Consider the following 60,948-nt stretch of genomic DNA (forward strand, 5'->3'; position numbering starts at 1 on the left):
TTGGCAGTTTGGTGCCTGCCTTTGGCCCAGGGCACAGTCCTGGAGTCCCGGGATCGAGTCCCGGGATCGAGTTCCGTGTCAGGCTCCCGGCATGGAGCCTGCTTATCCCTCTGCCTGTGTCTCTGCCTCTCTCTCTCTCTCTCTCTATGTCTATCATAAATTTTTTAAAAATATTTTTTTAAAAAAGTTCTAATAGGGACTCCTGGGTGGCTCAGTTGGTTAAGCATCTGCCTTTGGCTCAGGTCAGGATCCCAGGGTCCTGGGATCCAGCCCCACATCAGGCTCCTTGCTCAGCAGGGAGCGTGCATCTCCCTCTCTGCCTGCACCTCTCCCTGTCTGTGCTCCCCCTCTCTCTGTAAAACAAATAAATAAGATCTTAAAAGAAAAGAAGCAGCTCTGATGAACATTCCAAATAATGTATACATAGAGCAGGTACATCACAATGTATATTTCTTAGAAAGCATGTTTTTAAATGACTCATCATTTAAAAAAGTCTTCCCCAAGAATCACTATTATTTTGCAATAAGAGAATTTGAAAGAACCCTCTATTCAAAGTAGGGCTCCAGGTCTACCAAAACTATCCAGCAGGTCTGTTTATACCAGCGTATGCCCTCTCTAAATATACAGTTTTAACATACTCCATCGTACCACTTTCGCCATGGCAATTTGTTACTGTGGAAGTTCAGGACTGATCGGCCAGGTCTTATGATGCTCATTTTCTGATTTGATGGTCTTTGTTTGCTTTGGTGGAAGGAGGGTGCTGCTGCTGCTGCTGCTTCTTGATGGACAAGCAGAGTAGAAAAAAATCTACCTTAGTTCCTTTGCTTATACAGAAATTTCACCAGAATTTTCTCCCTGATTTAGCTGAGAAACAAAGTTCATAGCAATCTTGAGTGGTAATAGTAACACGTAAGTCAGTCTTCTTCCATATTTGCTGAACTGTGTGTTTATAAACCCAGAGCCTCTGAAATATGCTGAAATATTATCTTCCCCAAGACCTAGATGCTCACTTTCAGCTACTAACATGCTGATGCCACCCTGACCTAGCTGCTCCACTGCACCCTCAGCCTGCGATTATACCCTGGACCTGCCAAACGTGAAGACCTCAGGGCAGGTGCTCTGAGCCTTCAGCAATCAAGGAACAGCAGAGCAACCCCTCCCTCCCTCTGGATTAGACACCTATCATGTCAGGGCAACCTGGGTGGTTCCGTGGTTGAGCATCTGCCTTAGGGGTCCTGGAATCGAGTCCCACATCAGATTCCCCACAGGGAGCCTGCTTCTCCCTCTGCCTATGTCTCTGCCTCTCTCTCTGTGTCTCTCATGAATAAATAAATAAAATCTTTTTTAAAATACCTATAATGTCTACACCATCAGTGTGAAAAGCAATAAAGTATGCCATGTTCCAGGAATAATTCTTTATAAGTGTCAGACTCCCACGACATGTGAGTTTCACGTACTCAGCACGCCTTCCCTGCGCACCTGCACACCTTTTCGTGCAGGTCCTCCACTGGTTACTCTTACACTTAGGCACATACATTACATATGCAATTCAGAAAAGAACATGAAGGGAACTTCAATGTTTAAAACTGCTTCTCAGTCTCTTACCTCTTTGATAAATTTAAGTTCTTCATCCTGTAAAATTGAAGATTTCTAGAAAATTTTGATAAGAAGCAGCCAGGTGATGGAAGCCATGGCTCTCTGTCATGATTTTAGTCAATTTCTTCTGAAAGTACCCATAGCATCGGGGTCCCCTCCCAAAGACAAAGGCCCAGAGGGGCTTCTCAATGGAAGGCGCTGAGATCGGTGCCACAAGGAAGCAAGGGATGACCCTCGCCCATCCCGAGAAGGTGTCGATAGGAAAGAGGAGCTCAGACAGTGAAGACAGGTGGCAAGAAGGATCCAACAGGACACTAAGGAAAGAGAGGCAATATCCAGAGCAGAGGGACACGAGAAGGCATATGAGGTGAACATACCGGGAGGCCGTGAAGGGGTCAGGTTTGCAGGGCCCCGTGTGGGGTAGCAGCTGCTTGGAGGGAGGAAGGAGCACCTTTCCGGGGTGGCAGCCCCTCAAGGATGCGTAAAACTTGATGAACAGTGAGGAGAGAGAAGATTCCAGGCGGGTTGGGTTGCATGACAGAAGGCATAGCGTGATGGGGGAAAGCACCCCGCAAAGAGGTTTGGATGCACAGTGGGGGTGCTGTGGGCAGGCCTATCATAGAGCACTGGTGACCACGATTGCAACTTGGGTGGCACGTTTCTCTGGGGCAGTCCCATCAATGGCCTTGAACGCTGCCAAGTCACTCATACTTCTTTTGACGGTGGGGCAGGGCAGAGTCAAGGTGCTTTAGGCCACCTGCTAAGGCAAGGCACCCACAGAGGGTGGATGTGGGGAGAAAGCGGAGTGGAATGACCATGGTGCCCAATGGACCACCCCACTGATGACTGGTTAGCCCCCAAGGGCATGCAATCAGGGGAAAGAAATGAGAGGGAAGGAGAAGGGAGAGTTAAACACTAGAAACTTCTGCTCTTTGGGGGCCACTGGGGATTTAAGTGGGAGGGCCAGCAAACATTCTTAAGAAGGGGGCGGAAAGGACAGGAAGGTGAGCTCAACATGGGAGCTGCGGTGGGGAGCAGTGGGGCAGACGGCAAGGGGGCACTTCCACCACGGCCGGAGGCTCACACAGTGCGGGACCCGCAGCCCTCAGCCCTGGGGATGGAGAAACATATCCTCACCAGACCTCCCGGGGCAATGGCCCAGCTCTTACTCTTGCCCTTTTGTAGTCATGAAGAGAGCCACCGCTTTATGGAGAAACTTTCATTCAATGCTTCATCAAGGCGATGCAACTTGATAATTGAGCTGTTTAACTAAGCTTAGCCAATACTGGAGATCCTACAACAGGAGGTGCCTGGGCAGCTTCAGGGGTTGAGCATCTGTCATTGGCTCAGGTCATGATCCCAGGTCCTGGGATCAAATTCTGCATCAGGCTCCTTGTCAGTGAGGAGTCTGCTCCTTCCTCCCCCTCTGCCTCTCCTCCTGCTTGAGCTCTCTCTCTCTCCCTCTGTCAAATATATAAATAAAATCCTAAAACAAACAAACAAACAAAAAAACCTACAACAGGCCAAAAAAAAAGTATGAGGCCCAAAGACTGAGTAAATAAGCAAGTAGTCTGTGCCTTCCATCAAGACAGGGACAATGAGCATGCAGAGGAGCAGTGGGTACCGTGGGAGGGGCTGATAAGGAACGTTCAGGAACCTCCAGGAAAGGCCTGGAGGCAGGAAGGATGAGGGACCACACGGGTAGACTGAAAGCAGCCAGCCTGCCGGGTCTGGGCCGTATCCTGCAGCTGCGGGACATTTGGAGGGAAGAGATGATCAGATCTGGGCTGTAGAAAGAGAATTTATTGTTTGTATATTGTTCTACAATAAACCTGAATTAAAAAAAAAAAATGGGCAAAGCCGAGATAGGAAAGCATGAGCAAAGATTGAAAAAGGCTTCCAATTTTTCAAGAAATCAGAAATTCCTTTTTTTGATAGGAAGTCACCTGTGACTTTGCCCCCAAAGAGCCTGGCAGAAATGGAGAGGACAATAGGCTCTCTCGAGTTCACATTCCTGGAACATGAGGCTCCCTCCCCTGGGCATGAGGTAAATAATCATAGCTTTTACCATTAAAGACAAAAAGACAAAATATTGATAATATTTTCCGACACACAATTTAAGCACCTCCACAGAAAAACAAAACCAAACCTGTTCACACGCCAAATGCCATTTATCCCAAATAAAGAGCCCAATCCACACAGCAGGAGTTGGGAGATGGCCAGTGGCATCTGGGGGTGCTCCCAGTTATGAGAGCCCTTTGGGACACCTCACTGCAGAGCCCCCTGGCCGGACACCCCCCAGCACCTCACAGGCCCAGCTGGCCACCCACCCACAAGGGCCACCTATCACCGTCCCCACAAGCTGAGAACCAGGCCCCAGCTGGGTTGGTGCTGCGCCCAGGTGAGGAGGCTTCGGGCCGAGGCAGCAACTCACCTTCACCTGCTCACTGAGGTCAGCATGTGACTCACGAACGTAAGTCCCAGTGGCTATTTACATATTTTGCCACGGACTTAAAATGACACCAGGGGCCCCTGGGTGGCTCAGCGGCTCCGGCCGTGATCCCGGGGTCCTGGGATCGAGCCCCACATCGGGCTCCCCACAGGCAGCCTGCTTCTCCCTCTGCCTGTGTCTCTGCCTCTCCCTCTGTGTGTCTCATGAATAAATAAATAAAATCTTTACAAAAATAAAATAAAGATACCATATATTTGTTTGCACTGGGTGAATCAGATTTTAGGAAAGCTTTTCCGGTCGTAACTACTGAAAACACACAGGGACTATTTGATGACTTAGCCCTTAAGAAGTTCATCAACTTACCTTTATGATTGCTGTGGCACACTCACCTTGAGATGCATTCGGTTTCACCACTCGAAATAATTAAGCTTGTTTTAAAATATGAAGTTGACAAAAGCCCTCTCTCCTAAGGATTCTGGGACTCCGAAATTGTTCAGATGTCCGGACTTCTCCAACGCCCAGGAGATGCTCCAGTGGGAGAGTGGGAGGCGGGATGCTATACCGAAGCAGCTCTGCCCTCGCGGCAGCTTGGGCCTGACCGTGCTGCACAGTTCACAGCCTAGGTGGGGGACACTTCTCAGCTCAGCCGTGCTACCGGGGTCCTGACACAACCTAAGGCTGCGTTCTTCTGCATGCACATACGTGTCAGTCCTCCTGGCACTACTTCAGACAGTACTACAACAGAATGTCTAGCTTGGTGGCACACATGTGAATGAGTAAAAATGAACACTTAGCTACCCTACGTCAGAACACACTCTAGCATTTAAATTAGACAAAGATAGGAGGAGGGCGAGTGGCATCAGGGGAAGTATCTTTTTTCATAGAGAAGATTAGGTATAAACCCAAGAGCCCAAATTAGCTCTACAATATTTACATTCTTTCCACAATCCTCAAAAAGTAAAACTTCTGTAGTCACTCATTAAAAAGAGGTCAGGGAATTGGTATCAGCAATATGCATTTTTTTTAAAGATTTTATTTATTCATGAGAGGAGAGAGAGAGAGAGAGAGAGAGGCAGAGACACAGGCAGAGGGAGAAGCAGGATCCCTGCAGGAGCCTGATGCAGGACTCGATCCCAGGACCCTGGGATCACGCCCTGAGCCAAAGGCAGACATTCAACCATTGAGCCACTCAGGCGTCCCAGCATATGTATTTTTAAAAGCATCATTGCCAGGAAGCCAGACAGCAGACTGACTACAAATTGGCAGACAGGATAGATCTAAGCCTGATAACAAAACAGATCTCCATGATCACCAGTCACATGGATAAGTCCATTCAGATTTCTTGACCAGATTAACATAAAAGAACATCCAAAGTCAACCCCATTTTTAAAAAGATAGGACAAATGAGAAATCACTACTTCATATAATAGTTTTATCTGTTTACATTCGAGATAAAAGACCAAAAAATATGAATGGAATCAAGACAGGCTTAAAAGTTGACGGTAAATAAATATAAAGTAAAAATAAAACAAAATAAAGTTGATGGCAGAAGGCAACCGTCCAAGGATGCCTGGGTGACTCAGCGGTCAAGTGTCTGCCTTTGGCTCAGGTCATGATCCCACGGTCCTGGGATCGAGTCCCACATCGGGATCCTGCAGGGAGCCTACTTTTCCCTCTGCCTGTGTCTCTGCCTCTTTCTGTGTGTCTCTCATAAATAAAAAAAGAAAAAAGAAAAAAGAGAACCACCATCCAGACCCGGACCTGACCCCAAATAAGGAAGTCCACATCCCTGTAGAACAGGGATTGGCACAGGCACCTCCTCATTTAAGATGACCCCTGCAGGAGCTCAGATCAATGGCTTCACTCTATGCTTTATTCAACACTGATCTACAAAGAAAAGGAAATAGTAAGTACTTGTGAAAATGACAAGTCAAAACGGAAGCATGAGCTCAAATGTTAGGTCCTCCTGTTTCCTGAACCCTGCGTTCAAGTCCTAGTCCAGAAAAACTCCCAACAGCCAAGAGAACGAGAGAGGGCTGCTAGTCCAGGTGGAAGTTTGATAAATTTATGAAAGCCACATTCTGGAAGGGCAGTGATGGATGGAAAAGAAGGGAAGAAGGCTGTGGAGAGATGGGCTGACTGCCCAGTGGGGGCCCCGAATCTATAGACTTGTGAACTTCGAGCAGCAGGTGTATGGAGAATGGCTGAAAATAGCGAGGTTGGTCAGGGGTGTGCTGGCAAACAGTCCACCTCGCTCCCGCAGACAACACTGCATCTGTCACCAGGGCTCTGCTCTTTGAAGAAAAAGAGTGTCTGGGGAGAACCAAGGAGGCCAGCTTGGCAGCTGGCATCCCCAGCTGGCCCCCACCCCAAGTATGCTTCCCTGGTTTAGACATTAGGGGTCTGCAGCATTGTGACTGGTTTCCCACATTCACCCCAAAGTCAGGCCTGCTGCTTCACAACTCCCTACTCCTGTACCTGGAGCTCCTGGCCCATCTCTATAGTCCCTCAGAAGGGCTGGACAGCCAGGTCACTGGATGCTTGAGGAAAACTGCAGCTTAAAGAAAATAAAGAACAGAACAAAGAGAAAAACCAGATAAAAATTAAAGGTAACTCTGGGAATAGAACTTTCCAAAGATCTAATATCCTCAGAGTCATGCCATGGGGGTTGCCTGGGGAGCTTAGTTGGTTGAGCATCTGACTCTCAGGTTTCAGCTCAGGTCATGATCTCAGGGTGGTGAGATCAGGCCCCGCTGAGCATGGAGCCTGCATAAGACTCTCTCGCTAGCGCTCTCTCTCTCACTCTCTAAAATAAATAAACAAACACAACCTTTCTTAAAAAGTCATGCTATTGCATCCATGAGGCCAAGAACAGGTGCTATGAAAAAGGAACAATTACAGGCAAAGAAAGCTCTTGTTTGCACACACAAATACATGAATAATGAGTTGGAAAAAAAAAAGCTAATTGCACTACTTTAAGCTTCAGGAGGGCAAAGGATTTCGTGTTTGGTCACTGCTGAATCTTGAGGACCTCCAACAGTGTTTGGCAAATCACAGGTGATGAGAGGAGGGGGAGAGAGGGGGAGAGAGAGAGACAGACAGACAGACAGACAGGGAGGAAGACAGGGAGGAAGACAGGGAGGAAGGGAGGGTGGGCAGCTCTGGGAGAAGATAAATCTGGAACATACAGGAAGAGATGGTGCAGATAATGCATCAAGGTGGTCCAAAATCAGAGAATGGGAGTTCTGGAAAGCAAGCACAGAAAACAGAAGAGGAAGATTATTCAAAGAAATTTCAGAAATGCATTTCTAGAGCTGAAGAGATGCAAGTGAAAGATGCTACTGAGTGCCAGGCAGGATGAACAGGAAAGACCCACGTTCAGATCTGTCGCTGTGCCATTTGGACACTACAGATAGAGAGGATCCTCTACAATTCCAGAGGAGGAGGGGGAAGCAGAGCACCCATTACAAAAGGATGGCAGTAATAATATGTGCTCAGAGACAATGAAGCAGAGCTGCCAAGTTCCAAGGGAAAATTATTTTGAACTTAGGATTCCATGCCAAGCCAAACTAGTGATTAAATAAAGGGCAAAGGTAACAAGACTTCCATACACAGTGAGAGACTCTGAAAGCTTACCACTAAGGCACCCTTTCTGAAAATGTACTCCCACAAAATAAGGTTAAAAACCAACAAAGGAAGCTATGGGACACTCAGGAAACTGGAATTGACCCAAGAATCTATGAAAAACAACCTCAGTACAGCAGTCGTGTAGAAGATCTAGAAAGTCATGAGTCCAAATGAGATCAGGCAATCAGAGAGCTCTATGAGGAAGGTCTTCTGAAGAAGAATGGAAGCAGATCCCAAGCAACAGAAAGAACGTGGCATTGGGGAAATAGGACGTATCATTATCCTCTCCACAAGAAAAAATGCAAACTTCAGGAAAAATGGGAGGAAGGAGTGTGGCGGGGCAGGGGGGCCACTGCATAGGAAACCATCCAAAAATGAAGCGAACTAAAATGGGGCAATTGATGGAAGAGACCATGTGACCGGATACTAGGGCCACTCTCTTCTATATGGTGTCAACAGAACTGTGTAGCCTGAAGAAGACTCAGTCACCACATGGTGCTTGGCTCAGCAGTGAGTCATATTTACGTAAATCACCATAATCCAATTGTTGTTGACTGGTATTCAACTTTTAAAATTAATCTACTGATAAAGCAGGAAAGCAATACTCCTTTCCTGAGTTATGGTCACAGAACAGAACGTTCATGTCATCGACCCTGACAATATAAAAGTGAAAGCTGTCACAGGAAGGAAAGGAAGAGGTAGGAGGGGGCCAAGAGATAAAGGGCAGGAGTGTTAATATTTTCATCCTTCAGAGCGGGGAGCCAAGAGATGCTGTCAAGAGTTGCATGAATAAGAAACAAGATGCTTAAATATAGTTTTAAAAGATGTAACTGTCACCAAGACAGGAATTAAAACAGTCCTATTACTGTCAAAAATGGGGTAGGGGTAAGGGACATGAGAGAGCTACACCCCCATCTCCCACAGCAAGTCATCACTGGGAACGTCTGAGGTCTAAGATCAAGAAACTCAGGAGGACTTGAGAATAGAAACAGCTGAATATGACTGTCGGGGAACAGGACTGGAATAGAAGAGCCAGACCAAAGAGCATCCATTACAAACACTTCTAGACCACTGGAATTTTAAAGCACATGCAGTTGCAATTTTGACTAAATAATTTTGATGAATTTTTTAAATAAAAATATCCAAGTCAAATTTACTACATGAACTGTATACATGTGTATTTTCCCACTGTTACTATTCACCCACTGCTAAGCTTCTATTGTATTTTTAATGTAGCTTCTAGACCAACAGAGGTGAGTTCTGTATTTCTATTGCCATTTATGTTTATATATTTTAATTCACCTCATCTAAAACATGCACAGTTTTCCTCACACTTTTATGTCACTAGAATCAGGATGGGTTCACTTAATTGGCAGGTTTTTTTCTCGGTGGTCTATAAATTATGGTGACATCTTAAAATTAATGGTGTCTTGGATTTGACGAAACAGGATATTTATAGCAAATTATAATGTTTAGGTATCTTCCCCCATGTTATTTTATGAAACCATAAACTGCTGCATCTTTTTTCTACTACTTGGCCCCTCCCTCATTATACTGCATCCATATGGTCTTGGGGTCTTTTCCAGAACACCTAGGGCCTTTGGACCAGCTGTTCCCTAGCCTGGGAAACTCCCTGCATCCACCCAAGCTGTAGGCACATGGTTTCTCCTTCAGGGCATGCAGTCCCAGCTTAAGTGTCACTGTGCAGAGAAGTTTGTTGACCACGCAACTGAAATCAGCTCTACTGCCCAGAAACACTTATCATATTACCCAGTTTTATTTTCATCAAAACACTTACTCTGATATTTTCATTTATTTGTCTACTACATCACCGGAGCATAAGCTCTGGGAGAACAGAGCTCTTGCCTACCTTGTTCAATACCATCCTAGCACCTAGAACTGAGTCTGACACCAAGTAGGTGCTCAAATATTTCTAGAATGAATACTTTAGGAAAATAATGGTAGGCTCTTGGACACAATAGATCAACATTTAGCAAGTAACCGTGCTTCAAATTTATAAATAACATTGCATCCCTAGTTTTCTATGTGAATGAATCTCATATATATAAATTCTTTTGTTAGCAAGATGCATTTCTGACTGCTATCCAGTTTAATATAATTTTAGAAATATACTAATAGCACAAACCAAGAATAACTTCCATAGCACGAGATAATTCATACCATCTTTAATATACTTGTACATCTTCTAAATCTACCTATGACTACAACTGATATCACAAAGGTTGTTTCAAAAACTTCAAGAGTGTGACTACCTTTGAGTTTTTAAACTTTACAAAGAAAGGGTAGTCCTCTCTCCCAAAGGAAAGATGAAGTTAAAATTAATGTTTGTACTTAAATTTTACTTCCCATAGACCAGTTCAAAGGATTAACTGAAATAAAGTTTGTCTGATATCGCGGAACATCTAACAAGATCAATAATGAGTAAGTTACTGTCAGTTTCTCTAATACTTGCATTTTACATATATGACAAGAGGGGAAAAGAAAAAGGCTGAAACCCTTGAAAAAGTGTTTTTGTCTGCTTTTTTATTTTATTTAAAAAAAGACCATGATTCTTTGGGAGGTGATACAAGATTGCTTTCCAGTCAGATCATAATTTCCACAATTTCTGTAATAACTATAAATTTGAAAGGTTCCCACTCTCCCCACCCCAATTCACTTTTGGCACCTGTGTGTGAAATGTCACTTCCAAAAAATGGGGGAAAATATGCTGAATACTGGGTTTTCATCACACAGTACTCCTTTCCTGAGGAAAAATTTTCTGGTTGCTAAATTGAGAATATTGATACAAGAATGCTTAACAACATCTCATCAGTAAAAGCCTTTTTCTAACCAACTCTATGGCTGTCTCAGAAGAAAATTACATAGAAATAGCAGCCAATTCTCAGAGGTAAAAAGGCAATGGCTTATCTTATCCTTTTCCACTTCTCCTAATTTTACATTTAGAATTAGAGCAAATCTATGAGAGGTAGCAGAAGGTCTGGCACAGGCTCTGGCTTCATGATTTGAAAATACAATTTCAACTCATCACATTCTTCAGAAGAACTCATTATACTTAAAAGAAACACGCAAAGAGGCTCTCTTAACCTCTGCATGCAGAGGTTGACCAGAAGAACATACATTGGTTACCAGCAGAGAAGGATGGGCCTAACCATCTGGCAATTAGGAGATGGTGTATCCAAAGATATAGTCTTGATCTGGTTAGAAAACTGTGTCATTTGTAAAGTATATTACTCTTGAGTCTTCACTTACTCTGCTAAAAAGAAGCTTCTACACAAAAATCAGGATGCTACAGGAGAGAAATAGCTAACACAGGCTATAGTTGGCTAATATTTAAATACAAAGAATTCAACTTTCATTTTGCATATGTGTGAAGGGTTTGTGAGCTTGTTACTGACCTATTTGGCCCAATTCATATTTATTTTTATTTTTTCACTGTGCTTCAGATCCATGGGGTATTGCCAAAATACTTATCCCAAAAATCTCTGAATTTTTATTAGAGCTTAATGGATTTATTTGAATACTTCTGTTAAGCTGATAAGAGTTAGGGAGAGTCTTATCCTACTCCCTCCCCCAAACCTAATTAGACATTTTTATTTCAAAACAAAAGATGGTGATATTATAAAACTAGGGAAGGAAATAAGATGCTATGACAGTACACTTCTTTTTAGTTAACACTTATTTCTTACCTATAGCACTACGAATGTGATAAAACTTTTGGGAAGGAGAAGGGAAGAAGGAAATTCCAAAACCTCCCAACAAAGTAGCCATTCCAATGCATGGACAAGGGCTTATTTCTTCTGCCAGCCACTGATTCACAAATATTTTCCCCATTTAAAGAAGTATGTGTGAATGAGGTTGGGGAGAGCAAGAACACATCAAGGAGTCAACTATACTCTTCTCTTAATGAGCCCGCCCTATGTCCTTAGTGGCGACTGACTTCATCCGCCATCTTGGCTTTCACAGTAAGCAACATCTTTCTTTAAAACTTTTCTTGTTCTTGCTGCTTTTCTTGCCATTCTTGTCTTTGTTCTCGGACATTTTTTTGGCTCTGATTTCTCTCATTAGGTCAAAGAACACCTGGGGTGGGGAGGAAGGCATGAAAAGAATAGGGAAGAAAAAGCCATTTAATGATTTCATGAAACAATTCCACTAAGCAGGATATGTAGTTACATTTTAAAGCATAAAGCAAACTTATTTTTAGCAACCCTGTACCAAAATTTGCATCAGACTTTTTAGCATTTCCAACCAGGAGTCAAGGTTAAGAATAGGAGTGCCTGCTACCGGGTACTTTCTTTTTTTTTTTTTTTTTTTTTTTTCACCAGATACTTTCTTAGATACTACCATGTAATCCTTATCATGACCTTACTAAGGTCAGAATATCATTATGTCTGACAGCTTCCCCAGCAAAACTAGCAGACTTGGAACATGGTGGGGTGGGGAGAAAAGCATAAACAAACTAAGGCTCCTGCACCAGGAAATCGGGAAATGGGGAGGAGAGATGTGCTGTCCCACACCCTCCCACGCCCATGCCCCTGCCCTATTCTCAGGAACAGCCACTGTTCCATTCCTTGTGATGTTCGCTGAAAGGAACTTTATCAAGAACTGATAGAAGTCTTGTCCTTTGAATGCCAGTGTGTTACTCAGATACAAATTATCATTTGTCACAATAGTTTGGGTTTTGCCCTCTGCTACCAGCAATCATGCCAAAGTGCTGATGATACCCAAGCAGACAAAATATGCCTCCTACAAAGAAACATTTCAGATTTCTCAGAGGGAATGACAGCATGAGACTGAGTGTAGGCTTTAATCTTTGGATGTTCGTACAAAACTACACACTCCTTTTATTTTCATAGACATACCTTCTTCTTGGTGAAAAGTAAGATCAAGCTTTCCAAGTGGGAGACTCCACATGCATTCACTACCAGCTCTGAGCCCAGAAAAGGACCCCCTTCCCCCAAAGTGACCTAAGCACTCCACCCACAAGAGCAGCAGTGAACAGCTTCAGATATTACAGCTTTTTCTTTTTGTTCTAACAGCAAAGGCAAGAAGGGAATGGAATGTGTCCAATTGAAAATGATGACGAAGTTGTTCATAGCTGATCTTATCAACAACCTCCCGTCCTTTCGTGTAAATTGTTTACAAGTGAATACAATGCTGCCAGTCATAAGTTTCTGCTGGGTCCTGTTTGGCAGGTCAAGCTGGTCCAGTAGAGGAAGGGGAGATGCAAGGTGCCCTGCAATAGCCCCAACCACCACCACCCTGTCAAAAGAAATAAAAAATAAAAAATACACACCCACGGTTCCATGCTGAGAAAGCCTTCCTGATTTTTTTTTTTTAATAAAATACATGTCTGGATTTCCTGCATGTTCCTACATGTAGGAAACAATTTGATAGAAAGAAAGAGATTTGGAATAGCACAGGAATAAATATAAGAGGTGAGAAATAATATGAAGAAAAAATACTTAACAAGTGAACATGTTTCACCTCTCAGACAGATTTATATTGTAGATGCTGCCAAAGTGCTTCTAAAGTGAACGAGTTCCGAGGAGAAATAATGACAGACACCACAGAAATACAATGAATTATAAGAAAATATTTAAAAACGATATACCAACAAATTGGACAACCTGGAAGAAATGAATAAATTCCTAGAAACATACAATATCCCAAAATAGAATCAGGAAAAAAAAAAACAAAATTTGAACAGACTGATTACTAGTAATAAAATTGATTACTAGTAATAAAATTGAATTCGTAATCAAAAAACTCCCAATAAATGAAAGTCAGGGACCAGATGGCTTCACAGGTGAATTGCACCTAACATTAAAGAAGAGTTAATACCTATTCTTCTCTAACTAGTCCAAAAAAAGAAAATAAAGAAAAGGAAGGAACACTTCCAAATCCATTCTGTGAGGTCAATGTTTCCCTGATACAAAACCAGACAAAGAAACCACAAAAAAAAGGAAACTACAGGGGACCCTGGGTGGCTCAGTCAGTTAAGCATCCGACTCCTGATTTCAGCCCAGGTCATGATCTCAGGGTCATGAGACTGAGCCCTGCATTAGACTCCATGCTCAGTGGGGAGTCTGCTTGAGGTTCTCTCTCTGCCCTTCACCCCCCATACCCTCTACCTCTCAGATAAATGATAAATAAATCTTAAAAAGAAGAGTATAGGCCAATATCTCTGATAAACACAGGTGCAAAAATCCTCAACAAAATATCAGCAAACTGAATTCGACAACACATTCCAAGGATCATTCACCACAGTCAAGTGGGACTTATTCTAGAGATGCAAAGTGGTTCAATATTTGCAAATCAATCATCACATTAAAAAGAGAAAGGAGGGCAGCCCCGGTGGCTCAGCGGTTTAGTGCCACCTTCAGCCCAGGGTGGGATCCTGGAGACCCGGGATCGAGTCCCACGTCGGGCTCCCTGCATGGAGCCTGCTTCTCCATCTGCCTGTGTCTCTGCCTCTCTCTCTCTCTCTCTCTCTCTCTCTGTTTCTCATGAATAAATAAATAAAATCTTAAAAAAATAATAATAATAAAAAGAGAAAGGATAAAACCCACATGATCATTTCAATAGATCCAGAAAAAGCATGTGACAAAACACAACATCTGTTCATGATAAAAATTCCCAACAGAGTGGATTTAGAGACAACATACCTCAACATAATAAAGGTCATATCTGAAAAACTCACAGCTAACATCATACTCAATGGTGTAAAAATGAGAGCTTTTCCTTTATGATCAGAAACAAGAATGTCCACTCTTACCACTTCTATTCAAAATAGTACTGGAAATCCTAGCCACAGCAATCAGATAAGAAAATGAAACAAAAGGCATACAAATTTAAAAAGAAGAAGTAAAACTGTCACTATTTGCAGGTGACATGATACAATATACAGAAAACCCTAAAGATACCACAAAAAAACCTATTAAAATGGATAAATAAATTCAGTAAAGTTATAGGATACAAAATTAATACTCAAATTTGTTCTGCTTCTATACACCAAAATTGAAGTAGCAGAAAGAAGAATTAAGAAAATAATCCCATTTACAATTACACCAAAAAGAATAAAATACCTGGAAATAAGTTTTACCAGGAGATAAAAGACCTACACTCTGAGAACTATAATACATTGATAAAATAAATTGAAAATGACATAAACAAATATAGATATTTCATGCTCATAGACGGGAAGAATATTATTAAAATGTCCATACTTCCCAAAGCCATCTACATATTCAGTACAATCCCTATCAAAATACCAATAGTATTTTTCACAGAACTAGAACAAATAATCCTCAAATTTGTATAGAACCACAAAAGAAAAAAAAAAAAAGAACCACAAAAGACTCTGAATAGCCAAACCAATCCTGAGAAAGAATAATAAAGCTGGAAGTAAAAAAAAATAAAAATAAAAAAAAAAATAAAGCTGGAAGTATCATAATCCCAGATATCAAGATATACTTCCAAAACTTTAGTAATCCAAACAGTGTGGTCTTGGCTCAAAAGCAGACATATAGATCAATGGAACAGGACAGAAGGCACAGAAATAAACCCATGATTATATGGTCAATTAATCTAAGACAAAGAAGACAAGAATATATAATGGAGAAAAAACAGTCTTTTTAATAAATGGTGTTGGGAAAACTAGACAGCCACATGCAAAAGAATGAAACTGGACTACTTTCTTAGACCACATACAAAAATAAACTCGAAATAGACTAAAGATCTAAATGTGAGACCTGAAACCATAAAACTCATAAAAGAAAGAACATAGGCACAAGCACCAAGTTTTGTATGGAAGTGCTGAATAACTATATTGTACATACACACCCTGAAGCTAATATTGCACTGTATGTTAACTATACTGGAATTTAAATTAAAGCTTGAGAAAAAAAGAAAATATAGGCAGTAATTTCTTGGACATCAGCCTTAGCAACACATTTGTGGATCTATCTCCTCAGACAAGGGAAACAAAAGCAAAAATAAACTATTGGTAGTACACCAAAAGAAAAAGCTTTTGAATAGGTAAGGAAACCATCAACAAAAGAAAAAACAACCAATAAATGGGAGAAGATATTTGTAAATCATAAATTTGATAAGGGGTTAATGTCCAAAATATATAAAGAATGTACAAAACTCAACACCTAAAAACCAAATAATCTCATTAAAAATGCACAGAGGACCTGAATAAACATTTTTCCAAAGAAGACCTACAGAAGGCCACAGGCACATGAAAAGACACATCACTCATCCTCAGGGAAATGTAGATCAAAACCACATGAGGGATCACCTCTCACACCTGTCAGGCCAATAACAAGACAAGAAAATAAGTGTTAGCAAGGATATGGAGAAAAGGGAACACTTGTGCACTATGGATAGAAATGTAAAATGGTGCAGCCACTATGGAAAACAGTATGGAGGTCCCTCAAAAACTTAAAAACAGAACTACCATATGATCCAGTAATTGCACTACTGGGTATTTATCCAAAGAAAATGAAAACACTAATTCAAAAATATATACGCACCCTGATGTTTATAGAAGCATGATTTACAAGAGCCAAATTACGGAAGCAACACAGGTGACCACTGATAGATGAATGGATAAGGAAGAAGAGGTATACATACAATGGAATATTACTCAGCCATGAAAAAAGAATGTGATCTTGACATTTGTAACGGCATGGATGGGCTTAAAGGGTGCTATACTAAGTGAAATAAGACAAGCAGAGAAAGACAAATGCCATATGATTTCACTTATATGTGGAATTTAAAAAGCAAAAGAAACAAACAAAAACAGACTCTTAAATACAGAGAACAAACTGGTGTTTGCCAAAGGGGAAGAGGGCAGGAGGATGGGTGAATTAGGTGATGGAGATTAAGAGGTACAAACTGTCAATTATGAAATAAGTCATAGTGATGAAAAGTAGAGCATAGGGAACAGAGTCAATAATACTGTAATAACACAGTGTGATGACAGATGATGAGTACATTTATCGTAATGAGCACTAAGTAATATACAGAATTGTTAAATCAATTTGTTGTACACCCGAAATGAATATAACATTGCATGCCAATTATACTTGAATAAATATTTTTTAAAAAAATAAAGTGAGTCCTCTCTAACACCAATATTCTAAATACCAATGTTCTTCTAGCATCACTTCAGGCTAAAGCTTGGTTACAAATCTGTCCCTCTTCAGGTAATGAGTAAAGGAGAATCATTTCCCCCTAAGAAAGAGCAATGTAAGAAGCGCTTTGAGGGATTCAGATGCTGCTGCTGCTGAATACAAAGCAGATAACAGCCACTGCCGGGCTGCCAAAATGAAATAGGTTTAGATGTTACAAGAGCATGGATCATGAAGTAAGAGCCAATGAACAAGGTGAAGGCAGAAGGCAAAGCCTCGTCTCTAAGGTTGTCTACTTTAACTGTGTGGCAACCACTTTGAACCTTAATTCTTTAAAAAAAAAAATACTAACAATGGCAATCACTGGTAGGTGGATTTTCAAATTGTCAATGTTCATCATTTTCAAGGTCACCCTTTCATTGGCTTCAGAGATCTGAATGAGAAAGTACGCTGGGGATGAGTAAGGGAGAGAAGAGAGGAGAGATCCCTAGGGAGTTGATCCTAAGAGCAAAAACTACTTAGAAGCTAAGTTATAAAGACAGAGCACCTTGGCTCTGCCAGTGGCCAGTTAGGTGAAAAGAAGAAATCTAACTAATATCTCAATGACAGCAAAACCAAGATACACCATGTGTCTTTGGGGAATCTCCTAAGAACCTGCTGAAGAATGTGATCCTGAAGAACAGGCCACAGAAGATGAGAGCAGAGGGAAGCTACTTATGTCCATCCTACCCGGTCTGCACAAAGCCAGGGCCTCATCTTACCATACTTCCAAGGGCCATGCCAACACTAAGCATACCCACAAAGGTGCATGACTCTGAGTTGTTTTAACTCCAGGGCCAAATCCTTCCAGGGCTTCTCACTATACTGGTTGAGACATCTGGAAAAATCAGTCCTCCTCTACATTCCATAAACAGTTCCCTCAAAGCCAAACAGATGAGGCATCTACATTCTGCTGTTTCTAGGAAACACACACAGAGCACACACCTACCTTGTCCACATTAGCTCGCGTTTTAGCCGATGTCTCCACGTACTGCACACCCCACTCCTCTGCTTTAGTCCTCGCCTCTTCGATGGGCACCTGCCTCCGCTCCTCTAGGTCAGACTTGTTTCCCACGACAAGCAATGGAATTTTATCTTCTTCAGCCTTAACACGGAGGATCTGTTCCCTAAGGCATAGCATCAAAATAACCAAAACAAAACAATACAATACAGCTGAAAAAGCTTAAATAAGAACTCAATTTCACTGACGCTTCTAAAACGAAAGCCTTTTCCTAGGAAGCAGAAAAACTTGTTACACTTAGGACATGTTCCAAGGACGCACTCCGTAGATCCTGCCATAAACTAGACAAGTGTTTTCAAAGCCTGGTTCTCAGTCTGCCTATACCAGAGGGATGGGGGTACTCATCACAGATACAGATTTCTGGGTCCAACAGGAGTCCTGCAGAAGTAATGTCTGAATAGGGGCCCAGGATTCTGCATTTCAACAGGGTCCCAAATTTATGCTTAGGCATTGAAAAATTTTTAACAAAAAGAACAACTTGGGAACTGCTGAAATAAAAACAAGCTAAGAGGAGTATCTTCATACATATAAAATGCTTATTAATTCCCTGTAAAAAAAAATGGTATGATTTCTTTGTGAGAGTAACAGCTATGAAGTCAATGTTTTTCATAATGAAGGTAGTGGTCTATTAGATCATGAAATGAGTTTAATGAGTCACAACCAGTAATTTTTTTCCTCAATGAAACAATATTATAGAACAGAAACTCAGAGGGAATTTTGAGTATTACATCAAGTATGGTTTTGTGAAACTTCTGTTTCGATTCCAACTGTATGTGTATATGTAGCTGCTCCCCCAAAGACAGGTTCCATTTGGATACAGTAAATGTTACAGCCAACAGAATGGAGTCAGTTATGTTAGGGTGTGTATTTTAATGCATATTATATTTCTACTACAAAGTGAAAAAAAAGAAAGAAAATAACGCACATTAAATTTTACCTCTACTAAAACTATCAGCTATCCAAAATGATTAATCTAGGGGCACCTGGGTGGCTCAGTGGTTGAGCATCTGCCTTCAGCTCGGGTTGTAATCCTGGGGGTCCTGGGATAGAGTCCCATATCAGGAACCCCGCAGGGAGCCTGCTTCTCCCTCTACCTCTGTCTCTGCCCCTATCTGTGTGTCTCATGAATAAATAAAACCTTTTCAATAAATAAATAAAATTATTAATCAAAATCCAGCATTAAAAAAATTAAACATTCCATTGTCATTCTTTTGGTCCAGTAAAAACACTTCTACTTTCTAAAATACTCCAAGAAGAGACTCCTTCAAAAGCATATTTTATGGAGCTCTGCATTGATTTTTATATGACATAGGGTAATATTTCATAATAAAAATATATTATATAATTACAAGTTTTCCATTAGAGTCAATTTAAGTATCAGATATCAAATGTTCTAAGAAAAATGAAAAAAAAGAAAAGTAGATGCTTGAAAATTGCCTTTTAACAGCTTTGCTATAGGTTACATTTCAACAGAGGTCAAAGAACATACTAAACTTAGAAGTTATATGATCAACACAACTATGAACGAGAAAAACTAATAGCTCTCTGGTTTATTAGTCATGCAGACGTTTGTAACATTACCTCATTAATAAACATATTCAATCAAAAATGGGAGTATCGAGTCTGGTCTCTTCTTACAAGCCTATTTTTCTAGCTTATTGAATATCATCCAGGGAAATTTTCAAGGAAGATAGAGCATATTAACGTTTTATGTTGGGACCTTCCCATAGATTAGAAATGCTACGTTTGAAAACTGCAAACAGGCATATGGTGAGTTTAACTGCAAAGGCTCAGACACTGTGCCTCCACTCTGTTTCCGATGCCTTGAGAAACCTGGACAGACCTGTGACTTTTATCTGAATCTCCAGAGTTCAAGTCAGAAGTAACTTGCCGGGCAGCCCTGGTGGCACAGCGGTTTAGCGCCGCCTGCAGCCCGGGGTGTGATCCTGGAGACCCTGGATCAAGTCCCACATCAGGCTCTCTGTATGATGCCTGCTTCTCCCTCTGCCTGTGTCTCTGCCACTCTCGTGCTCTCTCTGAATAAATAAATCTTAAAAAAAAAGAAGTAACTTGCCCAACCTTTTTTTTTTTTTTTTTTTTTTTGTAGTCATCTGTCCTTTTACTTCTAAGGATCCCTGTTCTCACATAATGACTGACACCCATCTCTCAAGATGAGATGAGACTCTGCTTGGAATCTCTGAGAATGCATGAATGTTGTCTGTGTGTGTATGATGGCGTGGGGGGACAGGACGAGGGCTGCATTGTCTATTCTCTTGTCTGGATTCTTCCACTGCCCATCATTTCCCTTCTTGGCGAGTCATGGGGTAATGGGAAGTCAAAAGGTACAGGATATGCAAGAAAATAAGGAAGTGTGTGCATCTGTCTTGTTTTATCCTGAAGGACAGAGAAAATAGGATTATGTAGCTACAAACACAATTATGAATATAGGGGCTATTCCCACAGAGAGAAAAATCTAGGTGTATTGGGAAAGTCTGAAAAATTAATAGGACTGCTCATAAGAGTGGTGATCATGTAACTGATCACCACAACACACACACTTTAGTACCAGAGAATTTAGGTGTTCCACCTCTGAAGACTTGACACTATGCAGCATAGCAACAGAGCGCTACTTTGTTTACCTCCCATTCACTCTGCTGGTTTAGCTGGGTTCACCCATTGAGGCCTCCCGGGCTCACTGATGCTTCTCTCCCAATATTTAGTTTCCCCATTTTGATCTTTGGCTAATCCTTTAATTTCTGACCAAAACTTGCTAAAGAATGGGGGGGGGGGGGAGTTTCTTTTCTCCCCTTCTTAGTTCCCTATTAGACTCTAAATCTGGTTCTTAAAATCAAAAGTCCTCTGGATATAAGGAGAGTAGATGAAAAAATACAGTTGTGTAAGAGAAACACAAAGCATAGGAGGCAAGGAGAAAGACGCCCTTCTGGTTAGAATTCCTAAGGATTATGCCTAACAGCTCACATTTCCTTATGACAAAATGAACTTCCGGTAACTTTAACTACTGCATTTAGGGCCGCCTGCTGGCTCAGCGGGGAGCCTCTGCCTTAGGCTCAGGGCGTGATCCTGGGGACCTGGGATAGAGTCCCATATCAGGCTCCCTGCGTGGAGCCTGATCTTGCTTCTCCCTCTGCCTGTGTCTCTGCCTCTCTCTCTGGGTCTCTCATGAATAAATAAATAAAATCTAAAAGAAAAAAGCTACTGCATTTAAAATGAATTGCAGCAGTTAATATTCCACCACACAAGCACCAGGTGCTCACAGTGTGAGAAGGCACGGGGCCACCATACAATGCAGTGGCCATGCAGCCTGCCCCGAAGAGTTTACAGCTTAGAGCCTCACTTCATCTCATCAACTAACAAGTGCAGTTTCAGACAGACAGAATCTCCAATGTTAAGTAAAGTTGCCCAGGGTCACAAAACTGCTAAGGGGCAGGGGATGGATTCAAAGCCAGATCTGTCTGATTCTAAGGCTGGGCCCTTTCCATTCGCCTCTGTTAACAGTCCTTACAGTAGCAGCAAATGGTCACTCGGACACACATCTTTCACTCTCCTGACAATGTTTCATCAACCTCAAAATAGATAAAAATTATTACTTTTCTGCAAAAGTATAAAAAAGATAAAAATGGTTGAGGTGCCTGGGTGGCTCAGTTGGTTAAGTGTCTGACTCTTGATTTCAGCTCAGGTCATGATCTCAGGGCCCTGGAATCAAGCTCCACATTGGGCTCCGAGCTCAGTGGGGAGTCTGCTTAAGATTCTCTCTCTCCTTCTCCCTCTGCCCTACCCCTGCTCGTTGCTCTCTCTCTTTCTGTTTCACTCTCTCTCTCTCCTTCAAATAAATAAATAAAATCTTTGGAGAAAAATAAAGATATACTTTTATTAGTGAACTCCTCAATCACTGTCCCTTAGGATTTATATGAAAACAAAATTATAGATCCCTGAGAATATGGAATGGCTTCATCCTCTCTAGGGACAACAGATTCTTAAGATAATTTATATTCAGAAATTATAAAAACAGGGAAGCCCAAAGAGATTATAACAAATGGTGGACTATCATGTGCCAAGATTCAAAAAGCCGCAGAAAATTCTCCTTAATAGCAAGCTCAACCCTCTACTACTGTGCTCACCCCCAAAGTCCTGCCAAGCCAAAAAAGAGAGGCAAAAAGCCTCCCAGAATCTGGAGGCTATTTCACTTCAAACATACCTGAATTCAGCAGTTGCTGTAAACGATTCATGTTCTGTGATTGAGAACACGAGGAGGAAGCCTTCCCCACTGCGGAAGTAGTTGTCTCGAATGGCTGCATAGTCCTCTTGTCCAGCCGTGTCCAGAATATCTATCTGGACTTCTTCTCCATCAAGAACCACTTTCTTCCTGTAACTGTCAGCTTTGGTAGGTTCATAGTCTTCTACAAACTGAGGAAGTAAACAACACGATCAGTAATTAACAAAGTTTTAAGGGAAAAAACATCTGCCAAAAAAATACATTTCAATATATGGGCACTTGGCCTACAATCAACTGAGTATTTATTGGGTGCCTATCATTATCACACTATGTACAAAGCACTATGAAATAAAAATAACTCCTTATATAACACTTCTGTTCTTTATTGCTCTCAGCTCTACCACTTTTTATTTATTTTGCTTTTAAACAAGAGCAGATATTCCCATTTTGTAGATGAGGAGACCAAGCACAGGGCAGAAGGAACACTTGGCATTATTATTCTCAGGATAAAATTACAATAACAAACACTGGCAAGAGTGAGAAGCAGAAGCTCTTATATATAATCAACAGAAGTATAAAACTCATCTGAAAAGTAATTTGGCAAAAGAAACTAGGAAGATTAAATATACACATAATGAAATATAAAAATAAACCCATCAAGCACCAGAAGAAAACATGGGTGAAATCCTTTTATTACCTTGAAGTAGGGAAGGCCTTTTTAACTATGACTCAAACTCCAGAAGCCATGTAAGAAAAAATTGATAAATTAGACTACATAAAAAACTTTTAAAACTTCCATATGGCACAACACACTATAAAGAAAGACAAATGACAAACAGGGAAAAAGTATTTGAACCCACATCACAAAGAGCTATATTTAAACAGTTCCTAGAAACAGGGAGAAAAAAAAGATCAACAATCCAATGGGGAAAAAGTGGCAACAGACATAAACAATTCACAGAAAAATAAATACATATCATGTTAAACACACGAAAAGATGTTCATCCTCACTGAATATAGAGAATGGAAATTGTTAACTACATGGAAATAGCATTTTTCACCTACCAGACTCGCAAAAACCCCAATGTTGGACAACACACTCTGGGGAAATGGGCCCTCTTGTACATGGCTGGTGGGAGTAGAGAACAGTACAGTCTTTATGGAGATGAACAGAGCAAGACCTAAGAGCACTGGAGAAGCACTCATCCTCGGTCCCAGCCACTCTGCTTCTAGGGATCTAATCTACAGCAACATACAAGGTGATCCCTGTGGCACTGTGACAGCAAACAATTAATAACCACCCAAACATCCAGCAGCAGGCACCCACCAATGGAACACTATGCAGTTATAAAAAATGACAAAGAGAACTATGTACAGATACATAATAAAGATCTCCAGATTATAAGTCTACCTTTTGCACAAGTGGGGAGAATAAGGAAGAAATGTGTGTGTGTATAGTTTGTTATATATATATATTATATATATATACATATATACATATATATATATATCTTAACATATATGTATATGCCTACGTACCTATGTTTATATGTATGTATATATTTGCCAAAAAGATACTCTGAAAAGAAATAAAACAAACAAACTTAAAAGTTGTGAAACATGGGATGCCTGGGTGGCTCAGTGGTTGAGCAACTGCCTTTGGCTCAGGTCATGATCCCAGGGTTCTGGTATCAAGTCCCACATAGGGCTCCCCACAGGGAGCCTGCTTCTCCCTCTGCCTATGTCTTTGCCTGTGTCTCTCATGAATAAATAAATAAATAATCTTTAAAAAAGAATACTTTAAAATTAAATCAGTGCTGGTTTAGGCAGATATCCACATGCAGAAGAATGAAGTTAGACCTGTACTTCACATCACATACAAAAATTAACTCAAAATGGATTAAGACCAAAATGTAAGAGCTAAAACCACAAACTCTAAGAAGAAAACACAGGTGTAAGTCTTTATGACCTGAGATTTGGCAATACATCCTTAGGACCTCAAAAGCACAAGCAACAACAACAAGAAATAAACTGGACTTCATCAAAATGTAAAACTGTCATGCTTCAAAGGATACCATCAAGAAAGTGAAAAGATAACCCATAAAATGAGAGAAAATATTTGTGTATCATCTAAGAAGGAACTTGTATTACAAATACATAAGACACTTAAAATTGAACAATAAAATAGCTCAATTTAAAAATAGACTAAGGACTGGAATAAACATTTCTCCGAAGAAAACACACAAATGGCCAATAACCCAATATCATCAGTCATCAGAGAAATGCAAATCAGAACCCCAATGAAATACTACTTCATACATACCTAGGATGTATAATCAAAAAGAAACAATGACAAGTGTTGGCAAGGGTATGGAGAAACTAGAACCCTCATACATTGCTTGCAGGATTATAAAATGGTGCAGCTGCTATGGAAAACAGTTTTGCAGTTCCCAAGAAGTTATACGTACAGTTACCATAAGACCTAGCAAGTTTCATGCCTCAATATATTCAGGCAAGAGAATTTAAGACATAGGTCTATAAAAATTTATACACAAATGTTCATGGTGACATTATTCAAAATAGCCAAAAAGAAGAAAGAATCCAAATGTCCATCAATGTATGAATGGATAAACAAAATATAGCATACCCAGACAATGGAATATTACTCCGTGATAAAAAGGAATGAAGTACTGCGATGCCTGGGTGGTTCAGTAGGTTAAGCATGCAACGCTTGATTTCAGCTCAGGTCATGATCCTAGCATCATGAGATCGAGCCCCACATTGGGCTCTGTGCTGGGTGTATAACCTGCTTAGGATTCTCTCTCTCTCACTCCCTCCACTCCTCTCTCTAAAATAAATAAATAAAAAAATAATAATAAATAAAATAAAATAAAATAAATAAATAAATAAGGATCTTTTTTTCAAAAAAAAAAAAAAGAACAAAGTACTGATACAAGTTACAACATGGTGAGCTTTCAAAACATTATGCTAAGTGAAAGAAACCAGATATAAAGACCACATATGATATGATTCCAATTATATGAAATGTCTAGATAGGCAAATCCATAAAAACAGAAAGTGGTTGTCAGGAACCAGAAGTGGAAGCAGGGGAGGCAATAATGAGGAAAAATTGCTTATATGTAGGGAGTTTTCCCTTTTGAGAAAATTCTTCTAAAATTATATAATGGTGATGATTGCATATCTGTGTGAATACACTAAAAAGTCATTGAATTGTACATTTGAAAAGGGTGAATATCATGGTATGTGAATTATATCTTAATATATTGTAATTTAAATTTTTAAAAATTTAAAAATTGAACTGAGATTATCAGTTTGAACTTATGGGCCCTCTGAAGAATACCCTTAAAAAAAGCCTCATGCTAGGGCACCTGGGTGGCTCAGTGGGTTAAGCATTCAACTACTGATTTAGGCTCAGGTCATGATCTCAAGATTGTGAGATCCAGCCCCACATGGGCCTCTGCAGTCAGCAGGGAGTCTGCTTCTCTCCATCTACCACCTCTCTCTCCCCTCTCCCTCAGCCCCTCTCACCACTCATGCACACCTTCTAAAATAAACTTTTTTAAAAAAGAGCCTCATGCTGCCGATTGAGAGCTAATGGTTCAGATTATTTTAAATTTCAAAATAAAAAAAAATGAAAAGAATTTTATATTAGGTTCTTACATTTGTATTAATAGTTGTATTAAAATACACCATATGTGAAAATTGACCTATGCTTCACACAGTGTCCTTTTAACTCCTTTCCAAAGAGACAAATCCATGACCCCAAAAAACCCCACCACCCAGTGCAAATCTCTGAATACCACCATAAAGCATCTCAATTGTATATTTCTGAGCTTTCAAGTTTAAAACCAGCAAGAGTTCCATGGACTCCCGGGACATAGGAAGTCAGAGTGTCCTGATATGACTGCATACCTCTGTGCCAGTGAAAAGTGTACAGATTATTAGGACATAGATTACAGTCTTGATGTTTCCTTTTTTCCACTAGGAACAGGAAATCCCTGATGTCTTGGTATCTGTTAAGATGATCCATGCTCCTGGTCTTGCAAGGCTGTGTGTGATTCAGTTTCAGATGCCCAAGACACAAAACTGAAACAAACTTCATAGAGACTCCTTCTTACTGAGCATGTCTAAAATGCCTTAGCTAGCCACTGAGCTAGCCGCAGTCAAAGGAGTATAAAAAGTCAAAAATAAAAAGGTTAAGATCCCCCTCCAATTTATCTCAAAGTCAGAACCTAGCCAAAAAGAAAAACTTCTGAGACCACTGCTCCTCACATAATCCAATTTTCATAGCAATTTCACCATATAAGCTAATTTTTTTTTAACTTGGGATAAAGCACTGACCAAGAACAAAGAATGTGGGTAGCCCATGAGACTTTAGATAACTGGCATCCCCAAGCACAAAACTCAGTTTCCTTCTCTGTGAAATCGGGCCTTACTAGCTGACATCTCAGGCAGGAGTCACCACACTTGACTATATATCAGAATCGCCGCCAGGAGAGCTTCCCATTTCCCATTTCTAGAACACTCTAGAAATGTTATCCAGAAGGTGTTGTTTTTTTTATAATAAATTTATTTTTTATTGGTGTTTAATTTGCCAACATATAGAATAATACCCAGTGCTCATCCCGTCAAGTGTCCCCCTCAGTGCCCGTCACCCATTCATCCCCACCCCCCGCCCTCCTCCCCTTCCACCACCCCTAGTTCGTTTCCCAGAGTTAGGAGTCTTTATGTTCTGTCTCCCTTTCTGATATTTCCCGCACACTTCTTCTCCCTTCCCTTATACTCCCTTTCAGTATTATTTATATTCCCTAAATGAATGAGAACATATAATGTTTGTCCTTCTCCAACTGACTTACTTCACTCAGCATAATACCCTCCAGTTCCATCCACGTTGAAGCAAATGGTGGGTATTTGTCGTTTCTAATGGCTGAGGAATATTCCATTGTATACATAAACCACATCTTCTTTATCCATCCATCTTTCGATGGACACCGAGGCTCCTTCCACAGTTTGGCTATCGTGGCCATTGCTGCTAGAAACATCGGGGTGCAGGAGTCCCGGCGTTTCATTGCATCTGTATCTTTGGGGTAAATCCCCAACAGTGCAATTGCTGGGTCATAGGGTAGCTCTATTTTTAACTCTTTGAGGAACCTCCACACAGTTTTCCAGAGTGGCTGCACCAGTTCACATTCCCACCAACAGTGCAAGAGGGTTCCCTTTTCTCCACATCCTCTCCAACATTTGTGGTTTCCTGCCTTGTTAATGTTCCCCATTCTCACTGGTGTGAGGTGGGATCTCATGGTTTTGATTTGTATTTCCCTGATGGCAAGTGATGCCAAGCATTTTCTCATGTGCATGTTGGCCATGTCTATGTCAGAAGGTGTTTTTTAAGAAGGTGCCCCAGGAGATTCTGCAGTCAGCTAAATTTGGGAATCACTACTAACATTTCTTCAAGCTCCACAATTATGATTCTGAAACTATACTGTCTAATATAGTAGCCACTAGTCACGTGTCACAGAGCTCAGCAGCCACATGTATGGACAAGTATAGATACAGAACATTTTCACCGAGGCACTATTTTAGAAAACTGGGGCACCTGGGTGGCTCAGCCTGCTGAGCGTCTGCTCTCAGCTCAGGTCACGATCCCAGGGTCCTGGGATGGAGCCCTGCGTCTGGCTCCTTGCTCAGTGGCAAGTCTGCTTCTCCTTCTCCCCACCCGGCCCTTGTGCGTGCGCTCTCTCTCTCTCTCTCTCTCAAATAAAGACATAAAATCTTAAAAAAAGAAAGAAAATCAATTAAAGACTTCTTAAAACATACATCGTTTCATCTCTGTTCTTTCTTTGTTCTGATTTTATTTTGCCATTTCTTCAATAAATGCTGCTCTTGGGGATCCCTGGGTGGCTCAGCGGTTTAGCGCCTGCCTTTGGCCCAGGGCGTGATCCTGGAGTCCCGGGATGGAGTCGGGCTCCCTGCATGGAGCCTGCTTCTCCCTCTGCCTATGTCTCTAACCCTCTCTCTCTCTCTCTCTCCCTGTGTCTCTCGTGAATAAATAAAATAAAAATCTTTAAAAAATAAAAATAAAAATTTTTAAATTTTAAAATTTTTTAAATAAATAAATGCTGCTCTCCAGTCCTCAAATGTTAGCACACAAAAAGATAGACTATAATCAAGCCTCACATCCCCTTGTTTCTCTGAAGATAGTGGGAAGAAGGGACAAAGCACTTCTGCATCCATCTTCTCCCCTCCCTCTTACCATATGCACACATACAAACATACATAATAAAAAGGAAAACCCAGATGTGACTGCACTACTTAGTCTCAACTGCATGAGCAGCCATGCTATTGATAAGACTACTGGACTGGATAATTCTTTGTTGTGGGATCTCTCCTGGGTACTGTAGGATGCCTAGCACCATCCCTGGCCTCTACCCACTAAGGGCTAGTAGTATCTGTCCCCTAGTTGGGACTCCCAAAAATATCTTCAGACATCACCAACGGTTTCCTGGGAGTGGGGACAAAATCCTCTTCCTCATCTTGATTAACAAGCTACTCTAGTCCTGTCTCCATCTTAACTCTGCTCCTCACCGTCTCTTCTTCCTAGACTTCATAGAAGAACAATAAGAAATTTCAGTAAGCAAATCATCTTATTAAGCAAAAACAAAGACTTTCAAAGCCATTTTCAAAAACTGCCTCTCCTCTTTGTGCAAAAATGTTCTGGGTAAATCAAGTGGATTCTGCTAGATTTCCCCTACTTTGGCCTCTAGTATAAGATAAAAAGAAGGAAAGGGATCCCTGGGTGGCTCAGCCGTTTAGCACCTGTCTTCAGCCCAGGGAGTGATCCTGGAGCCCACATCAGGCTCCCTGCATGGAGCCTGCTTCTCCCTCTGCCGTGTCTCTGCCTCTCTCTCTGTGTGTGTCTCTCATGAATAAATAAATAAAATCTTAAAAAAAAAGAAAAAGAGAAGGAAACATCAAAGACAAGAGTTTCTCATTGTAAAATATACAATGACCCAGGAGGAAATCAAGGTTTTGGTCCAAAGCTTATTCATTTTGGGGCCCCCTGTTTAAGGAAAGAATATAAAACTATACATATAATATTAGATACAAAAGTGAATATCTAAAGTGAGAAAAAATCATAATCCATTAAAAAAATTTTTAAGTGGACAAATACTGTGGCAAATATACCTTCAGGAGACCCTCAGTGAGTCATGCCTCGTATGATGCTCTGCCCTTAAATGCAGAGGAATCTGTGACTGGCTTCTTACCAGAATAGGCAACGGTCACAAGATCACCCCATGATTACATTTCCTTACATAAGAATCTGTCTTAGCTAACCAGAGAGACTCTCCTACTGGCTGTGAAGAAGCAAGCTGAAGTATGAACTACCTATGGAAAGGGCCTGGTAGCAAAGACCTGCGGGCCTCCATCCCACATCTGCAAGAAACTGATCTCTGCCAGCACCCAGAGCTTGGAGGAGAATCCCAACCTCAGCTGAGCTCACAGCCACAACCAACACTGCTACAGCCTTCTGGGACCCCAAGCAGAGCACTCAGCTAAGCTGTGCCAGACCCCTGGAAACTGTAGATAACAAATGTGTGTTGTTTCAGACTGCTAAATTTATAGTAGTATGTCACATGGCTATAGAAAACCAATATGAATACCACTTATTTCACAAAATAATACATTTTTATTAATTAGCTGCCTGATATACCTCTAGTATACCTTGCTGCTGATTTGTTTGCCGTGTACTCTTTGATTATCTCATAACACCTGCCACTGATTCTCTAATACTTCCTATAGTGAATAAAAAACAATTTAGTCTTGTCCTCTAGCATAATCAGTCCAAATTTCTCTTTTATTGAAAGTTTAGATGGTTTTTCTCTGCTTCATAATGACGTGACATTATTAGTAACAAAAGTTTTAGGACTATTGTCAAATTTAGGAAATCTTTATTGAACTTCCTTGTAAGAAGGTCTAAGATCTAGAAGAAATTTCCAGACCAGTTTCTTGCTCCGTATGTCTCGACCCTTGTTTCTCCTCCATGGCACACACATTTTCAGAGCCAGGTGCCATTTTCAGGACAACATTCACACCACGATATACTCCTGGCCCTGCACCTCATGTCACAGTGCCAGATGAGTCAGCAGAGTGGGTGGTGGGTATATTCCTGGAAGCCATTCCACTAGTGGGAACGCTGGTAATACCACATACCAACATGACTCCAAACCACATAAATATATTCCACTAATTCCCAACTAAACATATCCTAATTCAGCTTCACTCAGCTAGATCCCAAAAATGGCCATCACCACTCCAATACCATCCAACATTAGAGGAAGTTGGACAGAGGGCAAATCTAGTGAAAATAGATCTATCTAAACAGAAAGATCATGATCAGAACCGAGCGTGGTTAAAGGTATCTCCCTTTCACAAATTTTGTAAAGCACACACCTGTGTGAGCTTATGCAAGCTCTAGTCAGAACACTCTTACCTATAGTATCAGCCAAGGGCCATCAGGCAGGGACATTTGTTGCCATGGAAATCAAAACTGTGTTGTCACATTGGACTCGGCACCAGTTCCATTATCTACATTAAGTGATACAAATTTGAGGCAAGGACAGTGAGAGCTTTCCTTTGCTGCATGGGAGAGAACTAGAGAGAACCAGATGTCTATCACTTGAGGAAAGACTCTTATGACAAGTTAGCTCTCCCTTTCAGTATCTCTCCAAATGGACTTTACAAAGCTAATTATCTGACCTGTTCTTTAGAAACAGCCTCTTCCCCTGTTCGTGTCAGAAAGAAAGCTCAAAGGATGATGGGAATCGTGCGAGCAAGGACCCCCTCACATTCCTGCCACAGTTGAAATTCCTTACCAAAAATCAGCAAAGTTTTATGCTGGTTAGACCCCCTAAAAAGCTATTCAGAAACCATGTTAACACAAATTTGCCCCATGATCATCCATGCGTGTGAGGCAATGAGCACATGGACACAGCTGGAAAAGGGACATTGTTACAGCGGACTCCATGACAAAAGCCGCCTGTGCCTGGCATGTCTTACCTCATCATACATGAACTGAAGAGTCAGGGCTGACTTGCCAACCCCTCCACTGCCGACCATGATCACCTTGTGAAGGGCCAAGGAGCTCTGGCTCTTACTCTTGTTCGCAGCCATCTTGCTGATTTTCTAAGGTTGCAACACACGAACAAAAGACCTAGTTGAAGAGCTGCCAATGAACAAGACAAAGACTTAGAAGCAGTTTGATTTCTACCCAATTAAAATTAAATGAAATCCATATGCACCAGAAAAGCCTAACCCAGACATTTCAATAGAGAAATAAATCTTCTAGGTTCCACAGAGATAAAACAATCCCTCCAACAACCCCACAAGTCATTTACCACAGCAGAGCCAGAGAGAAAGCAGAATGGAGAGAGAAAAAAATAGGTATGCACATCCAATGTGTGTATCACTGGAGCAGGAGGGGAAGGACAACCTGCCACTAAAAATCTATTATATCCTCAAAGTGCTTCACCCAGGGCAGAGTGACCAAAGAGCTCCCAGTCCCACCTTTCACCCCTACCCCAAGTCATCTGGAGCCCCAGAGAACACCAGCACTCAGGGACCTCAATCTCCACCCCTTTATTCTACTCCTCACCTCCCCTTGTACCTCTACCTCCTGACACACACACCCACACAGCCCCCCACACAGGCCATGGAAGTGCTCAAGAAGAGGAGGGGTAAGTGCAGCTTCTATAATAAGTACCCCTATGCGGCACATGACAGAGTTAAAAGAAGAATGAAATTATTTTCCCCAAGTGCATTTAAAGTGATGAACTAAAATGAGCTAAACTCTCCTATAATTAACAGTTGATTAGTCAAAATCAGTTTACAATCAGACATGAGATAAAAAGAGATGAGGGGGGGATCCCTGGGTGGCTCAGCGGTTTGGCGCCTGCCTTTGGCCCAGGGCGCGATCCTGGAGTCCCGGGATCGAGTCCCACGTCGGGCTCCTGGCATGGAGCCTGCTTCTTCCTCCTCCTGTGTCTCTGCCTCTCTCTCTCTCTCTCTCTCATAAGTAAATAAATAAATATTTTTTAAAAAGAGATGAGGGTCCCTGGAATTAATGGGAAGATAAAATTTTCCAAGTAGATACCTGGAACTTATTTTAACTCCAGTGCCAAATTTTATTTTAATCAATTTGTATGGAAAAGCCTATTTTACATAGACCACAGGGTAAAGAAAAGGATGTGGGGCTGGGCATCTCATGGGCCTGAGCCCGGGTCTGCTATTTGTGAGCTGGGAGACTTAGAACTACCTGATTTCCCCAAGCCAGTTTTTTACCTACAAAAACCAACCACCATTTACCTTGTTCGATTCTCCTGAGGATTAAATAAGACAACACATGTGAATGACCTAATAAGCACAGTGCCTAGCACCCAGTAGGAACTTAACAAAGGCTGATTTCCTTCCTAGCAAACCTAACTTCCTAGCAATTCTAACTTCTTAAGATTTAAAACTTTTTTCTAATTACAGTATGATAGGCTCCTATTTCCATTACTGCTGACAAAGGAACTTGAAAACATCACCACTAGAACAATAAATTAATACATATAGCACACACATAAATCATCCAGGCAAAATAAAGCAACATTGTTTTACATCAATGATTTCCATCCTTGGCTGCACAATGGAAATCACCTAGGTAGCTTTAAAAACATCCTGATGTGTGGGTCCCACCCCAGAGATTCTGATGGAATTGGCCTGGCATGCATCCTGGGCATGGGACTTCTAAAAGCTTCCCAGGTGATTATAGTGGACGCTCAAGACTGAAAAGTTCTCTTACATGCACAGCTCAGTTCAAAAGAAAGAAAATCCCTATGGTAGTGCAAAAACTCAGGGCGGTAAGAGCTGCTATTCCTGCAGTCCTGAATAGCTGCTGTTCTTGATAACTTCAGATTTCACAAACACACAGGGCTAGGAGACCAGATGCTCAGGCCAGGTGGGAGTTAGAACTGAGACACGAAAGCCCTTGGAGGAACACACTTAAGGTAAAGAATAAACTAGAAAAACATTTGTTGACCAACGGGAGACAATGACAAGGAAGTCTGTCTGACTGAGCCCCAGCTGCATGGAAGTGTACCTAGAAAATATGTGACCACAACACTTCTCCAAAGCCAAGAAATTAACATAAAAAGCAGTCCCAGGCTGGTCATGGTGCCAGAACACAAGGCAGAATGATTAACAAAACCTCTCTAGGGGGACAACATACACTGAGAGATCAGGATACTCATAGCTAAAACTCACAGGTAGGAGTCCACAATTCCAACCTACAACACACCTAAGAAAATCACCATACATGGGAGTCCACATCCATAACAAGCAGGACTTTTTGGACAATTATAAAAAGTATAATTTGAGCATTTTTAAAAGATTTTACTTATTTACTTGACAAAGAAAGAAGAGAGCATATGTAGGGGAAGCAGAAGAGGGAGAAGCAGGCTCCCTGCTGAGCAGGGAGCCCAATGTGGAGCTCAATCCCTGGACCCTGGGGTTATGACCTAAGCCAAAGTCAGATGCTTAACCAACTGAGCTATCCAGGTGCCCCATAATTTGAGCATTTTTAATAAAGCCAAAATCAAAATATTAGAAAAATGGCATTATCAAAAGACCAGGAGTTGAACAAGAACCCCTCTGAATGTCTAAAATATTTTTTAAGTACTTAAAACAAAAAGTTATAAAACCATAGGGGAGAAAAAAAAAAACCTATCATTTTTTTTTTCTCTACTTATCTTTGGCTCATTAGCTGGGGTCCTGAAGATTTAACTGACAAAAAACAGATTAACAAGAGAAAAACAAACAGGAGCTTATTACTGTGAGCATCTCACATACACACACAAATTCAGTGATGAGTAACTCAAATGGGGTGGTTAGAACTTCGGCTTACATAGCATCTTAACAAAATAATAATAAATTTTATAGAGAAGTGACAAGACCAAAAAACAAAAGACTCTGCAGTTCTAGGGGTAACAAACTATGGAAAGGCAAATACTATATAAAGGAAATTGATGGATGATAAGAACTGGTGAGTGGGGTGTGTTATGCAGGCTCCTCCAGTGCCTTCTCTGGGCTGCTAAGAATCTTCAGCTCTCAAGGATAGCTCTGCCCTTCCTGGTAGAAAGGGGAGGCACAGAATCTTATTTTGGTCTGTTACTTTTCAACTGCCTTCAGCTCAATATGCCTCCAGCATATTTTGGGATGGCATCCTCGGAACCCTTTCAATTCTTAATAGAAAATTTAGGAAATAGGAGGTTCTGGTTGGCTCAGGTGGTGGAGAACTCAACTCTTGATCTCAGGGCTATGAGTTCAAGCCCTGTGTTAGGTATAGAGATGACTTAAAATTTAAGAAATATCTAAACTGTCTCTGAAAGAGAAAAATATCATTTATGAGTCTGCCAGGAAGAGATATTCACTATTAACAGTAGACATCCTGCCAGTATTCTAATCTATATATTCCTATATATAAGACCTATTTGAGATCATATTTGTGTAGTTGGCATGTTCTCTCTCACGTATTATATCCATCTGTCTCCTCAGAGCAGACTGAACAGAATTAAACCTTTCCTTGATTTAAGGACCATCATCAGCATGAAATCAGTTATGTGAGCAGCCTTGGGCTGTTGTGAGAAGGATCAGATGTCCGCTTCTTCTGCGCCTTCACAGCCCTCAGTTTACTTGCCTATGCCAGTCTTCTTTCCACTGCTCCTTTTCTAATTATGTGCTTTTTAATAAGTGTTCTAAGCAATTAACTAGATAATTAAGCACATTTGAATTGTGACTAAAATAGAATAAATGGGATAAGGCGTGGGCCTCCCCAAAAGGCTTTACTTTAGGAAAGTGAAACAACTTTTGACCTAATTTCTGGTCCACAAGTGTTTTCCAGAGAGCTAAGGTTGGTGCATGAGGTTGGAACCTCCAGACTATCCATCACATAATTTCTTTAAAGCAACCTTGCTCCTGTGAATTATTATAGTTGTATGAAAATGGAGAAATAATCTTCCAGGTTGGGGTGCGGGAGGTTTTCAAACCCATGGAGACATCTATCTAATTCTGAGCTGTTATTTTCCAAAAACAAAGTCAATTTCCCTAGAGGAAATCACAATAAATGAACTGAAGACTATTCAGCAAATCTAAAGACGTCTGCCAAAGTATCTGTGCTCAAAAACTGAATAACCACAGTGGATATTTCCAACCTACATAACTGCTTTGGTCAACTTGACCTGATGAAGGGAAAGACAGGATAAAAGCAGAAGGGCTAGCCAAGTGCCCATGACCAAATCAATCCTGGAAACTGGAAATGCCCCTCCAGGCTCCTGACATTGGCCACTGTCAGTCTACCTGTTGTTTTTGTTCTTACTTGTACTGAGAGTGTTCCAGAAACATGGTCTTTGACTCAAGAAACTCTAAGTCCAGCAATTTAATAAATCCTGTGGCAGAACGATGCAAGTCAAGGGGTGCTCTGAGAACACAAAGGAGGGATGTCTAAATCAGACTAGAAAGTCAGGCAAATTCTCCCAAAGGGAGCAACGTAGGAACTGGGATTTGAAAGAGTGGATTTGATAAAGAGAGGAAGAGAAATAACAGGAAGAAAACAAAGCAGGGCAGTTGAGGAAGTGCATGCTGATGATTTAATGTTTATAATTGATATGCCTACTCAACAAATGTGTTCTTAAAGAAAAAAAGTGTTCTTAAAAAATAATACAAGTATCCTTTTCACCCCAACATTATATGAAAAGTTTCAAACTTTTAGCAAAGTTGAGCAAACTGCACAGCGAGTCCATATACCCACCACCTGGATTCTCCAGTTAGCGTTTTGCTCCATTTGCTTTACCACAATCCCCATTATTTGGCATCCCTCTTCCTATCCATCAATCCATCTTACTCTTCTGATGCATTTCCATGTAAGCTGTAGACATCAGTACACTTCATCCCTGACTTTGGCGGAGACATCATTTTTTACACAGCAATCATACTCTCCCCCCCCCACACACACACACACAAACACACTGCCTTCACTAACAATTTCAGAACTCTCTCTAAAGGGTTAGCAATCCTCCTAAATCATTTCAACAAACTATGTGGGTTCCTGGCCAATACATGAAGCCACAACACAGACTTTCCATAAGGGGAATGAAAGCCCATAACACCAAATCCTGGCATGGCTCTCACTGGGTCAGAAGTCTTTTACAAGGAACTTGAGAAACACACCAGTGAACACCCTTTACTATGTCTCCACCTACTAACAGGAAAGCACAGCAGTTAGATTCCTTTTTGTCCAAAAAACATTTAAGTGCTACCTTGTGCCAAGCCGTGGGTCTCTGCCTTAGAAAACTTAATCCCCTAAGGAAAGACATACAACTAAAGCATTTTAATAGACTTTCTCACATTCAGTGATGAACACAGTACAAGACATAATGGAAAGCATAATGAACTCTGGGAAGAGAGAATCAGGAAAGGCTCCAGAATTGAAGAAGAGTTCACTCAGCAGACAAAGAGTGAGAGAGGGGAGCTTTCCACCCATAACTGAGAGCACATGCTAAGGAAAAAAAGCATGAAACATAATAGCAGGTACCAGGTATCACATGATATTGAGAAGACAGTTTCATCTATAAACGAGCGTGAGATCCCATCTTGAGAAACCTACCTGGGAGGAAATAGGAAGCCACTGCAAGGTGTGTACCCCTGCCCAAGTGACCACGTAAAGCATTGGATCAATAAGAATAAACAGGGCAGCCCCTGGTGGCACAGCGGTTTGGCACCGCCTACAGCCCAGGGTGTGATCCTGGGGACCGGGGATGGAGTCCCATGTCGGGCTCCCTTCATGGAGCCTGCTTCTCCCTCTGCCTGTGTCTCTGCCTCTCTCTCTCTCTCTCTGTCTCTCGTGAATGAATAAAATCTTTTTTAAAAAAAGAAAAAGAATAAACACACATACTCCCATACAGAAAAATGAGACACCTCAAACTAAAAAAACTTCATTCCAATGGTTCAGGAGGGAGGCAAGTGTTGGGAAATGCTTTTCCTACGCCATGTTCTATGATACATTAATATGAGACAGGGCTCTCTACCATTCAGCATTAATTCAAAGACTAGAACACATTCACTTGAGAAGAAAAGTTATTCAAGCAAATCACAATATATAAACCACACAAATGCATGTTAGGAGGAAGGAGTGTTTTCTAGTGGTCCTTAGTCCCATAGGCTAATATAATCATCAGTCTTTGGTTAAACTGAGACTAGGAGAAAATGAGTTAGTAGGTAGAGTCAAAAAGCCACCCTGTCTGTAACAGAGTTATCAAGAAAATCAAATGAGAATTTGAAAATGCAGAGGAAAACTTACTCCTCCTGTCCCTCTCATAAAATTCAAGTGTCCTAGGTAATATAGCCCACAAAAGCATATGAGGAAATTCTTAGACACTGTACACATGCAAAGAATTGCACTCAGCATTTTTTTCCAGATAATATAACTTGAAGGTAACCTAGATATTGCTAATAAGCCATAATCATAATACTTCAGTCTCCCAAAATATCATCCATGTTTTTAATAATTAAATAAGAATCCAAAAGGAAAGCAATCCTAAATCTGGGACAATTTAAGCACCAAAACAATTAAAGACAGTAATGACAACAGACCACTGAAAAATTAGGAATTAATGAATCCATACCTATAATAGGTATTAAATAAACAAGGAAAGAGGTAGAGCTCTTGCTTCTAGTAGAATGCCAAAGGCAGACCGATAAATGCAGGGGGTACATCTGAGTTGGAAAATCAACATTTTTCTAATAATTATAGTAAAGACTGGTCTGGGCAAGAATCATTAATAGATGCTAAATCTAAAGGGGAGATCTGGATGAGGAACAGGATATTTGCACAGTCTCCACATATTAGTTATGAATCAGAGTCTGCATTTTAACAAGCAGCACTACTTAAGTGTCAAGGCAAATCCCAATTATTCACAACACTTCCTGTTACGATCCAAATTCAGAACAATCTGATCTAAATTAGGGTCATGAAGAACCCTCCCAAAAAAAGCAGTGCTTTCAAATATGAAGTAACACAGGAAACAGATGGATTGCAAGGATTGTAATGAAAAAGTAAAACGCAATGACACTGCCTACTCAGTAGATGTCATATCTGTTAGTATTGAAAATCGACATGGAATCTTTTTCTTACATCTAACACCAAATTATTCAATAGTTGTAACAAAAAAAAACAAACTGAAGGACTGTACAGGAGTGTGCCAGTGTGTGTTGGCAGCACTTCCCTTCCTGCGCTGAATCCCTATATCACTGTCATTTTAACAAGACAAACTGTGGTTATTGGTCAGCAGTCTTAAAGGCACTCCTTGGGGAGAGAGATAGTGGCCTATTCCTATGTATGTCACCAGGACCTAGAACTCTGACCTCCAATGTATCAGAGACCTAGAACCACCCAGAGAGTAAATAAAGGAATGAATGAATCATGAGGAAAGGGTTTCAAGAAATGAAAACAAGGACACATTTTAAACGATTTTCCATGACGCATACTATGCCACATTTCTCATCAGTGTTCCATTAATGAAATAATGTCTTGAGTGTTCTATTGTGAACACTGATTCTAGACAGTACATCATTAAAGTAGCAGCCCTCCCCAGAGGTTCTTGTTATGGCTTAATAATAAATGCCATTAGTTACAAAAGTAATAGTAATTTAAAAACAATCCACATGCACACACACACTCAGGAGACAAGGTGAAAACACTGGTCAAAGATAGACAAAGATCAGTAAAGATAGCAACTGAAATGGATTGAATTACCTCAAATTTGTTCACAATAATACTTTAAGTATTATTGGTCACCTTTGGAGGACTAGGAAAACAACTCATTTTTTTGAAAATTGGTAAAGACAGAGAAAGAATTTAAAATGCACTATGTTTTTCCTATACATTGTACTAACAGGTGACTAAATACAGCTGATCCTTGAACAACATGGGGGCCTTAGGGCACCACCCTCCCCCTACAGTTGAAACTCCGCATATAACTTTTGATTCCCCGAAAATTTAATTACTAATAGCCTACTGTTGACTAGAAGCCTTACATGAACCGTTAAGTAACACATAGTTTGTATGTTATATGTAGTTATCTATACTGTATTTTTACAACAAAGTAAGCTAGAGAAAATGTTAAGAAAACCTTAAGGAAGATAAAATACATTTACAGCACTGAACTGTATGTACCGAGAAAAATCCACATATAGTGGACCACACAGTGCAGACTCACGTTGTTCAAGGGTCAACTCTAATGGATGAAACAAAGTTTCCCTTCACAACATCTTCTAACAAATCAAAGAATGACAGAATTTGGGCTACCACCATTTTGAAATTCCTCACAGATTAAGAAAATCTAGCCCTGAAAATCAAAGGCTGCTAACATTATTTAAAGAAAAAAAAAATAGACAACTTGACATTATGAGCACTTTGAAAAAGATAACCATCAAGACGTAGTCTTGCAAAGAAAGCTTCTATATCTGACTGCTGATGTATGGAAAATAGAGGAGACAGGAATATGGTGAACATCACCACACAGGCACACACCATCAGGAACATAAAAACCAGAGTGGAGGGGTACCTGGGTGGCTTAGTGGTTGAGCATCTGCCTTTAGCTCAGGTCATGAGCCTGGGGTCCTGGTATTGGGTCCTAAAGCAGGCTCACTGCATGGAGCCTGCTTCTCCCTCTGCGTATGTATGTCTCTGCCCCTCTCTGTTTCTTTCATGAATAAATAAATAAAATCTTTTTAAAAAGAAAACAGAGTGGAATAAGCCACCCAGTTTCTTCAACAAATACATTGCAAGATGAAAGAGAGATGGGGAGGGAAGCCATAAGTTACGAGAACTGAGACATAAAGTGAGTGGGAAGCCATAAGTTACGAGAACTGAGACATAAAGGACATCAATTTGGATCCTTAACACGTACAAAAACTGGGAAAATCTGAAAGTTGACTGGATTTGATAATACTAAGGAATTCTTGTTTTTAAAAATTCCAAGTAATTTAACATAATCTCATTACAAATGAAATGATATATGGGATTTGCCTCAGTTATCAAGGGGGAAAGGAGTTGGGATACAGATGAAATAAGACTGACCATGAATTGATAATTTTCAAAGCTGACTGACAGGTATAAGGTAGTTCATTATACTGTTCTCTGTACTTTTTTGTTTTAGATTTTATTTATTATTTATTTATTTATTTATTTATTTATTTATTATTCATGAGAGACACACAGAGAGAGGTAGAGACATAGGCAGAGGGAGAAGGCTCCCCTGTAGGGAGCCTGATGTGGAACTCAATCCCAGGACCCCAAGGCAACAACCTGAGCCAAAGGCAGATGCTCAACCACTAAGCCGCTCAGGTGCTCCTGTTCTGTACTTTCATACATGTTTGAAAACTTTCACACTTAAAAATTCATAAAAAATAATGACAAATTTAGGTGCCTGGGTCCCACCCCCGTAGAAATTCTAATTCAGGAGTATGGTGCTCTGACACCTATGTTCTTAGGTTGCCCAGATGATTCCAATTCATGCCCAGCTTTGAAACCATTCCGTTGGACTTGATACTCTTTGAGAACAGATCCTGTATCTCTTTTAACCACTGATTTACACATGACCTATTACAAAAAACATACTTAAATGTTAACTGAATTCATTAACTAAGGTTGGAGCCATTTTCTCACCCTTAATTCTCTAAGTAGAATACATATGGCACTATGGACCGACCTTCAAAAGATATTCTTTTTTATTTTTATTTTATTTATTTATTCATGAGAGACACAGAGAGAGAGGCAGAGACACAGGCAGAGGGAGAAGCAGGCTCTCTGCAGGGAGCCTAATACAGGACTCAATCCCAGGATCCCGAGATCATGACCTGAGCCAAAGGCAGACACTCAGCCGCTGAGCCACCCAGGTGCCCCTCACATGAAATTCTTATTTTCTATTAGTCAACAGTCTCACAATGAACACTCTCCTACCACCTTTGTTTTGGCAAGGGCCATGGTATGTTGCCATCTTAAGAAAACTGATTCACTTATCATAATCTGATTCAAAATTTTTGGGGAGTTTTCAAAAAAACGTTTTCACATGAGTTTTCTAGTATTGAGATGGTGATGATGAAATATAATCTAAAGTCATCTCAAGGGGATCCCTGGGTGGCGCAGCAGTTTGGCGCCTGCCTTTGGCCCAGGGTGCGATCCTGGAGACCCGGGATCGAATCCCACATCGGGCTCCCGGTGCATGGAGCCTGCTTCTCCCTCTGCCTGTGTCTCTGCCTCTCTCTCTCTCTCTCTCTCTGTGACTATCCTAAATAAATAAAAATTAAAAAAAATATATTAAAGTCATCTCGAGAGGCATTTACTTTTCAATCAGTCCACAAGTGAATGTTTTCCTCTTCATATTTCTCTCCTAACTATAGGCCTTTTTCACACTATATATAGTCTTCTACTAAACTCCTGTTCTTCAACTTCAAGTACATTAATTTCCCTAATTTCACTCTAGAGTTTTAAAGCCTTCAGAAATAGGGGAGCCGAGGAAATGAGAAAGAAATTTTTTAAAAGATTGTCTTGGGAAAGCATAGCACAATACCAAAGATAAGACAAAATAATCAAGGCTTAAAATGACAGACTCAAATAATGAAATACATTTAAGAAAAAGAAAAAGGAAATACATTAAAAGAAACAAAAAAAGTGATTGTGATTTGAAAATGCGTTCTTGGATTTTCACAAGTTAGAAGAGAAACTCTAAAAACCAGGAAAAGTTTTTTTAAAGACTTTACCAAATTCTATCAATATCTAAGTCTTAACCTTTACTAAATCAGGGTTGGAAGATTGTTACCACATCTGTAACAACTTTTTGCAATCCTAGTTTGGATCATCTACAAAAACAAATGGCTAAGCCCTGTTACATCATAAATTCCAACTGAAATGCTTAGTTTTAATGGACACACTCACAGGACTGAATTACCACGAAGGCTTCTCCGAAGCCTTCCAGCTCACCTCCAAAATCAAAAAGCAGAGGACTACTTAAAGTATGTTAAGTATATTGAGAATAACAGGCCCTTTTGGCAAACATACATCAGTAAAAATGAGTTTAAAAAAGATTTCACTAAATAACACACAACTTTACACAAATATGCAACTTAAGGGACTGTCTATCTAGCCTCTCTTTTCTAGAAACTGTAACTCTCCACATGTAATAACTACATGGTTATTACAGGACAGGGGAGAGGGGTGAGGGAGGTAAGACATGCCAGATTAGTATGTGGCCATGACCCTGGGACAAATCGACTGATCCCAAGGAGGGCACTTGCCCCAAAGGAGGGTATGGGTCAATACCGAGCAGCTAGGTCCATGATGGCAACAGCTGGGACAGGGAGCCCCAGGCCCAAGTAAGAGCACAGCAGCTCTCCTGTGGCCCTTTGGACAATGGACTGCCCTTCCCAAAAGAAGCACCTGCTCATTGATGGGACAGGAATGTCAAACTTCTGATTCTTTAAGAGATACCAGTAATTTGGAATTTTATGTAAAATCTCCCTCTTTAAATGTTAATAACTAAATCAATTTTTAAAAACACTGTGAGCAAACAAAGCATGTCTGCAGGCCGCTCATTTTTGCAAACTGGCAGCTATGTTTTGTTGGCAAGTGGTGAAAGCCAACCTACAGCAAGAAGCAGAGACAAAGCCAGCACAGGGGGAGGAAACACGGGAACAGTCTTGGCAGCATTCAGGGGCTGGTTGCAGCTGCTCCTGAGTCCCGGCCTCATCCTGGGCCCCTTCCTTGGCTTGCTTTTTCATTTCCCTGCTGAGTCAGTGACATGCACTGGTGTCCACCCAATAAATCCCCCTTTGTGGTGTGAGCTCATATCCCTTACGTTTCTGTCACTTCCAACCAAGGGAGTCCCAACTGACTGTACGTAATGACTTTGAAAGCACACATAATTCAAGTCCAGGGAATTGGACCCAGGAAAGGCCGGAGGGGAAATATCATGACACAAAAATACTTCATTCTGCATGAATAAGGCATGAGCTGAAGATGCTTCCAGGCAATGCAAATATTTTGCCCCCTTATATGATTAGGGGTCTGGTCCACAATGAAAGGAACCCCAACTGAAAGTAGCTTAAGGTAAATATTTATTGGCTCATGTAACCACATATCCAGGTAAAAGCTTGATGCAGAGGCTCAGCTGAAGTCTCCAGAACCCACTTTCTCTCCCCCATCCCTAGGCTCCACCTCTCCCACCTCTCCCCTGCTGCCCCTCCCAACCCTGAGCCTTTCCACAGTCATCATTCACAAACCCAATTCCTTTTCCTATACAACTTTCAACTTAAATGTCACTTCCTCAGAGAGGTCTTCCAGGACTCCTGCACGGCAGATAGCCCCTCTCTCATCTTCCATGTCGGCCCCTTGGCTTCTTTCACTTAACCGATCACAGCTTGCAATTCCCTTCTTTTTCTGCATACTTTTTGCTTATTTCTTACACTACTATTAAGGGAAGCCTGTATCCAGGTCTGCCCTTTCCCTTCTTAAACTCTTGTGGACTCAATAGTCTTAGGACTATTTCCCTGTTACGGTATAAACCATGCTTCAACCTAAAGAACATAAAGTTTACTCAATTTTATGGTCATCATAAAATCTAGAATACTGTGCAAACTTAACACTTGGATTCATCCATTTCTTATTTCCATTACTGATGGCCAAAAGCCTAAAAAGTTTAAGCCATCATTTCCTCGTTCCAAAAGCCAAGCTTGGCAAATGGATGATGTTAATTTCTATTTTTTTAAGCTTTTGTGGATTTATCACTGAAGACTTTGACTCTCTTAAGGTTCTTATTTAAGTATTTATTTGAACTTATTATGGGGTTCTCATTATTATTCAATTGGTAGTGACTTTTTGGACTGACCATCTCTCCTAGGACTTTGCATTCTGAGAAAGGGCCATAGCCCCTTGCAGGAGTGAGCACAACTTGATGGGGTCAGTGACCAGAATAACACAATACGTGGCTCAGAGCCTCTCAGCCCTTGGTACTTACTGCTGGTCACCTAGTGAAGAATGTGTATGGGTTGCCTAACAATCTCTCCATGGACACAAACTCACCAGGGCTATGACTGAACCTCTACTAAATATTTCTATTAAAATGAAGACACTCGGTCTTGACTTCTCTATTTGGTAAATTTGTATTTTCTTACTGCTTTTCATTGACTAGGGCACTTGGGCAGTGACAGTCCCAGAAAAGACACAATATGTCATCATATTCTCGGAGCTTCTCTTTTGTTGCTCAGCCTTGCCTACACATGTTCTCTTAAAGAAGGAAACTCAATTTTCCCCTCCCCTTGTGCAAATGCTATTGTCATTAGCCCCAGTGGATAGAATCTTTTTATATTGTTATACATGTATGACTCAGTTTCCATGTCTATAAAAATAAGGAAGTTGAATTAAATGATCTAAGCTCCTTTCCAGTCTTTTGCTTTTTTTTTTTTTCCCTGAAACCAAATCTGCAAAATAACTTAAATCAGTGCTCCTGAGAGTGCTGAGGGCAATTTGTTTTAGGTCTTCCTGCTCCCTAATGAGTATCTCTTTATATGTTCTCCCACCAAAACACACATCCCAACACACACACACACACACACACACACACACACACACCCCTAAATTAACTAAAACAAAAACCTGAGAGCTCTGAAGTCGCTCATCATCAGCACTCTGCTTCTAGTTTGTACCCTTACGCACGTGTCATTCCTTCTAAGAGGACTGTTCTTCCTCCTGATGGAGGATTACCCGTAACTTAACACTTAGCCTAAATACTTCCTTTGCCCCTTCCTGGATGTCCCCCAGCAAGGCTGACCCTCCCATAAGTGGGCCCCGGGGCCTGCCGATAAGCCTACTGTGGCACTGAGATGTAAACTGGTCATTTCCTCTTAGATGAAGTCTATCTGTCCCACGACACTGAGGGCTGCCCATTCGTCTTTGTGTGCCCAGCATGCCTGGTACTTAGGAGATGCTCAGTACTTGGATAAAATAATTGAATTCTCCATCTGGGTTGATGGGTCCAGTCTCAAGAGGATATTTGGTAACTGGTAAACTCTGAAAAGCTAATTCATTTATATGATGACTTTCCTAGACTTCTTAAGCAACTAAACTACAAGCGGGAGGTAATTTGCGAGCTCCGATTTTTTTTTGAAGTATACACCTATTTATGAAATAAAGTCCTCTCCCACCATACCCTCACCCCCAGTGTTATCTGGGGCTTTCACTGGTCTTGGAGAGGTCGACCAATTTATATACACTTCTGTTCCTTTCAGCTGCAAAGGCAGCCTCAGAGACATCAGAACCCCTTCATCTCTCAGTAGCTGAAGGTCAAAATTTGGAACCAGCACACATGCCTCTGTTCTGAGTTACTTACCCAAATACAATCCAGTTCAGGGATGTACTACTATTATTTCCACTACAGCACCAACTAGCATATCACGCGCACTCCAACAGAGCTTGGAGAATTACAAGGTCACTTACCCAGTCTACAGCAGGGCTAGAACCCAGCAGTCTGGCTTCTGAGCCCCAAAGATAATCAGCAAAAATTTGATTATATAGGATTTGAAAATTTGGCTTCTGCAGCATGTGACTTCTACCATTATCACCCCTAGTTTTAAAGCTCTGTATATTTTAACATCTTTATATGTTATTTCTACTGCAGTAGTGAAGATTTGTGATTCACTGGTAAGAACAGTTTACATTTTCTTTTAGTAAACAAATTTGGAATAGAATGGCTTCTAGAAAATTCAAGCCATTACTGAAAAGCAGTCAGCACTCCCGCACAATTAACTGTCCCAGGGGCAACTCCTATTTTCATTTTAATGTTATCCTTTCAGACTTTGTCTCTACTTACACAAACATGTATGTGTGTTAACAAAAATGACAGATCTTTATTACATATATGAAATTTCTAATTTTTATTAATAAAATGTATATTTGGAAATTTTTAAAAATTAAAGCTCATTACAGAACTGAGGTAGGGTAGGGAAGACCTTCAAACACCATGTGAAATACTGGAATTTTTATCAACACAGAACTAAAAATCAGAAAGTTAGTGAAGGGGCTCCTGAGTCACTCAGTCAGTTGAGCGTCTGTCTTCAGCTCAGGTCATGATCCTGGGGTCCTGGGATTGAGTCCTGCATCAGGCTCCCTGCTCAGCTGGGGGGTCTGCTACTCCCTCTGCCCTTCCTTTCTATTTGTGTTCTCTCTCTCGAATAAATAAATAAAATCTTTTTAAAAATTCCGTTAAAGAGAGAAAGGCACAGGCAACTATGGGACAAGTTCTAGGAGGAACTACATAACAAAAAAGCAGTTCTTATATACCCCAAAGGACGGAAAGCAGGGATTTGAACAGATCTGTCCTCTCACATTCATGACAGTACTGTTCACAACAGCGGAAAGTGAAAGCAACCAGTGTCCACTGATGAATGAATGGAAAACCCAATGTGGTCTCTATCCATATAAGGGGATATTATTCAGTCTTAAATGGGAATGAAATTCTGACAGAAGCTGCAACATGGATGAACCTTGAGGACATGAGGCTAAGTGCAGTAAGCCAGTAGAAGCCACAAAGGGACAAAACTATATAATTCCACTTCTCTTAGGCACCAGAAAGAGTGGATTCATAGAGATGGAAAGCTGAAGAAGAGTGGTTGCCAGGGGCCAGGGGAGGAGAGGATGGGAGTTCGTGTTTAACGAGCACAGAGTTCCACAATGGGATGATGAAAAGTGTTTTGGAGATGGATGGTGGTGTGATTGCACTACACTGTGAATGCACTTAATGCCACAGAAACTATACACTTAAAAATCACTAAACTGACAGAGGGGCACCTGGCTGGCTCAGCCAGTAGAGCATGTGGTGACTCTTATCTCGGGGTCATGAGTTTAAGCCCCACACTGGGTGTAGAGCTTACTTTTTAAAAATTCCTAAAATGACAAATCTTATACTATGTCTATTTTACCACAATTTTTTTAAAGTAGTTCTATACCAGACGCCTGGGTGGCTCAGTTGATTGAGCGTCTGCCTTCAGCTCAGGTCATGATCCCGGGGTCCTGGGATCAAGTTCTGCATCGGGCTCCCTGCTCAGCGGGGAGTCTGCTTCTCCCTTTACCTCTCCCCCCACTCCTGCTCTCTCTCTCTTGCTCCCTATCTCTCAAATAAATATTTCATTTAAAAAATCTTTAAAGTAGTTCTATACCAACTACAGTGTGGGACAGGAGAGAAAACAGCTTGAAGTCTGGAGTCTGCCATTGGGCAGCCAATGCCCTTCGTTCTTTTAGTCAAGTTGCTTTTCTCAGCATGAGTCTCCTCTATAAAATGCACAGAGGATGTGTATCCTCAGGGTAATTATGGAGACTAAATGAGAAAACACCTATCATAACACCTGGCTCTGGGGGCAGCCCGGGGGCTCAGTGGTTTAGCGTCACCTTCAGTCCAGGTCCTGATCCTGGAGGCCAGGGATTGAGCCCCACGTCAGGCTCCCTGCATGGAGCCTGCTTCTCCCTCTGCCTGTGTCTCTGCCTCTCTCTCTCTCTCTCTCTCTCTCTCTCTCTCTCGTATCTCTCATGAATAAATAAATAAAATCTTAAAAAAAAAAAAACAAAAAAAAAAAACACCTGGCTCTGAGTACTCAAGCACTGACCTGGTGTTTGGACATCATTCTGATATTCTAGAAAGTTCTGAGAAAGAAAATGGTCTGGCAGCCAAACCGATCTGAAGGCAGGATGAGCTGCCAGTCCTTAAAGAAGGACAAGCATAGGCCAGAGAGATTCTTCTGCCAAGACTCAGTCCTTTGCCGAGGTGACACCAGACCCGAACACTGCACTAGGAAGAGGCCTGGCCTCTGGACCTCATTCAGTCACTCACTCACTGTATGACTAGGCAAGTCAGTCCACCCCACTTGGCCTCAATATTCACCCCGTCTATCTTTCAAGGTAACTGGGAAGGAACAAATGGGAAAATTCATACAAAAGGCTTCAGGGCCTCAGAAGCATTGTCAATGTGGAAACAAGAGTAGGAGTATTATCAACAGAGGTTCTTCAGACCCTTCTCTCTTCTCTGTCACCCAAAAGACAATGTCACTTATCTTCAGAAGCATTGCCAGTGGGCATCTCAGGACCTACCCTAAATCTTCCCCCAGCAGCTCTGGAAATTTCTCTAACAAAACTAGTCCTTCAGGGCACCTGAAAGGCTCAGTGGCTTAATGTCTGCCTTCGGCTCAGAGCATGATCCCAGGGTCCTGGGATCAAGTCCTGCATCGGGCTCCCTGCACGGAGCCTGCTTCTCCCTCTGCCTATGTCTCTGCCTCTCTCTGTGTCTCTCATGAATAAATCAATATTTTTTTTTTCTTTAAAAAAAAAAAAGGGCGGGGGGGAAGAAATACTCCTTCATTGTCTTCCCTGCTGGGCTGTGTATGAAGGGTTAGGGAACCCATGACTGGGGAGCTACAGAGCCAGAACAGAGTCCACCCTCTCGAAGGGGGCAGCATACTGCTGAACATCCTCTACCCAGTCCCCACCAGAAGTGCAGGTGTCCTTCTTCCCTCATTACTAGGACTCCCTTCCCAACAGGACTGCAGCCATGCTCTGGAAGGATTCATTCCCATCCACCCCATCCCACCCAGGCCCAGGAGAACACCTGCCAACAATTCAAGACCCTCTACCTCTTCCAAGATTATTCTTCTACCTTTCAGCTTCCCATGAGACTCAGGTGTGCCCTGAGTCTATTTTAAATAGACTCCATCTTCCTCTCTAGCCATGTGCCTCAGGGCCAGAAAGAAAGAAGTATCCTGGGATCCCTGGGTGGCGCAGCGGTTTAGCGCCTGCCTTTGGCCCAGGGCGCGATCCTGGAGACCCGGGATCGAATCCCACATCCGGCTCTCGGTGCATGGAGCCTGCTTCTCCCTCTGCCTATGTCTCTGCCTCTCTCTCTCTCTCTCTGTGACTATCATAAATAAATAAAAATTAAAAAAAAAAAAAAAGAAAGAAGTATCCTTTCTCCCCCAACCATCACTTCCAGTAGAGGACCTACTTCAGAAAAATAATTTCCTTTCTCTCACAAAAAGCCTGGATCTTGGGCAGCCCAGGTGGCTCAGCAGTTTAGCGCCTGCCTTCAGCCCAGGGCATGATCCTGGAGTCCCGGGATCGAGTCCCACGTTGGGCTCCCTGCATGGAGTCTGCTTCTCCTTCTGCCTGCATCTCTGTCTCTGTCTCTGTCTCTCTCTTTGTGCCTATCATGAATAAATAAATAAAATCTTTAAAAAAAAAAAAAAGCCTGGATCTTCAAGGTGTGGGCAATTTGCTTTCCTGCACCTTGCTGGCCTCACGTCATCTCTGGACCTCACCACTTCCCTCACATATTGGTGGTATTTGCTTCCAGTTCATAGGTTTCCTTTCCACTTCATCTCCTGTCATCCTCCTCAGGACTCCTATGTTCATATGGACAACCTGTCACAGAGCACAGCCTCTCCTGAGTCCTTGACCTCTTCTCTGAAAATTATTTCCCCCATTCTACATAACACAGTTGTGCTGCTGCCCCACACTTTATCACCATCAGAAACAGCTGTCTCCTCCAGGTCTCCAGCCTCCGTCTCCCTCCTTCTAGCTCCTCCTTCCTTCTAGCTTGCTTATTCTCACCAACAGTATCACTACCACAGTTCTCTGCCTGCAGGTCACTTCCAGAACCTTCTCTCTGCATGAACTCCCTCCTTCTGCAGCTCACATCTCACAGTATGAAAGCCCTCTGGCTGACAACAGTCCCCGCCTTACGCCTTTCATTCCCTTCCAGCCCCAGCATCTGGCAAGCCAACTTGCTGGAGAGGTAAAGAGAATCTTGCAGCTGTGAAGCCTCACATTAAATGCATTTATGATCCCAAACCAGGAATGGGCATTCACTCTACACTGCCTAGATATTTTCTGTGATCTCCCCTACACCATCCCAATGCTCCCTCTCGACAAATGATCTTGCCTCTTTTTTCCTAAACACAAGCCATCAGGGACAAACTCCCTCAGGGCTTCTCCACCAAATCCACAAATCTCCCAGCATCCATGCCCACCTCTTCCTGTCTCTCTCTACAAGGACAGCACCCTCCTGCTCTTAGCAAAGACCAAGCACTCCACACAGGCTCTGGACTCCATGTACCCCTACCCCCATGCCCAGAAACATCATTTCTGCCATTATCCCCTTTTTCCTGCATCATTAATCCGTCTTTACCTCCATTGAGGATCATCCCCAACAGCAGACACTCTACTTAATCTTCATCGTAAACACACACACCCCTTTGATCACCATATGTCCCTCTAGCTAGTGACATGATTTCCCTGTAGCCCTGGTTATCTATACCAATGCTTCTCAAACTTTAATTACTGAGGAATCTTGTCAAAATGTGTATTCTGATCCAGTAGGTCTAGGGTGGAGCCCAAGAGTCAGCACTGCCAACCAACTCCCAGATGACTATTCTGGCCCAACCAACTCCCAGATGACTATTCTGGCCCAAGGACCCCATTCTTCATAACAAGTTTCCCCCCCACCCACCCACCCTTTCCTTACTGCTTCATTTACAAAGTCCTTTCTAGTGTGGCTCCTTCCCCCAGCACAACTTCCTGAAACTGGGCTGGTCAGGATCACCAAGAAACTCCAATAACAACTGTCCTCTTCATCCTCTCCCGTGCCCTTCCCCTTTTACAGAGGAGCATGTAACACCTGGGAGAGTACGCTGCCTGGAAAGGGGAAGGCCCATGGTAGGTCAGTTCAAACAGCCCTCTTGGCATCTCCCTCCAGGTACTGTCCCTCCAGGTACTGTCCCTCCTGCCTCTAGAGCACCACACTCTCCCACGGGGCTTGCTGCTTCTCTGGCAGTGCTCCGGCAGCATTGTTGGCTGGGTCTTCCTCCTCTACCTGGCTTCTAAATGTCATCAGTCCTCCTCAGAGCTGGGTCTTACATCCTTCGTGCGCTTGGATGAGTGACCTCATCCATTCCAGGGCTCTACAAGCAGCTTCCAAACCTTTAGAACGCAGCCCAGACCGTTCTCCTGACCTCCAGACCCCTCTCCCTCCACCTTCCTGTACCTGTGTGGGTGTCCTGTGAGAATCTCAAACCCAACATTCCCAAAGAGAATTCTTGATTCTTCCTTCTCCACTTCAAATCTGCTCCTCCTCCACTATTCCCCACCTAGGAGTTACTCAAGTAACTAGTTGTATCCAAGTTTTAACTAAAGCCAAATACCTGGGAGTTATCTTTGCTTCCCCTTGCCTCTCCCCCAACTCAGTTCATGACCAATTCTACTGGTTTCAGATCCAACTGCTTCTTCCATCTCTTCCTAGGCCTGGACACCAACCACTGAGCAGCCACGACTTCCTAAATGACTCATCGTGGCTCCTCTTCAATCTATTCCCCATATAGTCTCTACTGCAAATTTTCCAAAAATACAAATAAAAGTGAGTGTAAAGCCCTTCAATGGCGTACGTGAATAAAATCCAAACCCGCTATCCACCATGGCCTACAAGACCCTACACAAACTTTTCCTTCTCCAGCCAGCTTTGCCTTCTTTCAGTTCCATGAATATGCCATGTGCTTTCCTACCTGGTCTCCTTTCTACATGTTCTACTCTCTTCTTGCATTGCTTTTAGGAAGCCCTGAAGCAAGAGAAAGCAAGTACAGTCAAGTAACTGAAGGAGCCCTTGAGGCTACCTGGAGCAGAAAGAAAGACAGAGTCTGCTTGATGAGATTATGTTAGAAAGGAAAGGGCCAGATCATCTAAAACCCTGTACACCCACCAGTTTAGGGATTTTAGACTATTGAGGGCACTGGAAATCCACTGCAGTGCTTCGAGCAAATGGGTGACATAATTAGACCTGCACGTTGAGAAGCTCACTCTCGTGAGACTGTGGAAAAATAGAAGGGCCTGGAGCAGATGTGAGAGAGATGCCAGAGACAATGGTGGCCTAAGAGGATGACAGCAGATCTGAAGAAAATGGCTAGATGTTGGAACTATTTAGGGGGATGCGACACTGAAATACATACTTGCTTCTTCAGATGGCCAAAATCTAGTTCTCGTATATATTTGGTCTGCATCCAGTCTCTCTCACAGATCCCCAGACCCTCGGAATTTCCTGACCGCTAAAGCCAATGGGAGCATCTTTTGTTCTAACATATGGTCTCTTTTTATAGAAACTGGTCCTCAGTTCCTATAAAAGCTTCAGAGTCACAAAGGTGAAATGCGTGTCTTATTATTCATAATAAAGCTTTTCCACCACAAGTGGGCTTGTGCTAATGAGGTGACCTTTAGGCCACCTGAGAATGGGTGCTGGTTGCCAGAGGAATCAAGCTGGAACAGGGGGTTAGAACCTTCTATCCCACCCCCTGACCTCAGAGGTTGACTCAATCACCAATGGCAATGATTTCATCAATCACGTCTATGTAAGGAATCCTCCATAAAAACCCAAAAGGAGGTTCGGAGAGATTCCAGGATGGGGAATCAGAATAATTCCATGTACCAAATGGTGGGCCCCCAGCTCCATGAGGACAGAAGCTCCTTTGTTCAAGACCTCACCCTGTGTATCTCTTCATGTGGCTGTTGGTTCAAATCCTTTAATATCCCTTGTAATAAAGCAGTCACCTACTGAGGAAATGGGCTTCCTGAGTTCTGTGAGGCACTCTAGCACATTAACCAAACCCAAGCAAGGGGTAACGAAAACCTCTGATTTACAGTGAGTCAGTCAGAAGCTCGGGTAACAATTTGGACTTGCAACGGCCATCTGAAGTGGGGTGTGGTCTTGTGGGACCGGGACCATAATGTGTGGAATCTGACGCTGTCTCCAGGTAGATAGTGCCAGAACTAAGTTGAGATGTAGACACCCAGGGGGGCACCTAGGTGGCTCAGTGATTGAACATCTGCCTTGGGTTCAGAGTGTGATCCCAGGGTCCTGGGATCAAGTTCCACATCAGGCTTCCCGCAGAGAGCCTGCTTCTCCCTCTGCCTACATCTCTGCCTCTCTCTGTCTCTCTCATGAATAAATAAATAAAATCTTTAAAGAAAAAAAAAAGAAAGAAAGAAATGTAGACACCCAGCTGGTGCCAGAGAATTGCATGGTGGTGCAGGAGAAACCACACACACACGCTCCTCCACCTTGGAAAGGGGTACAGAACCCCCTTAGGCATGAAAAAATGGAAGAACTTAATGGATAAGCACCTATCATTTTTAGATTTTAAAAAAGCTTAACTTGCAAGTATGCGTAAAGGTACCCCCCTGAAAAAATCCACTAAGAATAGGATCAGCTAATCCACACTATGACTGTCCTCCAATCCTTTCCTGTTTTTACAGCCAGAGTGGGGGGGGGGAGGGGAAGGGAAGGAGAGGGGCGATCGGAGAGGTGGGATGAAAGAAAAGGAAGATACTAACTCATAAATTAGGGCAGCAATTGGGAAAAGAGCCAAAAACAGGGCGAAAGGAGACACGAGCTGTGCTGAGTGTCCAGTCCGCCCAGTGATGACTCCAGCAACCTTCAACTTGGCTGGGATGAACAAAAGCTATTTTTACCAGCCTTCACTTTCTGAAGTTACAATTTAACATGATTTATGAACGCTCCCGTTATCAATACGCTTCGTTCAAAGGATATCTGTTATACAGAAATACTACAATCACAGATGTTTCACAGATAAGAAGGGAACATAGAGGTCGTTTAATCAGGCTGCAGGCTCAGGACGCCCCTTCTCTCCAGCTGCAGACGCTTCAGGAAGATTTCACCTAGAAGCTAAAAGAATAAAGCCCTTCTATCCAGGTGGATAATTAAAAGTATTAGGTTTTCAAAAGAGAAATGCAATAGTGCTGGCCAAATAAATACTGTACAAAGATCTAAAATAATTGGGGTGGAGGGGCAAGGTTTAGGTTCTCTAAGATTTTTTTTAAGCTACTTTGCCAATGAGTTTTACACAAACAAGGGGTGCTTGGGTGGCCCAGTGGGTTAAGCATCTGCCTTCAGCTCAGGTCATGATCCCACGGTCCTTGGATTGAGCCCTGTGTCTGGCTCTCTGCTCAGTGGTGAGTCTGCTTCTCCCTCTCCCTCTGTGGACTTCTCTCTCTCTCTACCAAGTAAATAAATAAAATATTTTTAAAAAATACACAGATGATTAATGACTAATTTTAAGCTGTTCATCAAGGAGTTCATTTTGGCAGTAATTTTTTCTACCAATTTGTTTTAGGGTTAAAAAAAAACCCTCAGCTGTTCCATTTGGTTTAGGGATCAGTAAGATTTAAATTTCTAATTTCCAAAGCTACTGCATATTTGGCTAATTAATTCTTTCTAGCATCTGACAATGAAGAACCAGAAGAAGGAACATAAAGTTAAAAGTCTAATATTAAAAGTTTCTAAATTGGTAAAACTCCAGCTGTATTTTATTCTTCTGGAGTACATACTTTAATAAGCATAGGAAACAAAGATTTTTCTCAATAATGTCCAGTCTAAACCTTCAAATGTAGTAGCCTCTGACAACATCAAAGGTCCTCAAGCTCCCCCTGTGCAGTCCCCTCCCACACTGTACCACCTTTGGTCTATGTGCCAATAGAAGGGATGGTGTGTCCTTTCCAACATTAGATACAAAGATAGCACACTGTCCATCTCTCTCTCCCTCTCTCAGATCACTTGCTCTGGAGAGAAACTTAGTTGTCATGTTGTGAAGGGTCCTAGGGAGAGAGGCCCAAGCAGTGGAGCACTGAAGCTTCCAGCCACAGCCATGTGAGTGAACCATCTCAGAAGCAGATTCTCCAACCCCAGTCAAGCCTTCAGCTGACAACAACCTCAGAAGAGATCCTGAGCCAGAAGCACCTGCCAAGCAGCTCCCAGATCCCTGAACTTCAGAAACTGTAGGAGATAATAAATGTCTGTTCCTTTGAGCTGTTACGTTTGGGGTAACATAGTATACGGCAGAAAATTCATTCAGGACAAACTATAGAGGTGGCCAGCTACACAGGACCAAATTATTATACTTCCTTCAACTCATGCCCTATGCTAAAATTATGTATGTAGGTAGTTTGACATGTTTCATTTGGATCAGACCTCACTTGAAGTTTTCTATGTCAAGTCCCAATCTCATGGGCTTAGAGTACACTGTATCTAAGTTGCCCACAAAACCCTGGCAAAAGCAACAATGGCAATACATTAGCAGTTATCAATTAATAGCACCATTTCCTGCATTTATATTCCAATTTTTTCAGAAAGCACAAACTCTCCAAAGATTCATGGACACTCACAATGACACACAGAGAACACTCACAGAAATTATGAGCAGTTCCTTTTTTTTTTTTTTTTAGAGTAACATAACCTTGCAATACCTTCCCCCTTTGACTTCCCACGGCCACAGTCTTTTCATCTTCTCACTCTCACCCATCCAAAAGCTTACACGCCCTCTCACCTCCTGGCCCTTCTCCTTTTTGAAACCTTTAAGGATATGTACACATATACGCCCATGTTTATATTCCTAAGTAACCAAAAAACTGAGAAGCTAAAGGAGCCAGTTCATGGTCAAATCGCCAAGGCCAGATATGTATCTGGTATTGCTTAGATCAGCGGGTCTGTGGCAAGAGGATAGCTGATGCTCAATAAATGTTGATTTCCCTCCTGTTCCTTACCCACCTCCCCCATGATTAGGAAAGAGCTCCATTTTCTCTGGGACTCGGGTCTCTCTGATTCAGACTTAACAACACACGTTCATTTAAAAAAATAATCTCAAGACTCTTGCATATATATCTTACAGCAGGGGTTGTTTGTTTAGAAGTAACTGGAGTCAAGGCAAAGTGGGACTCTTGCCTGTCATCTTGAGACAAACTATGCTGGGGACATTAGAAGAGTTCACCAAGATCTCTCCCAACACTGTCGTTATACTGTCTCCAAATTTAGCTTTCAGAAAAGGTCTCCACCGATGTTTCTACCTTCCATAAATTCCAAGAGTGGAGAGGAATCTGGTAACTAAATGCAAAGAGGCATTGTGGGATTGGGCGATGTGGCACAATGCATTACCTCAACTCTCTGGTTTACAAATTTCCAGAGTCTTGAGCCATCTCCAGCCAAGGCAAGAACCTTCCAGAATTAAGGCAAGAATTCAGGACTTTTTCTTCTACTTGCACCTGCCACCGACACCTGCCTAGATTCCATTCAACGTTCTAATTCTTGTCTTCCCACCTACGTGTCTTGGTCCCATATTCACAAAGTCCTGGGAAAGTTTCTAGCACTGGAGAGATCTTGTGGAGATCTCAGCTCCCCCACCGTTTCCAGTGGGAAATACCATGAATTGAAAAGGAAGGAAAGACTTGCATTCGGTCAGAAGAAAGCAGACTAGGGGACAGGACTAAAACCACACACAAAGAATGTGTATCCCTGGCCTTATTCCTACCCCCACCCCCGTCCCACCCTCGCTACCACAAAGAAAACTTCAAACATTCCGAATTTCACGTAATCCTAACAGGGAGGGAAAACTTAGCACCCTTTTACTGCTGTGGACTCTCCAGCACAGCCAGGTGAAAAGTCATGCTCAAGACCCCTCCATTAGTAGTGTTGCAAAACCAGTATCGAACCTAAGCCTCACACTCTGATATCCTTTTCTTCCCAATATTCAACGCCACCACCATAGTCACTCCATTTCTGAGAACTTCCATGTTCTACTTCCATTGCCCCGTGTTTAAGAAACATGGCACCTGGGCGTCTGCCTTTGGTTCAGGTGGTGATCCTGGGGTCCTGGGGTCGAGCCCCGCATCACGCTCCCTACGGGGAGCCTGCTTCTCCCTCTGCCTGTGTCTCGGTGTCTCACGAATGATACTCAGCTGAGTCTCTTCCAGGGGCAACTCAAAGCAGTCTGCCAGCCACAAGAACTTCTCCCCGGAAGACTCACCTGATAACAATATCAAAGCTCCAACGTTTCCAATACTCATCTGTAAGTTGGCACAGAGAGGACATTGCTCAAACAAGCAGTCTGGGCACAGCTATCTCTGCCACTGGCAGTTCTGAACCAACCGCGACCCCCATAACCTGACATACCCACCAGAGGGCAAGAACAGCGGAAGCCCAGTCCGGCCGAACAGCTCAAGTCCGCGGTGCCTCCTCGTAGAAGCCACACTCAGGGCCAGCCCCTACCAGAAGGGAGCTGAAGGGGGGGGGGGGGGGGGACGAAGGGGGGGGGGCAGGGAAACAACTTGAGGCTTACTTGCAAGGCAGGACCAAGAACAAACAGACCGAACAACTTTTGGAACACGGCCCCGGGTCAGTCCAAGCTCTTAAGGCACTAATAAGTTTTGCAACACAATTCTAGCTCTTACCCTGCCCAGAGCAGCAACGAAAGCACTAAGGAAGTGGACCATCCTCGGGCCGGAGGCCCGAAAGGGCAGGAAGTGGAAGCCGAGGCCATTTGTGGGAAAAGGGAAGGAGCGGCGAAAAGGGAGAGGCTGGGGCGCCGCCGGGTTTCCCCAGCCCGGGCCGGGAGGCCGGGAGGCCGGGAGGCTTTCTCCATCGGACCTGCCGGGCAGAACCGGGCCGAGAGCCCCGCGTCGCCCTGCGCCGTCCCCGCAGCCTGCGCGCAGACCGCGGTGCAGGAGGCCCCCGAGCGCGGGGCGGCCACCCCACTTCCCGGCCCGCGCCCCACCCCGCCCGCAGCGGGCACCCCTACCTGGGACCGTCCCGCGCCGCCCCGGCCGTCCGCACCGGTCCCGCCGCTCCTACACCTGCCCCGCCCTCCCGCTCGCCTCCCCGCGGGGCCGGACCCCAGCAGTCCCCCGCCGATGTGTCATGGAGCAGCCCCGGCTCGCGGCCCCACCCCCGAGCGCGCCCCCGCCGTCGCCTAGGCAACCCCGCCTCCCGGGAGCGCGCGCTTTCCTTCCGCTCCCGCCCTCCGCGGGCCACGCCCCCCGGGGCCCACCAGCCAATCCCAAGCGGGGCCGGGAGGCTGGGGGCGGAGACTCGGCGGGGGCGCAGCCGCCTCCCCCGCCCTCCCGCTGCTGCGGCCGAGGGGCGAGCGGGGCCGGGGGCTCGGGCGTGCGCGGGTGGAGGGCGCTCCGCGGCGGGTTTGGGTCAGAGCCAGGCCAAGCCAGGGGAAGCAAAAGGGAGCGGCAGGCTGATAGCGAGAAGCCAAAATGACGGCGCGGCGCGGGAGGGTCTCAGGGCCCGGCGCCTGCGGCAGCGGACCTCCGCCTGGCCCGGCGACATCCCGTGAGCTGGCGCGGGCTTACGCGACCAGTGCCTGGCAGTAACGCGGTCCAGATCACCTACAAGGGGAGAACCCTAACCCCAGTTCCTTGGGGCAGGAAGTGCAGGAGGCGGGCTCGCGGACTGGTTTGTCTCCCACAGCCTGCCCCGGTCATTGACCTCCAAATCCAGGGAGGTCGTTGTAATTCTCTATCCAAACAGGGCTTCGCCTCGGGTTGACTTTCCTAACCATCCGGCCCTCCCTAGCGCTGACCCCCGTCCACCACCACCACCACCTGCACCACCGGCTCCCCTCCACCCCCAGCCCCTCACCCCCGCAGGGTTTGTGGTCCCTCTGGCCCTTACACAAAACTCACGGCAGGTCACACTGTATCTCAAATGTTTAAATGTCCGCCTCTGTAATCTCTGGGGATGGAAACACTCTTGTTCGAGTTGATACCCGCAGCGGCTAGCTAATTCTTTCCTTGTTAATAATTACACGTTAGGATACATGTGTATTATATGAGAGGTTTTGTGCCTTGATTAGATTGTTATGTAAAAGCAGCCAACAGATCCAGGCCGGCCACCAAGGGCTGTATCAAAAGGCACAGAAGAGGGGCACCTGGGTGGCTCAGGTCCTGACACCCCAGTCCTGGGATGGAGTCCGGCATCAGGCCCCTCATGGGGAGCCTGTTTCTCCCTCTGCCTATGTCTCTGCCTCTCTCTCTGTGTCTGTCATGAATAAATTTTAAAAATTTTTTAAAGAGGTTTAAAAAAAAAGCACAAAAGCTATACCTTAGTCTTCAATAGAAGGCTTAATCAAAACAAACAAACAAAAAATCAAAAAAAAAAACACAAACCATGTGACTGGAAGAGTATCCTAGTGTTAGACTATCTTCAATTCTGTTTTATCTTTCTCATTCACATTAAAGACTTATTGCATGCTAAGTATATGACGGAAATGCTGCTTGGCAGTATAACGGAGAAAGGGAAGAGGTGTCTCAAAAAAGTTCTCGAGGGTTTACAACCTAGAAGGGGAATCAGACCCAAACCTCTTCTTATGGAGTAATGATTAAGTGCACCGGTTTGGAATCAGGAAGCATAGGTTCGAAGGAGGACTTGACCATATAACTAGCAATTACTTTATGAAATCTCTTAAGCTCTGTAGGCCTCAGTTTCCCCAGCTGCCCAATAGGAGCAGTACTTCTACTAGGAGCTTGGGAGTGCCAGGTGATTGTCACCAGAGTCCACGATGGACCCAAGGCCCATTATATCTGGGAGTGTGTGACACCATGAATACTGGTGCAGCCAATACTGTGTGTAGCCTGGTGGAGAAGAGCTGCTGTGGTGATGCCATTTTATCCAATGGAAGTTTAGACAGGAGAGCTGCCTGCAGCATCCTGCCCAAGTGAAATGAGTAGTTCAGGGAACGAGATCAGGGTCATGGACAGACCAGGATTTTCCCACCCTGAAACCCCCAGCACCCACACTAGGCACAGGAGATGTTCTCACCTTTCCTCAGGTGTGTAACTTCCATTCCTTTGTGTTAGTAACAGGATGTGATAAAGGATGCACTGCCTTTCGACCCCCAACCACCTATCTACCCACCTCAGCCTTCAGCACTCAGATCTGCTGGACTTTACCAGTAGGATCATCTGTCCAGTTCCTGGACATGCCGGGCCTAGCTGAGTGTTGTAGGTTCAGAGGGTAATGGCAGGATGCTTTTGGAGAGGCTGTCCCCCAGCCCAAGAACATGTCCCACCAGAGAAAGATCACTGGCAGACCTTGGCTGTGGCTGCCTCCAGGATTGCTCATGTCAAGCCTCAGGATACTCTTGTCTGCTAAGCTGCTCTAGGGAACTCTGACTCCCAGCAGAGCCAGGGGCCTGAGAAACAGGAATACAAGTTCCCCAGAAGGTCCTGCAAGGTCCCTCTAACCCTTTATGGCTGCGGAAAGAACATTCTAGACACTCCCTCCTTCAAAAGTATTTACTGAGCATGGTGTGAATCTTTAGTGCTGCTAAACAATATTTCCACTTCTGGGCACTGGGTAGGATTGAACTTTCTAGCTCCCTGTGTTGGGTGGGGCTACGTGACTGGCTCTAACTAATGACCTGTGAGCGGAAGTGTCACATAAATCATTTGGGGGCCAGAGAACTCATTTGCCAATGTGAGACCCTCCGAAGCTCTTGTCTCTATGGGATGGCCGCTGGGAATGTTTAGGTGGTGGCTGCCCCATCAGCTGGACCCCTACAGTGCGCATGCACAGCACTCCTCCTGCCAACCTGCGGTGGACACTTAGCATGAATGAGAAACAAACCTTTGTGATTTGAGGGCACTAAGATTTGGAAGTCATTTGTTACTGCCTCGTTGCTAGCTTGCTCTGACTGACACAAGGCCCTCAGGTGTGCTAAGCGGGGACACAGTGGTGGTGGACAGCTCAGAGAAGAGGTAATAACCCAGTGGACAAGCAAGTCAATAGTTACAAATTGTGTCATTACAAATTGCTTGAGGCTGGGTAGCAGAAAA

General features: G+C 42.8%; 1 protein-coding gene across 4 annotated transcripts; it reads right to left on the bottom strand.

Moving 5' to 3' along the window:
• Window positions 1-10,202: 10,202 nt before the first annotated feature.
• On the bottom strand, window positions 10,203-58,074 carry RALB (RAS like proto-oncogene B). Of its 4 annotated transcripts, XM_072788866.1 has the most exons (7): window positions 57,906-58,016; window positions 57,285-57,386; window positions 57,135-57,174; window positions 31,206-31,371; window positions 22,110-22,318; window positions 17,822-17,999; window positions 10,203-11,773 (listed from the first exon to the last, which is right to left on the bottom strand). In XM_072788866.1, the coding sequence occupies exons 4-7, from the start codon at window positions 31,317-31,319 to the stop codon at window positions 11,654-11,656; spliced, it is 621 nt and encodes a 206-aa protein (XP_072644967.1). In that variant the 5' UTR covers window positions 31,320-31,371; window positions 57,135-57,174; window positions 57,285-57,386; window positions 57,906-58,016; the 3' UTR covers window positions 10,203-11,653. The 4 variants fall into 4 exon arrangements, with proteins under 4 accessions (XP_072644967.1, XP_072644968.1, XP_072644966.1 ...); XM_072788867.1 differs by lacking the exon at window positions 57,135-57,174 and having other exon boundaries at window positions 57,906-58,074; XM_072788865.1 differs by lacking the exons at window positions 57,135-57,174; window positions 57,285-57,386 and having other exon boundaries at window positions 57,906-58,072.
• Window positions 58,075-60,948: the final 2,874 nt, after the last annotated feature.

This window comes from Canis lupus, chromosome 20 (genome assembly GCF_048164855.1).
Source record: "Canis lupus baileyi chromosome 20, mCanLup2.hap1, whole genome shotgun sequence".
Taxonomy (NCBI): domain Eukaryota; kingdom Metazoa; phylum Chordata; class Mammalia; order Carnivora; family Canidae; genus Canis; species Canis lupus.

Coding starts and splice junctions, on each gene's coding strand:
- RALB (XM_072788867.1), bottom strand. CDS start 31,319: ATGGCTGCGAACAAGAGTAAGAGCCAGAGCTCCTTGGCCCTTCACAAG. Junction 18,000..22,109: donor ACAGCAACTGCTGAATTCAG/GTATGTTTGAAG, acceptor GCTATGCCTTAG/GGAACAGATCCTCCGTGTTA. Junction 11,774..17,821: donor CGCGAGCTAATGTGGACAAG/GTAGGTGTGTGC, acceptor TCCCCACCCCAG/GTGTTCTTTGACCTAATGAG.